Source organism: Carassius auratus, unplaced genomic scaffold (assembly GCF_003368295.1).
Source record: "Carassius auratus strain Wakin unplaced genomic scaffold, ASM336829v1 scaf_tig00216060, whole genome shotgun sequence".
Lineage (NCBI taxonomy): Eukaryota > Metazoa > Chordata > Actinopteri > Cypriniformes > Cyprinidae > Carassius > Carassius auratus.
The window spans coordinates 248,929-321,017 of record NW_020528388.1 but is presented as its reverse complement, the minus strand read 5'-3'; the positions used below and the strand labels follow the sequence as shown (position 1 = coordinate 321,017).

Sequence of the window (72,089 nt, the reverse complement as noted above, 5' to 3'; positions counted from 1 at the left end):
AGAGACACTGCTGTGATGCTGCGGTGTTGTTCGATAACATATGGCAGTATATTCCCTCGGCAAATAGAACGGCCGGCACTTAATAATCATAAACTCCAGCAGTGGTGAGCAGTGTTTGCAGATCACAACAGCAAAGATGTAAACACAAAGCCCACTGCCGCAGGCTTTTTCCCCCACAACGAGAGCTCTGTCCGCTCGATAGCACATCAACTGGTCGAGCTGAATAGTGCAGTCTGGAATACTGTTGCTGAGCCATGAACACAAAAACACAACAGTCTCTTACAGTCCTCTGAGTTGAACGTAGTAATCGGAGACAATTAACCTAAAATATCTGAAAAGGCTGCAGTTCACCCAAGGATGGGCTGGGACCAAAAATAGGCCTTGGCATTTTTGCCCAGACCGGCCCACCATAACAGTGTTAATTTTGACAGGTTTTTTATATTTTTTTATTTAGTCTTAGTTTTTATCTTGAGACGAAAATACTTAATTATTTTCTAGTTTTAGTCCACGAAAATTCATTGCATTTTTGCAAAGTTTTTGTCATTACTTTTAGTCAAACTGCAATTAGCAACATTTATTTTGGTAGCCATTTTATTGATAGTTTTCAAACAAAAATAGTACTTAATTATTCTCTATTTAGACCCAATCATTTAAGCTTATGAGACATTTTAATCAAGTATTGAATTTGGAAAACTGGAATAAATGTATGAAGGTAAAATGACATCATAAAGATTTGCATATGCAGGTTAGGAGTTGTGGAAGTGTATATAAAAGTGTAAACGTAAATTAAATTTGCACACGCAAGATAAGCTATAAGGTATAAATCGCGTTTCATGCATAAGAATTTTTTTTTTTTGCAGCATTTTGCTGTTACTCATAAGTGTAATTTAAGTATTGTGAAACTGCAGCTTCATGCTAAAGCAAAACAAATATGATCTGCATTCCTCTGATTTCCATTTTTCTGCACTTGCACTTTTGGCATGTTGTTTTCGCTAAAATATGGTCAAAAGTACTGCAAGCCCTTGAACAATGATTTGCAAGCATTAACAGTGATTTGCAAGCATGAACACTTTAACACTTTAAAGAACTGCAAAACAGATCAACTGCATAGAACCAATCTGTGTGTGCGAAAAAAACTTACTGTTGCAAATGTCCAAATGACGTGTTGTGCACATGGGACAAAAAGTTCCTGAAATAAACCGATATTTATCATTTTTTTCTCTACGCTTACAATTTTGGCACGATTCTCTCACTGACTGAGTTTTGCAAGCGTGATGGAGAGGGAAGGTCCACCACCTTCTTGTAGCCAATCAGATGAGACTCTCGCTGACTCTCCATTTACTCTTAAATGTGTTCTTCTGTTAGTAAATTTGGAGTCATCTAAATGAGCGCCTGTGTGCACGAGGTTAGTAATTAGCATAATACACGGCCAAACAAGCTTCATTTAAGGGCTTTCCACAAAGTAGCACTTGTACAGAGAAAGTCAATTATGGCACCGAAACAAAAGACAAAGAAAAATAACTTTATCTATAATGTACGTAAGGTTTTGCTGTCGGAGGTGCAAGCCAGGAAAAATGTGTTATTTAAAAGTGTATCCACTGGCATAAAATTCGGTCGGTTGCCGAAGTAAAAAAAAAAAAAAAAGTGGTTTGACATGAAGTTCAAGGCCAAAAGAAGAATTTAAGTTCAGAGGAAAAAAGACACTGGTGGAGGGCAGGGGCCACCTGATCTGTCTGCCTTCGATGAAAGAATGGCTGCAATTAGGTGGCAAGCTTGAGTGGCATTATAGAAAGGAGTGAGGGTGAGAGTGACCTAATACAGGAGAAATTACAACACGATCATTTGTTTAAATCAAAATCTTTATTTAAGGAATGTATTCAAGTAATCTACTCTAAACCTCCAGCTTTTATAGAACATCCACAGACAGCAGATGCAAGTGAAGCTCAAGTCCAGCCATCTACTTCCCAATCCACCAGTGTTCATTATACCCCTTCAAAGAGGCGCACCAGTGTATGAGACCTGACCGACGAGGCGCTCGCTAGTCAAGATGCCCTCCTCCTTGCCGTTAAGGAGGTGGCAGCTGGCCTGCGGGAAATAATAGAGTCACTGAATAAATTGTTAGCATTGCTTGGCTGTCACAGAAGTGCATAAAGTGAATAATTATTGTGGCAAATTTCAGTTTTCGGGTACATTTTAATATTCCCTAAAACTTTTTGGCAATTGTTAAAAGCACTTTTACATTATAGAATTCCACTGCAGCAAACTACAAAAGCTACTTAGAAAATAAAATGAGATTTTATACCATTATAAACGTTGTATCAACTGAAGGCGTGCTTGAAGCGCTGCTTGGGCTGGCGCGTGCATCTCGTCACCCACAGGTTCCCGCTGTGTGTGTGGTCCATAAGGAGCAGGTACACCCCGTGCCATTGCGATGTTTTGAGACCATAACCCATCACCTACAGCAAGCATCATATAATGAACCTTCATTTAAATGAACTAAAAATATTCGGAGCACACTTCTACTCACCAAGAAGCCATTCCTTTTCACCACCCCCAGCTTGCAAACGCTGTCCTAAATAACTGTTTTGTAAATTAAAGTAATCGTGAGTTCCTCTGGGCCAGCGTGCAACAACATTTAGTATGTTACAGCATCACAGACTACTTGAACGTTGATGGAGTGGTATTTTTTCTGTTCACATAGTTTACTGCATTTGCGGATGGTGCTTTGATACGTACATGGGTACAGTCTATTGCACCAATGGTATTATGTATAACACTTATCTTATAGAAGCCCCTCTTAACTACAGTCTGGTGTGCCACGTCATGAGGAAATTTTACATAAATTGGCATAAGACTTACAAAAGCTTTTACCAGCTTGTGAATTGCATGGCTTATAGAGGGTTGGGAAATTCCAGCTCCGTCCCCAATTTCTCTTTAAAATGTTCCCGTAGCAAGTAATCCGACAGTACACAGAACTTGGAGATAAGGTGGTATAGGGTGAGAGCGGTTGGTGATGTGGTTTAGGTTTGGTTCCAGTGAGTTGCATAAATCATTAAGGACTTCTCCGGGCATCCTAAAGCGACTGAACAGCCATTCGACACTCTCAGCAAACATATCTGTGCGCTCTCTAAAGACACGCTCTCTCCTTAGAGCACGCGACGTGATGTCTTCAAGCAGTACCAAGTGTGCTATGCCTCTAAACACAAGATGAGACACATTAATCACCGTTTATATAAGGATAGATCAGGTGATTGTTATTTGGGCCTCTAATTATATATATATATATATGTGAGTTGGTGTTAACATTATTGGATTGGCTTGGCATTACATTTACTTTTCATATAATCTGCATAGACCATTGGGCTGTTAAACATTAGTAAAAATTATGTTATGTGACAATGCTCAGCACTAAAGTATCAGAGTGCTATACTTTGTAAAACCTTTTTACTAAACCAATAAAGCTACATAAATCTGAATTTGTCAGTTTTTCAGACCATGTCTCTGTCAACAGTATTTAACACTCAACTGTATAATTTTGAAATTTTTAAAATTCTAAGTACTTTCATGTGAATGATGAAGCTGTTATAGGAAGCAAGTATGAGCAACAAAATGATTTCTTTGTCCAGATTTGACTAAGGCAAAAACTTACACTTCATATAACTTGGATAAAAATGCTAAACAGCCATCTAGTGGTTGCACAATAGTATTACAGATGATAAATGGTGAATAGGTTACCAATAAGTTAGAGACATGTTAAGCTATATATATATATTGGTTACATTTTTGGTTTTTGTTTTTAACAAAAATTGAACTGTCTCTGGTCAGTAGAAGGTGAAAATATACATATCTTAAACTAGTGCAGATACTAGGCCATCTTTAAGTATCTTCAAAATGACAATATTACAATAAACTAATACATAAATTATATATAATAATTCCCTGTTGAGGAAGAAAAGGATACTACACAACTCGACATTCATTCAGTATGAACACATAGCCTAATGGTACACTTAAAAAGTATCATGTTTTAATCAAGTTGTTATTTATTTATTTTGAATATATGTGTACATTAAAAGTACCATTCTGGCAGCGAGAATGATCTGGAACTAAATTAAGATTAAGATTAACCTCGCCATCACGCTTGCAGAACTCAGTCAGATTGAGAAAACTGTGCCAAAATTGTAAGCGCAGAGAAAAGAAAGATGGAGCTGTGCATATTGGTTTATTTCAGGAACTTTTCGCCCCCGTGCATAACACGTCATTTAGACATTTGCAACAGTAAGTCTTTTCACACACACAGACTTGTTCTATGCAGTTGATCTGTTTTGCAGTTCTTTAAAGTGTTGTGCTTGCAAATCACTGTTCATGCAGTACTTTTGACCATATTTTACTGAAAACAAAATAATTTAAAAAATTAAGCGCAGAAAAATGTAAGTCGGAAGAATGCAGATCATATGTATTTTGCTTTAGCACGAAGCTGCAGTCTCACAATAGGCCTACTTGAATTACAGTTTTATGAGTAACAATAAAATGATGCAAATCATTTTTTTTCTTACGCGTGAAATGCAATTTACACCTTCACAAAGCTAATCTTGCGCATGCAAAATTAATTTAAGCTTACACTTTTATGTACACTTCCACAACTTCTATTCTGTGTATGCAGATCTTTATGACGTCATTTTACCTTCATAATAATATATATAATTTATACATTTATCATCAGATAAATTTTTATCAGATTACTTTTAGCTCACATGAAAAATCTTAACAATATTAACAAATATTTTTGTCTTCGTTGATGAAATTGACACTGCACCACCACATACAATTAGATCACAAATACCACCTGTCCTTGTGCTCCCTGTGATATAAAACAGTTTAATGTTGTTATAGGTAATGTGTCTTTAATCCATTAGGTGGCGACCTAGTGTTTTCTAAGAGTGGATTTGCAGACACTAAGAAGAACTTGAGTCTACCAGTTCCTAAGACTAGTCACATTGTGCTTGCATGTACAGTCAAAAGTTTGATGTTAATAAAGCTCAGACTTTGAGGAAACTAAGTTGCTTTATTGAAACATCACACTCCCCTGCCCTGAATATTTTGACATATTTGCTATTTGCTATTTTGACAGCGTCCTCCTGAAGAGCCTTTTTCTTCATTCACGCAGCTTCTCTGCACCTCCTTTGTGTTTCTTCTCCATGATCACACTGAAACCCATAATAGTACAATCCCATAGATGGTGCTGTTCAAAGATATGATTGGGCCAGTCCAGTGTCAATCAAGAAAACAACCAATGGGCCTCTGAGCTACGTGTTTCATGGGCCGTGTCTGTCATAAGAAAAAAAAAAACCTAGCCTTTGTAATATTTTTTACTAAAGTGTTTTGGGCCAGTAGCCCAGTGTCAATTAAAAAAACATTGGACTGCCGATCTAGGCCTACCACTTTTATGGGCCTGGTCATGGGCTGAGATCTTTTTTTTTCTTTTTGGCCCTGTTAGGAGAAACGGGCTGGATTCAGTTGCGGGTTACACTGAGCTTTACTGAACGCAGATAAGACAAGGCAGATGAGTATCGTTCCACAGTTTAGCTCGTTCCACAGCCGAGACCCAGAGAAATGAGAGCTGGAATCTTCTAGGAGTACTGCATTCGTGAGAACAAGAGGCAGAGCAAAACAGCAAAAGACACTGGAGCCTGAAGACAAGATGAGACAAGACAAGACAAGACAAGAAAAGACAAGACAAGACAAGACGAGTACACAGACCAGCTCGAGCTATTGGTAAGAGTTACAACAGTATGGCAACAGACATAGAAACACAGGGAATTATAAAGGGAAAAAATTAGAAGAACATTGAGAACAGGTGGCGAACAATTAAGGTTAACAACGGAGAAACAAGGAGGGCGGGGAAAACTCAAATCAAACAGGTAGACTCAATGAGCTGTCAAACCATCCAAACATACATTCACAACCCCAAAAGGCAGGTGATTATCCCCGAACCCTGACAGAACCCCCTCTCCCAGGAGCGTCACCTGACACTCCAGGAAGGGGCCTACCTCTGTGAGTTTGACAAGACAAACAGAAACAATCTTTAAGGACAGGTCAAAACAGACAAGATAGCCCCTTCAGATGGCTGACAACTAGCAGGAGCTTCCTCCGAGGGACTCGTCAGAAGCAGCAGACAGCTAGTCTGGTATGATCTTGTGGTCGCAACCTCTAGCAGGAACAACCTCCACGTGCTTGACAAGGCAAAAAGGAACACATCTCCACGGCCATGACCCAACTGGCAAAGATGACCTCAGGACATATCCGAACCGACAGGAACATTTTATATGACCATAACTTGACAGGCAGATAAACTGTCTACGGTCTTGACCCAACTGGAAGGAATGACCTCTGTAGGTCTGACAGGACAGGCAGGAACACTTTACATGGCCCAAATGTGACCGGTAGGAACAACACTTGAGGACTTGACAAGACAGGAACAATCTCTATGGCCAAACAGACAAAGTAGGTAGGGGCAACCTCTGAAGTTGTGATCTCTGGACACTTGACAGCATCTGTGAACATGACAGGAGTGATCTCTGGGGGACTTGACAACGTCTATAAACTAAACAGAAATGACCACAGGGGACTTGACACACGATGGACAGGAACATTTTCTATGAGCTTGACGGGCATTAGGATCGCCATCGTAGACCGGCAGATTGTTTAGCATGGGGTTCGGAATAGTGGGACACCCGGCTTGTCGCCTCTCGCTGTAGGTTATCCACCCGTGTGAGGCGTTCAGAGATTCGGGCACTAAGAGCGTCCCCATCCTGCCTCATGGTGTTGAGCTGGATTGCAAGCTGACCCATCCAAACTCTCTGCTGTTCGCGAGCCGAGCGAAGTGGATCAGATCCCACTGAATCTATAATTGGCCAGACTGTTCTGTCAGGAGAAATGGGCTGGATTCAGTTGCGGGTTACACTGAGCTTTATTGAAAGCAGATAAGACAAGGCATATGAGTATCGTTCTACAGTTTAGCTCATTCGACAGCCGAATACCAGAGACATAAGCGCTGGAATCTTCTTGGAGTACTGCATTCGTGAGAACAAAAAGGCAGAGCAAAACAGCAAAATACACTGGAGCCTAAAGACAAGACAAGACAAGGTGAGTACAAAGACCAGTTTGAGCTATTGGTAAGAGTTACAACAGTCTGGCCACGAACAGAGAAACACAGGGAATTATAAAGGGAAAAAATTAGAAGAACATTGAGAACAGGTGGCGAACAATTAAGGTTAAGTCGGGGAAGTCGTGGCCTAATGGTTAGAGGGTTGGACTCCCAATCGAAAGGTTGTGAGTTCTTGTCTCGGGCCGGCAGGAATTTTGGGTGGCGGGAGTGCATGTACAGCGTTCTCTCCACCTTCAATACCACGACTTAGGTGCCCTTGAGCAAGGCATCGAACCCCCAACTGCTTCCCGGGCGCCGCAGCATAAATGGCTGCCCACTGCTCCGGGTGTGTGTTCACAGTGTGTGTGTGTTCACTGCTCTGTGTGTGTGCATTTCGGATGGGTTAAATGCAGAGCACAAATTCTGAGGTATGGGTCACCATACTTGGCTGAATGTCACTTCAATTAAATCAATTAGGTTAACAACGGAGAAACAAGGAGGGCGGGGAAAGCTCAAATCAAACAGGTGGACTCAATGAGCTGTCAAACCATCCAATCACACATTTACAACCCCAAAAGGCAGGTGATTAGCCCCGAACCCTGACAGGTCCAAAAAAGCATGTCGGCCCACCTGGAAAGTGCCCGGAATGCTAGATGGCCAGTCCGCCCGTGTGTTCACCTGAATTTGTGCAAAAGGCCCTGATGGAGCTTGATGGAAAAAAGATGACCCCAAAAGTCACTCCTTACCACCCAGCTGTACAACACAGAGTAGGCAGAGCTCAAGACTTGATGGATTTTATTTTCCATTTGTTGTTACATTTTATGGTGTTTTTACAGCAAATACTTTTTAATAAGAGGTTGCACTTACAAGGCCCAGATATCTGTCTCAGTAACTTGAAATTGAATTTGAGAATTGAATCTGAATTGTGAGAAGTGAATGTGAAGATATATAGAGAGTTAAATTTTCAGTGAGGATGAAAATTTTATTGGACTACAATTCAGATTCAGTTTTTGAATAAATACAATTTCAAATTATACAATTCAGATTCAGCTTTTCAATGCAGTGATTCAAATTAAACAATGCACTTTCAAATTATGTTATTCAAATTTAGTTATTCAATGCAATTATTCAAGTTTAGCAATTCAAATTCAGTTTCTGGTGGTACATATTTCAGCCCATAGCTCCTCACTAACTGCAGCTTTCATTTGTCCATTTGTGTCTGAATGGGCGGGACTTGGCCAGAATTAGATGAGCATCAGTCTTTACCTGTATAGTGTTAACTATAGTTTTATATTGCATTAACACTAATTTAACTTTAAGTTTTACATTTTAATTATTTTGGAACAATAATAATTCCAAACCCTTGTAACTCAGCTGTGAGAAAAGGTGAAGTGTGTGGAAGTCATTAGATTATAAAAATGGATTTCTGAATTAACCGAATAAATTTGTACATCTTTGTTGCTTTGCTTCAGTTTAACACTTCCTCACATTACCAGCTCACTAGAAGGGCAGGGAAATCACTAGATTTGTAAGAAATATTTTAGCAAAGACAAATGATATGCAATTGCAGAGGGTTTATTAATATAAATTTGTAGCAATCGTACAAAATATAAATTAATTCTAAAAAACATGAACAAACAGAGAACATAAAAGAAGCCAAAAGCAGCTCCATCATGCAGAACAGAGATTATTGTACAGTCAATGTGTACAGTACTGTATTTACTACTGTAATTAAAGCAGTTTATATGCCAAACACAAGAAAATTACTGTGAACACTGCATTTAAATATCCATAAGATGAGTATGGAAAAAAAAATTGCCTGGTAAAAAAAAAAAAAAAAAAAAAAAAAAACTGGTAAAAATGGATTTTATCAGTATTTCTTTGTGGTGGGGAGTTTTGCTTTGTTTTCTGAGAAGATGAAGAATAAAAATGAACAATCCTCTATACGTTTTGGGTATGTTTAATAATGTTGCAGATAGTGTGAAGCTGAAACTCACCAGCTCTTCTGTCACAGATGATCTGAAGAAGAATCACTGTAGGAGCAGCAAACACTGCAAATACTGCAAACTTAACAATAATCTCGATCACTGCAGGAAAGATGAGAAAAAACAGACTCAATCTGTGAAACTGGGAATTAGAGATCAATTAGAGATATTTGTTTGTAAAGTGTGACATCTATAATTCTGCACTTAACACTTAAACACATAAATGTTGAATATCTATGAATTGACCACATTTAAAACATACATCTAAAACAAACATTATTATAATAATTTTTTTTTTATTCAAGATGGCAGCGTCTACTTGTCTGTAAGTGCGCATATAGCCATATAAAAATATCATTTTTAGAGTTAAACTCTGTGCACACAGAAGAGCTGTGGGAACTCGGTCTGCCTCAGAGGCCTACACCATCACCAACCCCCACTACTGCATCTCGCCCACAGCGGAGGCGTCACATGCCATGTCAGAGGAAGCAGAAGAGGGAAGCACGGAGGTATCCAGGCTAACACAGCTTAAGCTAAACTCCCTCCCGAGTTTGCCCCCCCCTCCCCACCATAGAACACCCCCCCCCCCCCCCCCCAGATCCCACATCCCTGGTCCTTCCATTCACCCTCCCATCAACATACGATGACATGCACCTTGTGCAGCATTGGTCAGCTCACTACCTCATTCAGCATAGAACTGACATCATTCTACAACATCATCAGTTTAAATAAAATAAATGCTATTTGAGCCCTTTGTCACTTTATTCCAACTGAATAAGCCTTTTTTTATTTGCACTAAAATCTTTTCATCTGCACTGTTTGTTCACTTCACTGGTTTGCAGTCTATCTGCCATGTGGCTTGCTCTGCTTTATTTAACTTTATTTTTATTTTTATTATTTTATTTATTTATTATTTGTTACATGCCCTTAATGTATAGTTGTATTTTAAATTTTGTATTTTATATTTGATCTAGATTTTTAGGCTCTACTTTTAGTGTTATCTGTATGCACCATGGGTCTGAGAGTAATGCAATTTCAATTATCTGTATGTATGTACTGTACATGTGGAAGAATTGACAATAAAGCAGACTTGACTTGACTTGACTTGACTTGATTACGGACATGTATGAAAACATTTTAAATACATAAATGTTTATCAATCCTGAACTCATGAATTAGCAGGTTGATCATTTGTGACAAACAAGTGTAAAGCAGTGAAGTGAGAGACTGCTGATGTGTGAGAGAGATGATGAACCTTGTATATCAGCTGCTGTTGGAGTGTGTCTTGATGTCGTCTCGGAGTTTGAGCTGCTGACTGGAGTCAGTGTCGTTAAATCTGAAGCTCCAGAAGTTGAATGTTCAGGTTCATCATCTGCAGGACAGTAATACCACATTTTCATACTTGATAATTACACAACACACAGTTTGTGTCATCATCAGTGTTTACGCTGTCAGTTGTTGGGAAGAGAGTTTCTATATATTTTAAGCTTCCTTTATATGAGAGTGAAACCAAGTGGCAACCTCCAGCTCCCTCTCTTGAAACCAACAGGGAAGTGACTAAAACTGCAATTCATCGACTGGCCACTGGAGACTGGCTCCAAAAGGAAGTCAAAGAAATGTTTACAGCAGAAAAAAAAAAAACGTTTACAGCCTGGTACAAAAAATTATTTTGGTCTATATAGCTAATTAGGCCTTTCATGACAACTGTGAGGGGGGTGGATTGTTTTTTTTTTTTTTTACTCGTCCATATAAATTATATTAAGCCTTGAAGTTCTGCATAATTAAGGGCTTGGCTATTTGAGTGACAGGTGGATTGCAGCTGCTGTCCAGTTAGGGAGGCATGATTTCAGCAATGAGCTCCTGCCTTTTTGTCCATTTTCATTGTGGTGGTGTGCTGCCAAAATGGCAATGGCCGGCTCCGCCTACTTTTGGCTTCAAAACTCTCTTCAGAAACCAATTGGTGACAGCGCAGACACTAAGTCAGTGTTTTTTTACAGTCTATAAGTTAAACCATGAACCTTTAATTGGTCCAGTATGAATGATATTATTAATTCTAATGATTCCTGAAACTGACCTCCTACATGTGTCAGACCATCAGTCTATGTAAGAAACCACAAAAACACCTACAAAACAGAAACTTTCTGAAAGCCCCAAATAACCGAACGCTAAACACAAACAGGTCTTTCCCTTCGAAAATGCTAAACATAACACTTACTAACATAACATCTTACTTTTATTGAACACTTTATTTCATTAAAACTACTCTTCATTGCATAAAACACTTGAAATTTTGCTTCCAAGTTTAAATTCCTTCATTATTATATACAACTTCACTTTTTAGGTCTGCTAATCTTTACTACAGTTGATTTTCTTTTCTGTCAGACTGGAAGAAGCTTTTGTTCCTCAATGTTCTGCTTCAATGATATTAATAGTCATAGTGTTACTGACTTTATGACATTATGGTCTAAAACTGTCTTGTGGCATTGTTTTCTCACCTGAACTCTTGCCAGTATATGTGGTTGAGGTTCGGAGTTGATTTCTTTGAGTAACATTGCATCTCCACTCTCTGTTGTCAACTTCATTCAGGATTGTTGTCTTCAGAGAGATGATACACTGACCTGGAGCCGATATCCGATATCTAGAGTCTGATTTTGTCAGTTTAAGACCACCCTGATTCACCCAGAACAACTCAATTCGCTCAGAATGTATCCAATCGTCACAACTGACCCCAGCATATGAATAAAACTGACAGGAAAAAGTCACAGTCCGGCCTGCACTGACCTCAGTCTGTGAGGATGAAGAAGAGACTGAAACACAAAATAACACACACATCACAGACTCTTCAATCATCATGAGAAGTTAAATGTAGGATTTGCTCTCTTTAAACTGACTACATAATCATTAAATTACCATGAAGAACATGCAGAAAAACACGAGCATCAGTTCCCTGTTGTTCATTATTCACATATTGTCTGCAGAAGTAAAGTCCACCATCTCGTTTTGTGACATTGTTGATGTTCAGAGAGCAGTCAGACTCCAGACTCAGTCTCTCATGTCTCTCTGTGTCTGTCTTCTTTCTCCCTCCAGCAAACAGTTCAACTGCTGCTGAATCTCTGAATCTTTCATAGTTCCATGTAGTTGATTTACAGTCAGAAAGAGCATTATTACAGGGCAGACGGACATCTTCACCAGAACTGATGAACACAGAAGTCTCATTCACTCCACTGGAACCTGAAACACAATAGCATTGGAGTGATCATTGTTATATATTAATAAATGAAAAAAATTAAGCATACCAGCGTAAAAAACAACATCATTTTCAGATCATAGAAAATAGATGTCTTTACCTGTGAGAAGTGAAGAGAGAAAGATCAGTCCCAGTAGACACAAGTGACACTTATCAGCCATCTTCTCTTTATGTCAGTCGTCTTCATCATATTCTCTCAACTCTTTCTTTAAATACTCGGTGGTTTTTAACTTCCGCTGATCTGATCTGTTTATACTTGATCTGAATCATGCATTGACACAAAAAACTATACAGCAACTATCGATATGAAAATCATTTATTTGTTGTATTCCTGCTAATGATTAAAAAGATTGTGATTATGGAATCAAACTCTGTCTTTATAAAGTTTTACAGTGGTGTTTTGAATCTATTTCGGAGTCAAGACTTTCTTACAATGCTAAGATGGTTGATAGCCATAGTACACTTTCGTTACCAAAATAGTGTATTAATTATAGCAGCTCTTGTGTTTTGAGAGATGTGATCTCACTGTTGAGGTTTGGAAATGTGACTTTGACCGCAGTAGAGCAGTGATCACCTCTGAACCCAAATTAGGCTGATGATGTGAAGTGACATTTCCTGGGTTGCTGCCTCATATTTATGATCTCAACCCTATTCTCAAAACGATCATTTTCAATGACTTGATAGTGAATATTTATATCACATTATTTAAAAAAAAAAAACTAAATAAAAAAGTGCAAGAATTGAATCACTATTATTAATGTATGTTTTATAGTTATATTTAATGGATCACACAACGTGTAAGGACCAAACCAAATCTCCAGCTTCTCTTATTAGAACCAGGTTGAAAAAACAGTATGTGCACCCCTGTTTATAGGTGATTCAAAATGAGTGTGGGTGGATTTTTATCATTGAAGGGTGGTTGTGTTCACACACAGTAAACACACATTTATTAAAGTGACATGACATACAGCCAAGTATGGTGACCCTTAGTGAGAATTTGTGCTCTACATTTAACCCATCACAGCAGTGAACACACACCTGGAGCAGTGGGCATCATTTATGCTGAGGTGCCTGGTGAGCAGTTGGGGTTTCAGTGCAATTCCCAGTGCTCCCCCTTATCGTGCTGGAGGGGTTTGAGTACCCAAATGATCCTAGGAGCTATTTTGTCTGGGGCTATATGCCCCCGGTAGGGTCTCCCAAGTCAAACAGGTCTTAGGTGAAGGGTCAGACTAATAGTGGTTCAATAGCCCTTTTATGAAAATTTAAAAAACAAGGACATTAACGCTGCCTGGCATGGCACAGCCGGGAGGCCAGGCCTCGTCTCATGGGGCTCGGCCGGGTTTAGACCAAAATAACAACGTGGGGCCAACCTCCCCAGGACACACTATTTGTGGGAGGAATCATAAGGGGCTGGTGCAATGTGGATCAGGCAGAGTTTGAAGGCAGGGGCCCCGGCGACCTGATCCCTGGACAAGGAAACTGGCCTTAGGGACTTGGAATGTCACCTCACTGGCGGGGAAGGAGCCTGAGCTTGTGTGGGAGGTTGAGAGGTACAGACTGGAGATAGTCGGGCTCACCTCCATGCACAGCTTGGGTCCTGGAACCACCCCCCTTGAGACAGGCTGGACTCTCTACTACTCTGGAGTTGCCTGCGGCGAGAGGCAGCGGGCTGGTGTGTGGTTGCTCATAGCTCCCCAGCTCAGTCGCCATGTGTTGGAGTTTACCCTGGTGTATGAAAAGGTTGCTTCCCTGCCCCTTTGGGGAGGGGATAGGTCTCTAACTGTCATTTGTGCTATCAGGCCAAATGGCAGTATAGAGTACCCAGCCTTCTTGGGGTCTCTGGGAGGGGTGATGGAAAGTGCACCGACCGGGAACTCCGTTGTTCTGCTGGGGAACTTCAATGCTCACGTAGGCAGTGACAGTGACACCTGGAGGGGTATGATTGGGAGGAATGGCCCCACTGATCTGAACCTGAGTGGTGTTCTGTTATTGGACTTCTGTGCAAGTCACAGTTTGTCCATAACAAACACCATGTTCAAATATAAGGGCGTCCATCAGTGCATGTGGCACCAGGACACCCTAGGCAGGAGGTCAGTGATTGACTTTGTGGTCGTTTCCTCTGACCACCGGCAGTATGTCTTGGACACTCTGGTAAAGAGAGGGGCAGAGCTGTCAACTGATCACCACCTGGTGGTGAGTTGAATCCAATGGTGGGGGAGGAAGCTGAACAGACTCGGTGGACCCAAATGTATTGTGAGGGTCTGTTGGGAACGTGTGGCTGAGCCCCCTGACAGAGAGATTTTCAATTCCCTGCTCCAGCACCAGATTCTGACGGAGGCCTAAATGTTCTCCGCCTCATCAAACAGACTTTATGAGCATTGGACTTCCTTTTCACACACTGCAGAGTATTGTCCTTAGCGATAGCTGCGATACCAAGCCATTCCATGTTTGTTTTCATAGTCTTGTTTCAGTTTATAGGTTTCACAGTTTAGTCTTTTTCTTGCTTTGCACTGTTATTTGTGTTTTGAACCTTTGCTCTGGATTATGGATTACCCCTCTTGCGTAGCCCTCTGGATATTGTTCGTTCATCGTAGTCTAGGAACATTCTTTGTCTTGCCCTCTATATACCTGTTTGCCAGTGTTTCACCCAGGCTTGATAAGACCACGTCTCTGTAATAAAAGCTTGCCCATTGATCTGCATGTCTCATTACTCATCAGCCCCGTTACAGAATACTCGGCCACACGAGGATCCAGCAGCTTTTCTGAGGAACACTGGCCAGGTATGGACACTGCAAGAATTTTGTTAGCCCTTAGGCAAGGCCCACGATCACTGGAGAATTATGTGCATGAATTTTTAGTAAAACAAAATTGAAAATTAAGAAACCAGTCTATATTAAACAGTACCCTTCATCTAAAAAGCATGAGGTCATTGATCGAGAATTTTGTTCAGTCCTCGTACCAGTACATTCACCTTATAACACACCAATTGAACCTTTGGCTAAGGCAGACAACAAAACATGGCACTTAACCCAAGACTTAGGGGCTATAAATCAATTGATAACACCATTGGCTCCAATTGTGCCTGATGTGCCAACTGTCGTTCATTTTATTCCATGTACACACAAATACTTCAGAGTCATTGTGGACTCCCTCACTGTCTTTTTGGCAGCTTTCCAGAGGACATTATGACTGATTTGCCCTCTACAGTCTGCATTCTCCAATACGCAGATGATATTTTGATAATGGGTGAAACAAAAGCTGACAGTGAAATTTGCCTCTGTCGTCATCTGTTAGCCCAGGCAGGATTCAAGGCCTCAAGAGACAAGCTCCAATGGTTTAAGTCCAAAGTTACTTATTTGGGACACATCATAATGCCAGGTCTGAGAACAACATCTACAGATAGGGTCCAGCTGATCAGGAAGATGAAGTCCCCTTGAACTGTACAACAGCTGCAAAGTTTACTGGGATTAGTCAACTACTGTAGTTCCTAGATACCTGACTGTGCATTGTATGACAGGCACATGAGAAGCCTGATAAATCATAAAGCTCCACCTACTACACTCCTATACTGGACTGAAAAGGCAGACCTACACTTCACTGCATTGAAGCAGGTGATCACCAAGGCCCCAGCTCTGGGCCTACCCGACTATCACAAAGACTTTGACTTGCATGCCCGTGAAACGGAGGGGGTAGCCATAGGCATCCTGTTGCAACAGCATGGTTACAAGTATAGACCTTTAGCATGCCTACCTAAGAAATTAGATAAGATATATACAAGTATGTCAGCATGTCTTATTTCCGTGGCCAAAGCTGCTCTGATTGTACAGATGGCTGAGAGAATGGTTCTGTCACATCCACTGATGTTGTATACTTTATATCAGGTAGGCGCAATTTTACAGAATATGCAGACACAACACATGACAGTGCAACGACGCTCAGGTTAAGAGGCAAATCTGCTGGCCACCAAAATCTAACTATCCAAACCGACAGTGTCTATTAACCTGGCACTGTTGGGAGTTTTAGGAATGACTGACATGGTAGATAATGTTACAGAACATGATTGCATAATTTAATTGACTTCCTCATGTTCTTCCAGGACCGATCTTTTGGACTCGCCCCTGGATGCACATATATGTTGATGGGTCATGTTCCAAACCTTCTGATGGCGTCTACCTTTGTGACTATGCTGTGGTGTCGGAGACAACAATAGAACAATAGATGCTTTTTCTTTAGATTATAACTCCACTCAAGCTGCTGAATTAGTAGCTTTAATAAGTGCACGCGAGCTGATGGCAGAGAAAAGAGTAACAATTTACACTGATTTAAAGTATGCATGTGGGGTGGTACATCACTTGGCCAAAACATGGGAAGCTAGAGATTTCAAAACTGCAGATGGTAAACCCATATCGAATTCAAACCTGATAGGACAGTTGATCAAAGCAGCACAGCTACCATCTGAAGTGGCCAAAGTAAAGGAAAAGGGTCAGGCAATAGGAGATGAAGAAGAGGCTGTAGGGAATAGAAAAGCTGATGAAGCTGCAAAAGGAGCAGCCAAAGATCAGATCAAATTGCCATTTGATATGGGTAACAAAAATCAGGTAACTATGGCTATGCATACAGGTGCTGGTCATATGATTAGAATATCATCAAAAAGTTTATTTATTTCACTAATTCCATTCAAAAGTGAAACTTGTATATTATATTCATTCATTACACACAGCCTGATATATTTCAATGTTTTATTTATTTTAATTTTGATGATTATAACTAATAACTAAGGAAAATCCCAAATTCAGTATCTCAGAAAATTAGAATATTACTTTAAGACCAATTCAAAGAAAGCATTTTTAGAAATCTTGGCCAACTGAAAAGTATGAACATGAAAAGTATGAGCACGTACAGCACTCAATACTCAATAAGTTGGGGTTCCTTTTGCCTGAAGTACTGCAGCAATGCAGCGCGGCCTGGAGTCGATCAGTCTGTGGCACTGCTCAGGTGTTATGAGAGCCCAGGTTGCTCTGATAGTGGCCTTCAGCTCTTCTGCATTCTTGGGTCTGGCATAACACATCTTATTCTTCACAATACACCACAGATTTTCTATGGGGTTAAGGTCAGGCGAGTTTGCCGGCCAATTAAGAACAAGGATACCATTTTCCTTAAACCAGGTACTGGTTGCTTTGGCACTATATGCAGGTGCCAAGTCCTGTTGGAAAATGAAATCTGCATCTCCATAAAGTTGGTTAGCAGCAGGAAGCATGAAGTGCTCTAAAATATCCTGGTATACGACTGCATTGAACTTCCCAGACAGCAGTATGGTGTTGGCCCATATCCGGCCCATATCTGGCCCGCATCGATTTCACGCAGGCCGGATCTGGGCCAAAACTGCTTGCTGTCTGGGTTGGACCTCAGAAAACACAGTGGACTAACACCAGCAGATGACATGGCACCCCAAACCATCACTGACTGTGGAAACTTCACACTGGACCTCAAGCAACGTGGATTGTGTGTCTCTCCTCTCTTCCTCCAGACTCTGGGACCCTGATTTCCAAGGGAAATGCAAAATTTACTTTCATCAGAGAACATAACATAACAGCAGTCCAGTCCTTTTTGTCTTTAGATGCTTCTGACGCTGTCTATTGTTCAAGAGTGGCTTGACACAAGGAATGGGATATAGCTGAAACCTATTATCTGATTTGTCTCCAAACCTGATTGACCTACTACAGGATGCATACACGAAAGATATAGAATTTATTATGAGTTCAGATCTAAGTGATAATTTTAAGGAAGTTAGGACAGCTAAGGCCAAGTGTGAAGGAAATTATGCATGTGCATTAGCATTATTACCAAGAGGAGTTCTGAAGGAAGAAATAGATGGAGAATGTTGGATCTGTATGCAGCTCCATTCAGCGTGGGAAACACACCCAATAACTAAAGAAACAGTATGTCTTGAAAGAAACAGATGAGATGTACCAAAGCAGATGTCTAAAATTTTACAGATGACAAATAATCTAAGATAATTTTTGTTTTCTGTACAGAATTAAAATTGTTTGTAAAATGGACTACCCTTCAAAGGACCAGCTTTTAATGTACAGTCACATCGAGCAGATTTGTGCATCTGTTCCAACCAAGGAAAGCATTATGTAGGAGTGTCAGATTGTAAGAATACCATAACTAGATTTCCATATCATTTCATATCATTCTTTAATAATTGCATGCCAAAATCAGGAAAAATAGTACCTTTGTTTGGCTCCAAACTCCACCCGATTCTTGTTGTACATGTCCCAAAGTAGGACTGTGGTGATTGTCATATAATTTTAATGTATCATTCTTTAATAATTACATGCCAAATTCATGAAAAATAGTAACGTTTTCACTCTATAGTTATATTGGAAGATTCATAAAATATTACAGTAAAATTGTTTTCTGCAATCTCCAACAGACTCTTGTTGTACATGTCACAAAGTACCACTGTGTTAATTCTCATATCATTTTACTGTATCATTCTTTAATAATCACTAGCTGTCCTTGCTGTAGTGGGATTTATGGCAAGCCATTTTGACCTTTATTCCTTCACAGGATATGAGTTATTGATATAAAAAAATTCTGTCTTCACTAGTAAAAATGTTAATTCTTGATTCAGGAATCAAATTTCAACTAGTTATATAAAATATAATTCTTTATATTTGTAATTGTATTTTCAGTAGTTAAACATCACCATAGGTTGCCATTCAAATTCAGTTGTTTTTATCAATAATTAATTTCTTGCTAGTTAAAATTCCAATTGCACATATTAGAAATACAATGCATACTAGTAAAAGCCTTATCATTTTGATATCAGTAATCACATGGTTACTAGTGCAAATGTTAATTCTTTTTCTACTATTAAATTGCTACTAGTATAAATGTTCATTTTTGAGATCAATAATTTGATTGTCACTAGTAACAATGTTAATTTCTGATATTATGAATGTTATTGTTAGAAGTAAAAGAAGTCGTTTTCTAATATTTGATATCAGAAATACATTTTTAGATATAAGAAATGACAAATGCAACATGTTGAAATAAATTTACAGATATCAGGAATTAACATTTCAACTAGTGAAAAATTAATCTCAAGAATTCACTTTTTACTAGTTAAAAGCTCTAAGCTTCTTCTAGTAAGAATTGCATTACTGATATGTACAATTGGAATTTAAACTAGCTAAAACTCAATTATTGATATTATCAATTTAGTTTTAGTCTTCAGGTTTCTCTGTTTCCAGCTATGTATGTTATGTTTCCACAATGTATATTATGGATCAGTGTTTGCCAGTGTGTTGATTATGTGTCATTATCGGTGTATCTGTACCTGTTTCTCACACACAAAATTATACATTTTGTTGTTTATTTTTATTAATATCAGATTTTATATGTTTACCTTGTTTTGGGGTAACTAACAAGTTTAGATCTTTACTGTCTTTATGTTTTATGTTTGACTCAACACTTTGGTATTTATCTGTTTCCCTTATGTGTATTTTAACGTCTTTAGTCTTGATTTTTGTACTTGTGACTTTGCTGCACAAAAAAAAAAAAAAAAAAAAAAAAAAGATAGATAGATAACAGTGCATATTTATGCAAAATAGGATTTCAGTTACATTAAAAACCACCAGAAAGTGATCAGGCTAAGAAATCTTACTTGCTATCCCTATCAAGGAGGCAGCAGGTCATTCTTAGTTTGAGTTGGAATAAGGAGGTGAAGCTGAGGAGCTTCAGGACCATGGACAGCAGCTGATCCAGAGCACAGAGTAACAATGGATCTGACACCAAAGCAAGAACAGGAATCCATACATCCTTGTCATGAATTAATTGTTGGTTCACTGCTGCATTTTATCAAATCTTTTTATGGGAAAGTAAACAATCATCAAACTTCGAGAAAAAAAAAAAAAAAAAAAAAAAAATGACTTCAATGTTTTCTATGACATGCCTGAACCAATAAAAACATTCATAAAAAAAAATATATATATATATATATATATATATATATATATATATATATATATATATATATATATATATTCAGCTGTCAGGCGTTAAAAACGTTGTTATATCGAGTATTATGTCTCCATTTTTGGAGTGGAGTTATGTGTGTGTCTCGTCAGCACTGATTGTTTCATGTGGGTGTCTCTGTTAATTGTTCATCAGCTAAAGCTGCCACTCATTACCTGCTCCCTATTTATTGCCCTGTCTTTCATCTTGTGTTTGTCAGATTGTTGTTTGAAGCTTCCTGTGTGCATGCCTGGTTTCTTGTCCCGGTTTCTGCCTTTCTTCACTACGTTGGATCATAGCTCTTCTGGTACCCCATCCACTCACCTCTCCACCGAATCGCTCATCTCAGTACTTTCGTCATGCTCTCCTGCGGTCTCATTTCACTGCAACTTCCTGGCCACCTGTGACTTCATCTCTCTTTATCCTGTTGCTCCTGCTAGTTTTCTTCTGTTCATTTATTTATCTACTCATTAAAATTAATTTGCATTTGCTTCACATTACAACTATCTACACAGTCCACTTTCTTTTTCAAGTATTGACTGTTTCAATATGTATGACACAAAAATACTGAATATATATATTAATCAATATGTAGCCTAACCTTAAAGCCTTCGTTATAATTTTGCTATTTAATCTTAAATGTGAAATAAAATTAGGCAATCTTAATCATACAGCTATTAATATTCAGTAGCATGTGCAAAACATTCACTTTTACAAACACACTGTGATCATTCATTTCATTATGTGCGATACATGACTTAATCACATTGCTTTGCGCTAGCACAGATCAATTATGCAGCTTTGTTCAATAGAGAAATAGTGTAAGTTATTTAAATGTCTCATTTTTCACTTTGTCTTTTGAGATACAAATCCCATTCATTTTTTATTTTTTCTTCTCACATTTAAATTTTATAAAAAATATAAGTGTTAAAACATAAGGCCAGTTTGGCCTAGTTGCTATTGAGCAAAACTGACTTGATCATAAACTGAAAATGTCAAAAGGATGAAAAAATGGGTGAGTTCGTTTTTATTTTTCTTCAAATATATGTGACTGTGTTGTGCTTGCTTTTGATTAATGTTCAGTGCTTCATTATTAATGAATATGATTATTTAAATTAGCTTCATGAGAATATGACTACAGATTACATTGAATTAAATTCAGGTGTGTTCAGGTCCATATGCAAAGTAGTTTACATGTCATTTGCAGTGTACAGCAACATGTGTACAGTTGGTAATGTATGCAGTTTGTTATAAGAACAGAGCAATATTAAACAGGTGATCAGTATTTAAGTGAACAAAAACATTGATTGCATGTTTTATTTCCAATTAATCAAATTGTCTTCAAACCATTTTGAAAAGTAAGGACTGTAGTATAACGGTTTTATTTGTAGTATTTAAGCATTTTCTTTTTACATTACATTCAATGGTAAGCCTGAAGTTTAATAACTCCTGTATAATAGAAGGTATGTATGTTCACTTCTCAGACAAAAATAAACCAAACTACAAATATTTTGGTTTTACAGTGCAGAAAAAATATTTATCATTTGAGGACATTTTGAAACACATCCAAGAGCTTCAGAAGTCATCATCTTAGCAGAAATCAGGGGAATGCCTTCTGCAAGACCACAAGTTCTGGGCAGAACACAGTTTACCATATACATCCCCAAATAGAGGAGTTAAAAAGGGCATACAAAGAAGGTGGAAAGGAAGATGCACCAGAGAGTGAAGGTGCACAAGTGAAAAAAGTTATGCAAGACATGAACGAATTTAAAAGCAGAAGAGAGAAAGAAAGAATCTGAAAAAACGAAGAGTTTGGGCAGATGGATGTTAAGAAAGAGGACTCAAAGGAGTCAAAGGAGTTGAAGAAAGCGCTACAAGAGGAAGATGGAAAGGAAGATGCACCAGAGATTGAAGCTGTAAAGAGGAAGAAGTTACACAAGACATGACAACATTTCACTAGGAAAAGAAAGAATTCATTCATCTGTACAATCCATCCACATTGCAGTTTTGCTTTTACAGGCCACAGGGTTAAAAAACAAGGATAAACCAGGAACTCGCCTGTTTTTAAATGCTCTGGCTACTGCTTGTTCACTGACTGCCCAGTAGAAGTTGATGTTGTTGTTCACAGCGAGAACTCGCTTAAAGCACAGGTGTCCTTCAAAGGTGACATGTTAGTGCACGGTAAAACAGAGCCGCAAAGATGACCTGTAAGAGCTGATGAAGTCAGGAATTGCAAACAACACTACCAAGGGGACTTTGTTTTAAGAAAATGGAAAACCTGAAGCAATCAGTATTTGAGTCTGGCTGTCAAGATGAGGCACCATCACCAGGTATTCTCAAATCCATTTCATGGAGACAAAGAATGAGGGACAGGAAACATAAGAATGAAACTCTCAACCTCCAGATGATGGTAGAAGAAGAAAAAAGGATGAACAAATGAGGTTATCCAGAAGGTGATCCTCCATCCTAAGGGTGTGATGCTTTGGTCAAAGGAAAGCACTGACATATTCCACCAAAGATGTAAACCTTTTTCATAGGGTCCTATACTTACGTGGCTGATATTCACTCCATGAAAACCCATCTGATGCTTCAGCCAGATCCCACCCGTCATTACAGACTGAACCCCACTCTCCATCATCAATTATATTTTATTTATTATAAATCTTTAACAAAACAGGTTTTACTATAAAATTGGTATAAAATTAAAGCCTTATGTCTAAATAAGATATGTTCCAAATTTGAAGTTGGTGTGAAAAAAACAAAGAGATTCCTGTGAGATTTTATTTAGGGTGCCATACCACAAACAGCCACCGGGTGCTATCCCCCCCAAAAAAAAAGAATGCCGTTTTCTGTCACAAATGTCTAAATTTCTCTGTCAATCCTGCTTCTCTCTCTCTCTCTCTCTCTCTCTCTCTCAAATAATTAAATAAATAAAACACCAAACATGGAATCCAGAGACTCAGACCTTTCCAATTATAATTGCCAAGATTATAAACATTTTAATTTTAAAAGAACAAAATGCTTTTTGTAATATGTAAAATGGTTCACAGGATGAATCTTGGGCTTCTTAGCTTTTAAATGATATATCATTTATGATAATTACTAAAAGATTTGATATTTAAAAATGTAATATTTAAGAAATATGTTTACAAATCTATTTATTGTGACTTAGTATTATTTTATTGTTTCACCGTTTCAAGGTTTTCTAACCAAACATGCTCCTCTTTTCAAGGGAAAATGTCTCAACTGTTAGATGAAAAGCATAAGGAAGGATGAACACAGTTTACTTTGTGCAATTGTGCACATAAAGAGGAAACATGTAACTTTATATTAGAACATTAATTTATAACAAGACCAGCATTACACTAAGTGCCTGATGGGAGAGGTATTTAAAGAAGCTATCAAGTTTATCTAAATCTGAAAGTGACATGTAGACAACATAGATATTAAAGTCAAACGGAACAAACACATAAATAGGGGATGTTGTTTTCCTCATAGACTGTTTTTTATATTATCTTTATAATTATTATTATTAAGTATAACAAAAAATGACAAGTTTACAGAACAAATTGGCATTCAGAAACATCAATTTTAACAGGGACAAAGGTTTATATATATATATATATATATATAAGAAAAACATTATTTTTATCTGTATTAACAAAAACATCTTTTAAAAATAATAGACTGTATTTTTGTTGATGTCGCCGCGCTGCGATGACGTCATCACTGTCGCGCGTTTACTCATTGTCGAGTCTTCTGAGGAGAGAGGTGAGCTGGTGGTGTTTTGATATTCTAAACTACTATCTACAAAGTTTGTTAACGAATCGATATACGAGGTCGTTTCTGTCTTGTTTTCATCGAGTACAGCACGGTTTGTCTGTTTAATGACTTAAACACTTAACAGCTGGCAACACGCAGGTGAGGGAAACATGCTAAATTGTTTAAGAGTGATGCAGTGTTTATGTTCGTGTGAATTATTGTTTCGATGTTTGGAGAGATAATGTTGGTATAAAAGGATGTGTCGTTATCTGTGAGAGGAATGTATGTGAGTTGTTGCTGCAATATTTATCTTAGACGTTATTTTGGGATATAACGTAGCGTCACGTTTTGAGGTTTAGCTGGGCACATCAATTTGAGAAAATTAAGAACAGATACCTCTAAGTACTTAATATTAAGTTATTAAAATATGACCAGATTTCGCATGGAAATGAACAGATGTATCATATTTCTGTTTAAATGAGATTTTATGATCACTGTCAGTTTCTGCTAAATGCATACATTTAATTTTAAATTTAGACTTATGTGCTTTTTTTCAACTCTGTTACTTTTAATACAGTAATATAATTAGGGCTGCACAATTAATTCAATTTCTAATTGCCACTACAATTATGTGTGCCAGGGGTGCTCCGACCACGATCGGCCGATCGTTAAGGCGGGCATACACTGTGCGATTTCTTTGTGATTTCGGCAAGGTACCAACTCACACTGTACCGGTAGATCGCATGCGATGTAAAGCCAAAGCTCACGATTTTTGTGCGCTCACTATACGGTCCGATTGCCAAGTTGCGATTTGACTGCTCACACTATACGTGGGGAATCAACCGAATCAACACGTAGGATCCCTCAAACCCGGATGTTTGTGGCGGTTTCAGAATAAACATGCTTTCCCAGAATAAAAATGCTTTCCTGGGATAAACGCACTGCGTTGGTGATATGCGCAATTCTGTGTGCTGAAACGTCCAAAAAAAAAAAAAGGTGGCGTCGGCGTATCTAGACGAGCAGGTGGCTGGGAAGACGTGGCCAATATGGTCAATCCATTTTGCAATGCGAACTGGAGGGAAGCAGGCGTTTTTTCCCCTTCTTTTCTTTTTTCTTTTTCTTTAACATAACTCCACAAGTTATCCATACATCACTTCAGTCCACAATACACGCCGTGTCAGCCAGATGTCACCATGGTTTCACGCATGCGCAGTGAGGGAAACGCGGAAAATCGGTTCGTAGCCCTGCTTCAATAGTGCGATACCTCACGAGAGGCGACCAAAATTTCTGACATGCCAGAAATCCATAGAAGATGCACAAATCCACATTTATTTTCAGCGTTAATTTGGGCATTTTCTCTATCAACAATGGCTCTGTGTAGTAACAGCTGCTCTAAGTGAAATCACGCACCTGATGGAATTTACCGCTGATTAGAAAACCGGCTTTACTGACGAGATGCGCATTAACATCGGCCGATCGTGATCGGAGCACCCCTAGCCACAATTATGTAATCCTCAAGTGTTCATTGTAAATTGTGATAATCTTAATTAATATTCGCAATTACAATTTCTGGAATAATCTTGCAGCCCTAAATATAATGATTTACAAAGAGACAACACAACAGTATTTGTTAGGCTTTGGTCACTTAAAAAAAAATTGAGTAGTCTATATATTTACTTTTTTTTTTTTTTTTTTTTTTACAAAAACTTTTATAAAAAAAAAAAAAAAAAAAACACCTCCATAACTAATTTATAGCTATTTTGGACAAATTTCCTTCTTCCAGTCAGAAGTTTGATGAAGTTCCTCCCACAACAGTCACTCATTCAGTCAAGCTCCTCAACCCTGCAGAATGAACTTCACTGAAGAACAAAAAGGTTGGTGTTTACTCTTAATGCTTCTTTAATAATGCTGAAGGTTATAAAGCTATATATTAACAAGAAATATATGTAATGAAAATCTTCAAAGCATTTTTGCTATTCACAATCCAGAAAAGAGATCTCTCTTGCACTTTAGGGCTGGGTGATTAATCTAACATTATTTTCGATTTTGGTTTTGGCTTCTAAGGATTTTGAAAACAAGATGTTTTGGGTAAGATGATTATTGTGCCACATTCTGTCTAGCAAATATTCCTTTCCTTCACAGCACTTTCATTCCTTCCTAAAAGTCAAAATTTCCTCAGTGATTGTTGTAAAAACAGTCTACTGTTATTAAATTGCTGGACATGTTTGATAATGAGAAAGATATTAAAACTGCATTCATTAATTTATTAATTCATTCGTAAGTGGAAGAGATAACCATACCCCAGGCAGATTTCTGTGCACATGCTCCGAGACAGAACAGTAATTTATGTTAAGCGGATGTAAACAGTTTGAGAAAATCTGATGAGTCAGTATCAGAGTATGTGAGCGGAGCAGTGTGATTTTTGACTTGGATCTTTTAAAAGTTGACGTGTTGTGGTTTTCACTCGCTTCAAGAGCACTCTACCACTACTCCATCAGGGGTAAAATTCAGGCCAACAGCCTGTAAAATATAACCGCATAATTAGCAAGAATTTACATGTTAAACATATTTAGTTAGCTTGGTGGAGAAGGATCCCTCAAATCAGAAAAAGGACGGCAAAGGACATGAGTGGGAAGTTATAATTCTCAAGGAATTTGTTTGTTCCTTCTAGATATATATTTGTATCTGAAAGCATGATTTAATCAAGTACTGCAACACTTATTCACACAATTGCCTGGCATCAAAGTCTTCCAGTTCTGGGCCTTCTATACTTATTCTGATAACAGATTGGGCAGCCCGGAGTACTGGCATGCTGAACCTCAATGTGCCTGATCAGGATGTTAACTGGTTTGCCCATTCTGAATAGCCGTGCATAAACAGTCTGGCAGTCCTTCACAGACACATCTGTGTCTCCGTCAATCATGAATGATATAAATGGGTAATGGGCAAATTCATGTCTTGCTATTCATTGTGTCTGCAATGACACCGATGAATTGATCGCAGAATCATTTGCATTGGATTGCATTGGATTGATGGAAAGTCAGGTTATTTTTTTTATTTTTTTTTAAAGAATTAGCTCGGAATTACATTTTTTGAAGGGAACGTCGCTTTTTATAATATGATAAGATGTGTTGAATTTTGGCAAAAGTTTGGTCATCTCGGAGGGTCGACTTGCAGCCTCTTGTCACTTAAAGCCAGTGACGAGGGGCTTTACTTTGTGCCATACAGTTCTGCAAAGTCTATGTTGTATGCTTTCATTGTGGAGCTTTATAGTTTTGTGTTTAAAGTTTGAACACCCCTTTGCAAATTTTGTGTTTCCTGCACTAGCTACACACGGTGTACAATATTCACAATACATTTCGTTACTCTCTATTTTGTACCTTACCCATGGAAATTCTCGGAGCCATTCAGTACGGAATTATACAGATTTCTTTTTAGCTGCAGGAGTTGGCCCTTCACTCACCTACTCTTTTTCGTGCTCTTTATCTGGATCTGCTATTGCTCCTTCGGCTGAGATACTGTCTTTAGACATGGAGGTGTTTTTGCTGAAATATGAGGTATAGACCGTTTCATTATGAGCTCTAAATTACAGTCAGTGAGACAAGTGTTTTACCACTTTTTCCAATAACATTGAGTGAGCGGCGGGTGTAACTGAGAGGATGATAGAACGAAGGGGGAGGGGCTTTAATGTAATCGACTGCATTAATTGTAAATATGTTTAAATTTTGCAGTCGCAACTGTGGGACCTCTAAATAAAAAAATTGTCGGACCAGCAGAAAAAATGGTCTAAAAAATGCGACTATTTGCAGTCTGGAGTACTGGTTCAGCTACAATGTTGGTGGCTTTGCAGATGCAGCTTGTTGCATAAATGTCCATGAAATACCTGATTATCTTTTCAGCTGTCCCCACTTTTCACTAAGGGTTTTGCATTCCAAGCATGTGCAATTCATAAACCAGGCAGTGAGGCAGCTACTTAGGATGCACTTGTACACCCCTCATGAGGATGGGTGCTGGGCCTTTCTCAGTAAGTAGAGACTGGGCTTTCTTGGTAATGGTGCTGGTGTTGAGGGACCAGGTAATGTTCTCTGCCATGTGAACACCAAGAAATGTGACTGCGCCATGCCTCATGCCTTCCTGAATTCCACAACCATATCTTTTGTTTTGTTCACATTCAGAGACAGGTTGTTAGTTTTGCACTAGTCTTTTAACCCTTATATTTACTTTCTGTGAGCTAACTTTTAATTCATTTTTACTGCAGTCGTGAGTTAGCAGTGTGAACAGCAGGTGGCTGAACACACAGCCCTGTGGGGCTCCAGTACTGGAGGCGTTGTTCCCAATCCAGACTGAGGTCAGGTCTCTCTGTTAAAAAGACCAGCTGCAGATGGAGTTGTTCAGACTTAGCAGGCTCAGCTTTCAGATCATTTGCTGAGTAATGATGGTGCTGAATGCTATTCTAAGGCCTACAAGCATCATTTAAACAAACATATCTGTCCTTACTGTCCAGATGAGTGAGGTGGAAATAGTGACTTTTGTGGAGTGGTTAGGATGTTACGCAAACTGCAGTGGGTCCAGTGAGAGTGGCAGCAGGGTCTTGATGTGCCTCATGATGAGCACTTCTTGATGATAATTGTGAGTTTGATGGGATGGTGATCATTGAAACTGGATATGGAAGACATCTTTGGCAGCTGTGTATTCACAGGGCGTTCTCACTATAGAAACATTGGACTTGTGCCTCTAATGTTTTGAAAGTAATAATCTGAAGAACAATTTATCCCATTCATGGAAGGTTTCTGGGGTGTGTCATTCATAAATTTGCATCGGAATGTTTGACTGCTTTCAGCTGTTTTATTGGGGTTTATCTCCTTTCACATATTTGTTTTATTTACATTTTTTTCACAAGTTACTGAAAATTATTTTTGTTAATTTTTTTCAGAGTCGCTTGAAGAAAATAAGGAGAATAAACAATTGAGCGAAAATGAGGAGAAAAATAATTCCACAACTAGACAAAAACCTTTAAGTTGCTCTCAAACCAAAAAGAAAGATTTAAAGAAAGGAAGAGCCAAGAAATCTTTTGCCTGCACTCAGTGTAGAAAGTGTTTCTCAAGCAAATCTAGTCTTGATATTCACATGAGAGTTCACACTGGAGAGAAACCATTCAGTTGTGATCAGTGCGGAAAGTGTTTCACACAATCACCAAGCCTTAAGAGACACATGAAGATCCACACTGGAGAGAAACCTTACAAGTGTTTACACTGTGACAAGAGATTCAGTCGGTCAGAAAACCTGAAAACGCACAAGAGGATCCACACTGGAGAGAAACCGTACACATGCGATCAGTGTGGGAGGAATTTTGCACAAAGTGGACACCTTACAGAGCATATGAACATCCACCCTGTAGAAAAACGTTACAAGTGTTCGTACTGTGACAAGAGATTTAATCGGTCAGGATTCCTGAAAAAACATAAGATGATTCACACTGGAGAGAAACCGTACAAGTGTTCACACTGCAACAAGAGATTTAATCGGTCAGCAAATCTGAAAGCACATAAGACTATCCACACTGATGAGAAACCATACACTTGTGATCAGTGTGGGAAAAGATTTGCACAAAAAGGACACCTCAAGGTACATATGAGAGTTCATTTTGGAGAGAAGCTGTTCACTTGTGATCAATGTGGCAAGAGTTTCAAACAGTCATCATATCTTAAAGGACACATGAACATCCACACTGGAGAGAAATTGTATGCGTGTGATCAGTGTGGAAAAACATTTCTGTGGGCTTCATACCTGAAGAAACACCTGAGTGTTCATAGAAAGGAGAAGCCATATTCATGTTCTTTATGCGAGAGGAGATTTTCACGTCTAGCAAATTTAAAAGAACATCAGAAAACACATACTGGTGTGAGAGAGTACATGTGCTTTGAGTGTGTAAAGACTTTTACTTCAGCAAAGTGTTTAAAACAGCATGAGAGGATTCATACTGGAGAAAAACCTTATGAGTGTTCACACTGTGACAAAAGATTCAGTTATCGAGAAAATCTTAAAACACACGAAAGGATCCACACTGGAGAGAAACCTTATAAGTGTTCACACTGTGACAAGAGATTCATTCAGTCAATACATTTGAAAAGGCACGAGAGGATTCACACTGGAGAGAAACCGTATCACTGCACTGCATGTGGGAAGTGTTTCAGTCGTTTATCTTCTCTAAACAGTCACACTAAAAACGTTCACAGTAACTAGATCATCTTCAGATCTGATGCTGTGTCCCCACCAAGTCTGCCATAATAATGTGTCAAGCAATAAAATATAATTTAAAACAAAATCTGTTCTAACCAGTCATTACAAGTGATATGACAAAGAAACACTATTAAAAGTTTTCACAGTAAAAAAAAAAGTTTATTTTCAAAACTAACAGATTCTGTGAGATTCAGATGAAATTAAAGAAGGAGTTCCTCCCCAAAGAACATTCTTTTTTATTGTGTATATAATTTATATTTCATTTAAATTACCCTATTGTATAGGTTCATATTGTTTAGTTTTTTTTTTTTTTTATGCATATATATCACTTTTAGTTTGCTTACTCTTCTTTCATGAAGGAAGCTTTTTACAAAACCTGTTCTTGTTCAGGAAGCGGAAGAAGCTGCTACACTTTTAAGAGAGACTGAGATTTAATTTTAATTTGTTCTTCTCTTTTGTTTTTAAAATAGTTAAGTTATTATTCCACTTATGATGTATCAACAATCCTCTTTTGCATTTCCATTATTCACAGACCAGAAGCAAGATCTCTGTTGTACTTACCAACATTCAAGTGTTGATAAAAAAAAAAAAATGTAAATGAAGCTAGAATTTTCTTTTGCAAAGTAGAAGCTCTGTTCTGTTTGATATTGCATGTACAGATATTTATTTTACAAAATATTCTGGATGCCATTAAACTTTTGTGAAGATTATCAAAAATGCTGGTGCAGACTGGCAACTTTAAAAAAGCTGGAAGGAAAGGAGTTAATGATAAACAAATGACAAAAGAAGTTAGAAACTACTCTCTGCTCCTGCCTAAATGACTAAAGTAGCTTTAATAATCATTAATCCATCAGTTTATACAGTGAAGACTTAAGCAGCATTTTGGTGCATTTGGAACAGCACTGATATAGTGTTTCCTTGTTTATCGCTGTAGACAAAACAACACTGTGATTACTTTAAACAGAGTAAGAGAAAGACAAAAGGCTACCAAAACTTTTAAAAGGCATTCTGTTCCCTTCAGAGATACATTCATATAAACCACCAATTCAATGTTTATATTTAATTGGGCTATTAAAGAGCCCAATATACTGAGCGAACATAGGCAATGTTTTTCATAATTCTTATAATAATAATAATGCTTAGACAAATATACACACACATATATACACATAAATACAAACAAATACATTATAGAAATATACACAGAAACACACACACATATACACACATCCCAGTATATACATTAATACATACATAATATATACATTATAGACAATACACACATAAACTACATATTTACAGACTGTGAACGGCATCATACAGGCTGCTGTCACTGGCCTTTGACATCCAAGATTAGGGAATAAAGGGTTAAAATTGAAAAAGTGGATATTTTGGTGTTCAGTGAACTGGTAGCAGTAATTTAATGCATAGTTCATAATTTTCCAATGAAGAAAAAGGTTCTTGGGTTCTCCAGGGTTAAATTAGTTATTTACATCTTGTGTGTGTCAGAAGGAAATATCAGTTTACATTTCCAATAATTTATTTAGCCATTAATTGTATTAATCCAGTGAGATTTTTGTCTGACAACAGCCAAGATCTGATCATCCAGTCTGTCTGGAAAAAAATGAAGAAACAATAAACTGAGACAGACTCAATCCAGAAGAACTGTGACAACGTCTCCAAGATGCTCCAAGAATCCTACCTGTGAAGCTACAGTGCTGTTAAAAGTTTTAGGCACTTGTGATAAAATCTGTAAAATAAGGAGGCTGTCAAAAATAATGTCATAAATAGATTTTCTTTATCAATTAACTTCTGTTAACTAAATTAAATCAATATTTGCAACGAGCATATTTTGTGTTTAAAGCAGCTTTTGCCCTCGCTGCACTCAGTAGCTTTGCAGGTAGGTTTCTTGAAGCATTTTGGAAACAAACATAAAGAGGACAACAGAGCGTCATGTTTGGATGACCGATAAGACATGTACTGCAGCCTGCAGATGACGAATCAAGTTAGTATATCTTCATATACGTTTTCTTTACATCTTCACGATACATTTTTTAAAAATAAAAACAGAGCACAAAAAACCCCCCAGATGAGCTGAACACTGATTTACTGGGAAATGGGGCCCTGTCTTTATACTCCCATTCCTCTTAAAGATTTGCACCTACTAACTCTTGTAGTTTAATGTGCTGGTGTACCTAAACAACAAAACAGAATGTACAAGTTTCTTATTGTTTTTAGCCACTAATGGGGTGGTATTGGACACTGTTTTTAGGATAGAAAACAAATTCCAAATATAACAAAGTAAATAAAGAATCAGTAAATTTGCTCAACTTTGAGAACTACAACTTCTGAATTTTCCCTCAAGTTAGAATGGTGTAGCTTTAGCTATGGCGATGTTTCATAACGGGAAAGCAGTGTTTTGAGAACTTGTCCTTTGTTTCCATCCAATTCCATAATGATCTTCTGCAAAACCTCGAAAGTGTACTTGAGTTCCTGGGGGTAGCTCAGGTTTAGTGCATAGACAAGACCCAGCAACATCACCACAGCAAAAGCTACATTGCCCAACTCACTCATCACTTCCACCCCCTCCAGGACAATCCCAACATCTGCGGGGTCATCACCAGACTCTGCACCTTCTTGTCGAATGACAAAGATTCCAAATACTGTCTCTGCAATGGCCATTTGACTGCTTTCATCGACATCCTGAGACAAAAAAAAAACAGATTTTTTTACTGATGTGCATTACATGCATTTTTATAGCACACAATCTTTACAGTATTATTGTAAAACAGCTATCTCTTAATCCAACCCTTAATAACTTAATCCATATTCATAATAAATGCAAATGTAATCAAATAACCAATTGACATTAATATTGTTGGCTGAGTCTGTGAAATACTTCAACAACTAAGCCATACCAAGGGCCTGTCTGTTGTAATCATGAGTTCAGTGTTTGTTATTCCATTAGAATAAGGTATATTGTCTTATTAAAGGAAAAATAAGGAGTTAAAGTATAGCGAGTTTGTGTGTGTATGTATTATTGTCTGAGAGAAAGAAAAGGAGAGAGGCTCCCAAACCACCCTGTTTATTTCCAAAAAGAATCAGTGATAAGTTACTTTACCTCAAACAGACATTTGATATGCTGTTTTTGTTCATGTATAGAATAATTATATGATGGAAGAAAAAAAAAAGAAACAGGCCAAATAATTTTTATGTGAATGTGAGTTTTTCAGTCACCTAATCATTCTCATTTCACAAACTCACTTAACCATAAATGTAATTGCGACATCTGTCATTATCCAACTATTTCCTTTCTCCGTCTGAGAAAGGTGAGGACTTCCCAAAAGTCTTTAAGTGACCCTCCACAACAGCAAGTGACTTAACTTAACACATAACTTACCAGGTAATGCTTCAGCAGCTTCTCTAGATCTTCATTAAGGTACACACAGAGACCTTTGTGGATGCATTCTCTTCTGACTTCAATAGTGTCAGTCTTAAACGTACAATATGGAATTTTTGGCCACCAGGGGTTACTCAATCAAAATAATAACATAAGACGTACTTTGATGACGTTGAGAAAGAGCTTAAGGCTCATGGGAGTTGTTGTTCATTGGAACACGCGCTCTGTCGCGCACTCATTCTAACTTATTATTTTGACAATCACGTCTTTTCGAACGGAGAAACGGTTTCAACGGCAACAACATAAACAAACGTTACTGCGCATGAGCGCTTTTGTGGACCTAACTTAACTTCCGGTAGACATCCAAATAGAATCAATAACAACAGCCAAGTCCCTCTAGAGTAGATATTTTTTGATAACAAACAAAATGTTTGCTGCGTGGATCAGGTGGACTTAATGAAAATGCAAATTCATCCTTTGCCAGCAGGAGATGTTTTAAAGCATAGACATAAAGTGCGAGAAATAGAGGTTTCCCCAGTAACAGCTGTAAACGAAGCAGAGCTGGTACGCTCACACGCTGCTATCAGGCATATAACATGCAAGTCTTCCTTCAGAAATACAGTGATATAAAAACACCTGTGCCTCGTTTTGATATTTAAACATATAAATGTAAGGAATTATTATTATTAAACGTGCAGTAAGTAACGTTACTAATGTTTATTCAATGAAGCCTTTTTGAAAAAAGATCAGTTTTAAAATTGTGGTGAGTCTCCAAAAATAAATAAATGTATGGGAAACACATCTCACCACACAACCACCTGAGCCCAACTTCAGTCTACTCATAACCTTGACTTTAACTGCGTTTGTAGAAGGCACCGCAGCCAGACCGATATACACAACACAGACCGGAAGTTAACTTAGGTCCAGGCGCGTGTGCCCGATGTAACCGTCTATATGAATTATGAGACCCCTATGAAATCAATATTCCATCTAGCTATGTAGTAGTAATATATGTTAAAAAAACACGGTCGCCTTTCGTTAATAATTATAATTACGTTATACTATGATATCGAACAAGTTAGAGAACTGCATTTGAAGCTACTTTATTCAGCCAGATATAGAACAAATGTAGATTTACATGAAAGCTAGCCCGTCTGCGTTTTACACAAGACATCATCATTTCACAAAATATACTGAAGTCCTGTGTAAACAATCTGCCCCGTGGTATAACGATGATCTTCACGCAATGAAAACTCAGTGTGGCGCTCTACTGGTTTAACTGTGTATCATCAGGCCTGGAAAGAAATCTTGGGCAAATATAGGACTGAAATTCTATCGGCAAGGTCTACTCACTTTTCCCAGATTATTTCACGTAATCAAGATAACCCTAAAAAATTGTTTAATTCATTCAACAATCTTTTAAACAGAAATAATATTTCCAATGTTTCTGCTTCTGATCAATTATGTAACAGGGTTCTTGTGTTTTTTGGTAATAAGATTGAGGGGATAACAGATCAGATTACTACTACAAATACATGTGTTACTCCAAAATTAAATATAGAATTTTCAGAATTCTCCACATTAGATGCTCAATCCCTGTGTAGTGTGGTTTTAAAAATGAAAGCTACCACCTCAAATGTTGATCCCATACCATCTAGGTTGTTTCAGTCATGCTTTTCTTCATTGTGTGCGACTGTTTTGAGTATTATAAATGACTCTCTGTCTTCTGGTGTTGTGCCATATCAGCACTTAAAATTGCCGCTGTAACCCCTGTTCCAAAAACAAATAGCCATGACTTTGAGAATCTAACAAATTTTCTTCCCATCTAATCTCCCTTTTATGGCTAAAATTTTAGAACGTATTGTTACATCACAATTGCTTTCTCATTTTTCTGTAAATAACCTCTATGAACCTCTACAATCTGGGTTCCGTAAAATGCATAGCACCGAGACAGCATTAGTTAAAGTCACAAATGACTTATTGATGGCTTCCAATTCAGGATGCCTATCAATACTGATTTTGCTTGATCTCAGTCCTGCTTTTGACACTATTGATCATTGTACCTTACTTTCTCGCCTAAAGTCTGTCTTTGGTGTATCGGACTCTGCTCTGAGTTGGTTTAAGTATTATCTCCCAGATCGAAAACCATTCGTTGTGCAGGTTGGCGTGATAAAATATGGTGTACCTCAGGGTTCAATTTTAGGTCCTTTATTTTTTAGTCTTTATACTTTTCCTCTTGGCCAACTTTTGAGGTCTCTTAGTCTTGATTTTCATTTTTATGCTGATGACACCCAGATATATACTCACTCAAAATCGGATGTAAATGTGGCTGCTACACATCTTTCTAACTGTATTACAGTTATCAAAAATTGGATGTCTGTTAATTTTCTATGTCTAAATAGTGATAAGACAGAAGTGTTGCTTTTCGGGTTCGCCTCACCAGTTACGCAGAGTGAAACCTGTAGCCTTGCATGTGGATGGCTCTGTTATACAGTTCCAATCTAAATTAAAAAACCTGGGAGTAATTTTCGATTCTAATTTAACATTTGATCTTCATGTACGTAATACTGTTAAAGTTTCCTTTTTTCATCTCAGAAATATATCCAGATTACGGTCCATGCTGCCTTTAAAGGCATTAAATGGAGTTGCTCCTCATTATCTTTCTGAGCTTTTAATACCCTACATTCCGACACGTAATCTTCGCTCGGCCGACGCTGGTCTATTAGTTGTTCCAGTAACGCACCTAAAAACAATGATTGATAGGCCGTTCTCTTCAGTTGCCCCAGAGTTATAGAATTCTCTGCCTTTCGAATTAGAAATGCACCATCCTTGAAAATTTTCAAATATTTACATAAAACTTATTATTGAGGAAGCATTAAGGAAGCATTTGGGTGAAAGATGATTTTTAAGATTGCTTACGTGATGCATTGTATGGGTTTAATATATGTCTTGGATACTTTTTAAATTGTTTTTATGTTTGTAAAATTTTTCTAATACTTTCTGTATTGTGTTTATCATGTCAATTTTATTTATCTTAATTTTGCTTATGTGAGTGCTCTGAGAATTGACTTTTAAAAGCGCTATACAAAAAATTAAATAAAATAATAATAATAAAGACTTTATACACATCGTTCTGTTTGCATTTAAATGTATGAAAACAGATTTTATCTTACCTTTTCCAAATGAACTCCAGGCCCGACAGCCAAGTTCTTCACGTGCAATCTCGTTATTTTCCCGGGTTTGTCATCTCATGTGATCTCCTGTGATCTCGCTAGTCCATTTTCGGTGCAAGATCAGTCTGACTATATTGAATCACGTTATCTCAACATGACTGAATTTAACAAATTTTAATTTGATAAATTTCATGCTTATACTACATGATTTTATTTTTTATAATTTATGAAATTATTTTGTTAAAATTACACGTTACCCTTTTTTATGTAACAACCAGCTAAGTTCCTTTTTTTTGAGTGTATATGAATGTATATATGTATATTTTTAAATTTTCCATCTCTTCAAGCTCTGACACTTTATTGAGTGTTTTAGATCGTAATGATTTGTAAATTAACAGTTTTCTCTGCAAAACATTTACTGCTTTCATTGTAATAATCTATGAAAAATCTGTAAACCTGTAAAAACAAATAAAAAAAAAAGAAAACAAACTAAAAAAAACAGTGTCTGTATATATATATATATATATATATATATATATATATATATATATATATATATATACTGCTATAGTAAAATTAATTACAGTAAATTAAAATTACAGTAAAATTAAAGTAAATTATCTTAAACCTGTAAAAAAAAAAAGGATTTAAAAAAAAAAAAAAACACTCAAGTATACAATTCAAGTATATTATCTTATTTTTATAAACAAGAAGAAATCCGTAAAATAGCATTGTTTAACTTTTAATGAAAATTTCTGTAAAATTATTGTTTTTTGCACTTTATTTGAATGAATTTTAAGGTTTTTGTTTTGGTTCTGTTGTTTGTGGAGAGTATTTTATTGTAATACTGTATTCATCACTATTTCCTCTCGGTGCTGTGAGTTCTTCCTCCCTGCAAAATAATTGAATACAAAAGCATTTTCTGAGCTCTCATGATTGCAGATTGTTAAAGCTCAAAGTGAATCACTTCAAAAACTCACCAGCTCGTCCTGCACAGATGATCTGAAGAAGAATCACAGTAGGAGCAGCAAACACTGCAAACTCAACGATAATCACAATCACTGCAGGAAAGATGAGAGACACAGTCAAGATTAAACACAGACTCAATCTGTGGAACGTGGAATCAAATCAAAGGTATAAAAACGAACAATGAACAATGTAAAGATGTATGGTACCTCTGAATATTGAACCAGCAGTCAAACTGACTTCAGTTTCTGTTGGATATATGATCATGTCTGTTAGTTAAGGACAAACATAATGAACATAGAAACCAAACGTCAATATCATGAAATACTTGAGCTTCATATCACAGAAATGATGAATGAACCTCCACTGCTTAGTGAGTTTATCATCTAGTAATTAGGACCCTTTTATGCTCAAAAATGCACTGGTTACCATATGACTACATGAAACAATTTATTCCTCATTTATCTGCAACCCTTCAGTTTGTCTTGAACGAATGACATTATTAATCCTCAAGTCATGTTTCTGTATCAGATAGTCTTCTGAAAGTAAGTTATGAAAGTTTGTTTCTCACCTGAGATCTTGACAGTGTATGAGACTGAGGTCTTGAGTTGATCTCTCTGAGTAACTACACATCTCCACTCTCTGTTTTCATTTTCATTCAGGATTGTTGTATTCAGAGAGGTGATACAGTGACCTGGAGCTGATATCTGATTTCTGGAGTCTAATCTCATCTGTTTAACACCAGCCTGATTCATCCAGAACAGATCAATTCCCTCAGAACGGATCAAATCATCACAAGAGACTCGAGGATATGAATACAACTGACAATAGAGAGTCACAGAGCGGCCTGCACTGATCTCAGATGAAGAGACTGAAACACAGAATAACACACACATCACACACTTTACAAACATCCTGATAGATTAAATGAAGAGTTTTCCCTTTTTAAAATGACCACATAATCATAAAATTACCATGGAGAACATGCACAAAAACACTAGCATCAGTTACTTGTTGTTGATTATTCACATATTGTCTGCAGGTGTAAAGTCCATAATCTTCTTTTGTGACGCTCTTGATGTTCAGAGAGCAGTCAGACCCCAGACTCAGTCTCTCATGTCTCTCTCTGTCTGTCTTCTTTCTCCCTCCAGCAACCAGTTCAACTGCTGATGAATAACTGTTATAGTTCCATGTAGTTGATTTACAGTCAGGAAGAGCATTATTACAGGGCAGACGGACATCTTCACCAGAACTGATGAACACATGATCATCATCCACTTCACTGAGACCTGAAACACAAGAACATCTGAGTGATTATTGCACTATTATATTAATAAATGATGATATAAAACATAGAATGAAAAGCAGAAGATTCAAATCTTTTTCCTCACTTGATGCAAACAACACACTCTCCAGAATCAACAGTTTGTCTTCATCAGAGAGCTGTTCGATTCACAAACACACTCTTAACATGAAGATAATTCAGCATCAGATGTTTGAGTGTGAAAGCGTCTAGTTTCAGTGCGTTCAGGAATAATCCAGTATGTTCTGTTTGTAACACAATAATAAACTGATCATGTTCAGATGAACTCTTTCTCAGATTAATTGACTAACTGTCTTGAAGAGAAAACACAGATGTCTTTACCTGTGAGAAGTGAAGAGAGAAAGATCAGTCCCAGCAGACACAAGTGACACTTATCAGCCATCTTCTCTTTCTGTCAGTCTTCCTCTTCATTATATGATCTCAACTCTTTCTCTAAATACTCTCAGCTCCTCCTGTGGTTTTTAACTTCCTCTGATCTACAGACTGAGTGTTGAAATGTACAAGAGTTGTTATATAGTGACACAATCCCAGTCATGATGGAGAAGTGTTGCTTCACATTTCTCTTGAAAAAAATCCATTCACATTCATACTTTCCTACTCCACAGCACTAATTCTTCTAGACTCTTTTAGAAACTGATTTGTCATCTGCATTAGAGACAGTTTGATCATAACTGTTCTCATGTCATTATTTTTCAGATGTCAGAAGAGAGACTGATGACTCTGTGATGAGTTTTGTTGATCTATGAGTTATTAATAACCATAAGCTCCACAGAAGACTGACTCTGAAATATCACACTCTTATTACTCACATTAGATCAGCACAAGTTAGTGTATTTCTACTGTTTCTGCTCTAAAGCTCACAGTCAACTTTCTGCCTCTGTGAACAAGAACCATCACAAATCAGACAAATAATTATACAGAAACCACATGAGCAGAGGAATATGAACCATGACTCCTGATGATTTCATTCAGTGCCATTATAATAATAGCAGTGTCTTTCACACGTTAAGAAACAATCTCTGATTTATTAGTAGTTAATGCTGATTCTGGTCAGTTTGGTGTGTTTTGTACAGTAGCAGTCTATGTGTGCTTATTATAAACTCAGGATCTGCTGGCTTGCACAAAGTAAAAAAAAATAAAAAATAAATAGATTTTTACTCGCTTAGATAATTCTCATTAATTCATCTAGGGTCGGTTGTTCAAAAGTGATCTGGTCAGATTTCAGGGTAAAGCTTTAGATAACAACCAGCCCCGCACTGCGTAAGTAAACAGAAATTACAACATGAAGTTTTTGTAATTATAGTGTAGCTACCTATTCAGTACTGTCTTGTAGGTAAAGGAGAATAATATGATAAGTTTGGGGAATAAAAGCGTAACAATATGTAAATTTACAAATTATTTCTACTGAATTATTTCTAAGACATCAATACCTCATGCTCACATGCCAGTGTAGCCTTTTATATTATTGCCCCACGACTTTTATTAAATACAGTTTGAATACTCAATTGCTACATTATATTTTCCAGCGACGAGAGGATACAATCACTGTTTTTAAGTAAACTCACTTCTAAAAAGCACAGACGCGAATACACACAACTTCCATTTCTCTCTCTCTCTCTCTCTCTCTCTCTCTCTCTCTCGAATAGGCAATATTTGAGAAAATAATTTAGTAAACTAGTGGGAAAAACTACCTGTCCAGTCTGGGCAGTATGGGGAAAGTCACATCTTTGAGTTTTACACTCGGCAAGAGGTCAAACCAGATGGCTTCTCTTCTGAAAAGGTGTCAGAGGCAGCTGTACTTGAGAAACTTAAAATCCTGTATAGCTCAAAAGCCACTGGCTTTGACAATATTCCATCTAAATTTTTAAGAGATACTGCTGAGGTTATAACCCCATGTATCACCCATAGTATAAACATGTATATTGGGCAAGGATATTTCCCTAATGATTTCAAGCTTGCCAGAGTAATTCCACTTCACAAGAAAGGGGGTAAATTAGACCATGGGAACTCTAGACCGGTTTCTATTCTTTGTAATCTGTCACATATAATTGAAAAGATTATTTTTGAACAGACTGACAAATATTTAGCATGACACAACCTACTCTATGAGTTTCAGTCTGGCTTTCATAAATCACATTCACCACTGACACCTGTTTATTGTATCTAACTGACCACATTAGGAAGGAGGTACATAAAGGTAATTTTTGTTGTATGGTCATTTTAGACCTACAGAGGGCCTTTGATACCATTGACTATGGTATTTTGGTTTGTAAATTACAAGCCATTGGTTTTAGTGACTTGTAAAATGAGTGAGATATTATCTGTAGGATAGGAAACAGGTGGTGGATATTGGAGGAACAATGTCTCAACCACAGTGTATAGAATGTGGGGTTCCTCAAGGGAGTGTTTTGGGCCCGCTTTTTTTCCTTATATATAATAATGACCTTAAGTCTGCATGTTCATGTGAACTTTTTATATGCAGATGACTCTGCGTTATTGTTTTCACATGAAGATACAAACATATTTGAAAGAACTCTAATTGTAGAACTATCTCATGTCAGTAGGTGGATGTCAGATAATAAGCTATCACTTCGCTTAGGGAAAACAGAAGCCATACTGTTTGGGTCAAAAATAAAATGGAAAAGATCCCCTGGTTTTAAGGTTTTAGTTGGTGATAAGGAGAATAATGTAAAGGACTCGGTTAGTTACCTTGGCTGTGTGCTGGACTGCCACTTGTCTGGAGTGGGCCAAGCGCAAAAGGTACTTACGAAGGTAAATCAAAGAGTCCTGAATCTCAATGTTTTTGGGCAAAAAAAGCTATGCTCATTCTGGCAAATGCTGTAATTCAGACATATTTTGATTATGCATTATGCATGCTCTTGGTATAATGGTGACTTAAAGCACCTGAAACCTAGGCTTCAGATGGCTCAAAATAGGGCTATTGATTTATTGCCACTTGCTTTGTCTACCTTTACTCAGGACCCCAATGGAAATGTATGATGCAAAGATGCATCGTATTTTAAACAAAATGGTCAAATAAATCAAATCAAATCAAAATCACACACACACACACACACAATAACCCTAACTGCCATGATTTTGCCAAATAAGACCTTTTCTTGAATCAGCATATTTTATTGATTCTGTCTCAAAAGATAGTCCTTAACCATTTTCTATGTCGTTTACACTTTGATTTGAATGAAAACAACATGGATCAGTGGATAGTCTACAAAATGGCACCATACCAGGGTGATGTGGAGGAGACAAATTGTTGAATAAAGTATTTATTTTATTTTTCTTTGCTTACAAAAAGTATTCTTGTAGCTTTACAAAATTACAGTTGAACCCCCAATTTCACATGTATATTTTACTGTTTTACTATTATTTATGTTTTTAGACCTTGATTGTGGTACTATAATTACATAGCTATCTATGGAGGGTCATACAACTCCCAGATTTCATCAAAAATATGTTAATTAATCTTATAGATATATATTGTTTTTGTTTTTCTTCAGTTTTAAAGGAAAAGTTAAATTCCAGAATGAATATTTCCTGATAATTTAAACCAACAGGTTGGAGTTCCAAATTTCAGTTTCAATGCTGCTTTCAAAGGGCTTAACAAATTCCTTGTGACCCTTATTGGGATTGTGCAAAGCCCTTTGAAGCTGCATTGAATCTAAAATGTGGACTTTTATTTAAGACCACTATATGTAGAAAAATCCTTAAAATTTTCCTCAAATCTGTAATTTCTTTTTCACTGCGTAAAGAAAGACATGAGCATCTTGGAATACATGTGGTGAGTATACTATCTGGAAATATTAATTCTGGAAGTGAACTTGTCCTTTAAGTTGAATATATTTAATTCAATATTTTGATTAAACTGTTCCATGTTCTTCATCAGAACAGTATTTTACAAACCCGATTTCAGAAACGTTGGGAAATTGTACAAATTGTAAATAAAAACAGAATGCAATGATGTGAAAGTTTGTGGATGTGGAAGCAGAATACAACATAGATGAAGTATCAAATGTTTAAAATAAATTGATTTAAAATTTCATGGCATCAACACATCTAAAAAAAAAGTTGGTACAAGGCAATGTTTACCATTGTGTGGCATGCCCTCTTCTTTTTATAACAGTCTGCAAACGTCTGGGGACTGAGGAGACAAGTTGCTCAAATTTAGAAATATGAACGTTGTCCCATTCTTGCCTAATACAGGCTTCAAGTTGCTCAACTGTCTTAGGTCTTCTTTGTTGCACCTTCCTCACACGGGGCAGCGTGATGCTTTCTTTTGGGGGATGTCGTGGCCTAGTGGTTAGTGAGTTTCAGTTTTCTCAGTTTTCCAAAAAGAACTTCAAGTTTTCCACTTTGCCACAGTCCATTTTAAATGAGCCTTGGCCCAGAGATAACATCTGCGCTTCAGAATAATGTTTATATAGGGCTTCTTTTTTGACCTATAGAGTTTTAGCCGACAACAGCGAATGGAACGGTGGATTGTGTTCACAGACAATGTTTTCTGGAAGTATTCCTGAGTCCATGTTGTGATTTCCATTACAGTATCATTCCTGTATGTGATGCAGTGGCGTCTAAGGGCCCGAAGATCACGGGCATCCAGTATGGTTTTCCGACCTTGACCCTTACGCACAGAGATTGTTCCAGATTCTCTGAATCTTTGGATGATATTATGCACTGTAGATGATGATAACTTCAAACTCTTTGCAATTTTTTCAGAGAAAATCCTTTCTGATATTTCTCCACTATAATCATGTTGCCACCAAGGAGGAGATCACCCAGCTGGTGGAGGGCCGAGCAGCAGTATGTCTGGGAACCGGAATTTGTTTTTTTTTCTCTCCTCTCTCCCCTCTCTCGTCTGTCGCTCCTCTTTCCATCTCCTTTTCCCTCGCCTCATCTGTCCTACCCCCAGGTTCCAGCAGGTCCCCGTGAGTGGTCCCCGCCGGAGGGAGGGGGTAGTAGTAGAGCACAGTCTCGTGGGTACCCCCAGCCTGCGAGGGGCGATGGGGGTATGTGACGAGTGGGGCAAGGCCGAGAGACGTGTGAACGGGCGAGGCCGGTGGAGTGATTGGAAATGAGCGACACCTGCTCGACCCACCGGTCTCGAGCCCCACGGAGGAGATGGAAGGATATAAAACTGGAGCAACGACAGTGAAGGACGAGAGAGGACCAGGCCTGGGCTTTTAGTTTATGTTTTACTTTTTATTTGAAAGTGAAAGTGAAAGTGAAGTGACATTCAGCCAAGTATGGTGACCCATACTCAGAATTTGTGCTCTGCATTTAATCCATCCGAAATGCACACACACAGAGCAGTGAACACACACACACACACACACCCGGAGCAGTGGGCAGCCATTTATGCTGCGGTGCCCCGGGAGCAGTTGGGGGTTCAATGCCTTGCTCAAGGGCACCTAATTAAAGGTGGAGAGAGAACTGATTGTCCACCGGTTCCCGCCTCCTTCTTCCAGATGAATATGAAGGTTTTAATTATTAGAGTTATCTATATTCTATTGTGAAAAAAATATAAGTTTATGAGATTTGTAAATTATTCCATTCCTTTTTTACTCACAATTTGTACAGTGTCCCAATTTTTTGGAATTGGGTTTGTAAATGTAATTGTTCTGTATTTCTTAAAAAACATTAAATAAAATTTTTATATTTCAGTGGCATTTGTACAGACTTTGTATTTTGTCTCCCAAATAAAACTGACAAAGTTTAATTAACACTTCAATCAAAATTAACACTTTGTTGAAGGTTTTAGATTGTAATGATTTGTGTTTCTCTGTAGAACACTTTATTCTTTCATTGTCATAATCTAGGAAAATTTAGTAAAATAAGGGGTTTTACAAAAGTGTAAAATTAAACTATCTATACCTATTTAAAAAAAAAGATAAATCCGCAAAATAAAATACCTGTAAAATAATTGTTTTTCACTATACTTGAATTAAGATATTTTCCTTTATTTTTATTTATTTATTTATTTTACAGTGTACTCTGGCCTGTTGTTTGTTGAGAGTATTTTATTGTAATACTGTATTCATCACTATTTCCTCTCGATGCTGTGAGTTCTTGCTCCCTGCAAAATAATTCAACAAAACATTTTTTTTTTTGAGCTCTCATGATTGCACATTTTTCCAAATCATTTAAAAAACTCACCAGCTCTTCTTGCACAGATGATCTGAAGAAGAATCACAGTAGGAGCAGCAAACACTGCAAACTCAACGATAATCACAATCACTGCAGGAAAGATGAGAGACACAGTCAAGATAATAAAACAGACTCAATCTGTGAAACAGGGAATCAAACCAAAGGTATAAAACAATGCAAAAATGTAAAGACGTGTGGTACCTCTGAATATTGAACCAGCAGAACTGACTTCAGTTTCTGTTGGATATATGATCATGTTTGTTAGTTCAGCTCAAACATAATGAACATAGAAACCAAACGTCAACATCACAACATACTTGAGCTTCACATCACAGAAATGAATGAACTTTCACTGCTTCATGAGTTTATCATCTATTATTATTTAGGATTACGCTTGGGACACTTTTATGCTCAGAAAGGCCAGTGGTGTAATAAAATGAAGTAAAAATACTTTATTACAGTAATTAAATATTTTTTGGGAGTATCTGTACTTTACTTGAGTTTATATTTCAGTCAACTTTTACTCCGATACATTTCCCATAACTATATTCATTACTTACTACCAAACAGTCAGAAGCACACAGAGTGTAGTTTTTCTTTTCTGTAGATGCATAATCACATTTAATAATTTTGCGTCTCTAAGTAATGGACAATGTTTACTTTTTTAATGAATCAGCTTTTTGAATGAATCGGTTGAATAAATTATTCAGTGATTCACTCATTAATACGGTCAAATGCTTTGTTTCTGAATGAATCAGCCGTTTGAATGATCTCAATCTCAATGACTAATTAACATTCACTTATTAGCGCTTATTATCACTTATTAATTTCACAATTCGACAATTTTTTTTTCATGTTTTAAATTATTTCTAATATATTCAACGTTTTATGTAAAAAAATCCAATTTTAATTAATCCTATTTATGCATCTGTATCTGCAGTTTAATTGAATCCATGTCCCCTATGAGACAAATAAACTGTGTAAATACATACTATTTCAGATGCAGATTTCAGACATGTTTTCTTATGAAGGAATGAAAGACATGACATGTGCATGCACAACAATGGAGGATTCTTAATCTTACCCAAAAACACTAAATGGAAGAAATGGCTACAACTGAACACAATCTTGCTTCTGAAGCTGTGTATGAACATTTATATATATATATATATATATATGCTTCATTTCCTTTTCGCATTTACTTGTACTTTTACTGTCAATACTTAAGTACGTTTAAGATTTAAAAAAAAAGTACAATACATATCACATACTTTAAGACTTTTATTCAAGTAATATTCAAAACGGTGACTTCAACTTCTACCAAAGTCATTTACTTTCAGTGATGGGAATAACGGCGTTATAAATAACGGCGTTACTAACGGCATTACTTTTTCCAGTAACGAGTAATCTAATTGATTACTCTTCTCATCTTAATAACGCCGTTACCGTTACTGCCAAAAAATGCGGCGCGTTACTATAACTGATGATGAAGCTGTTTTTTTTTTTTCATCAGACCAACTAGATCTCTGAGCGAGAGGCAAATACTTTTTTTTACTGTTCTTCCTTGGTTAGTGGGCAGAGCACGAGACAAGCGCATAAATGCTGACGATTGGCTGACGTAGAGTAAAATTTCATTGTAAGCCAATCAGAGGTAGAGTTGGGCGGGTTTTCGAAAGCACGCATAGTAGTGATGGGAATTCGGCTCTTTTGACTCAGCTCACTGGAAAGAGCCGGCTCTTTGGCTCACAAACGGCTCTTTAAATGACTTTGACTATAATATTTCAATTTTTATTACATAATTATTTAATTTCTATAGGCTAAATTTGAAAAAATAGAGTTGGCTCTTCAGATATGCGAGCCAGCTCCCGAAGTTCAACTAAAAAAGCGAGTAACCCCAGAGTGCAGTCTGGACGATGGGGCGGGGCGACACTTCGAGGCGGAGCGACACGTGTCGCCCCGCCCATATTTGTTTTCCCCGCCTTTGACATTTTCCTCCGAGCCAGCAGGGGGCAGTTTGCGTTGAAACAAACAGAACGGTGGCAACTACAGCAGCAGAGTAATAACGCTATTCCGTTGATTGCTTGAGGTGAGTAAAAGTGGTTGTGTAAATATCTTATAATATGAAATGCGATGTTCGATCATTTATTTATCCATGGTACGTTCAATTTGAATAATTATTGTTAATAATTGTTATAAATTGCTCATTTTATTGTTCTTTGTGGATTGTAACAGTACACTGTACATGGCTTTAGTTCATAGGTTCGATTTTACAGAGGTATGGCATCACATTTGTCAAGTTATTTGAACAGACATGCATGATTTTTGTGTGTATATTATTATTATTATTATTTTTCAGGATGACATGATCAGGAGGTGGTGGTGTTCTGTTCTCCTGGACAGCTTTACTCCGCAAATGTATGTAGCTGTTTGAATGTTGCTACATGAAACATTACTCTGTACTATACCTAGCAATATACCTACCTCTTGACATTTGTTCTTTTAGAGCTCAACCACTGAGGAGAACTTCACCATTCACCATGTCTTCAGGCAGAGTCCAGCAAAGCAGGTTATTACATTCATTAAGAACTAATAATTACATATGTGTGTACATGCAGAGGTATTTTAGTTATTACAGCTACATAGTTGTTCAGATGTGAAATTGGTATTATGTACAAGTACTATATTGGTCAATACTGTGGATTATTTAATATGTAACTATCAGTTAACATCAGCATCAAAGACATTTAAAAACATTTCAGCTTAATGCATTTTCAGACAGCAGCAAGTTTTTTAAATAACTTCTGTTTGCGATCTAATGTGGATTTTGTTCACCATATAAGATAGAAATATTTATATTCAATGTAAAAGATCTTCATGTGGATCATGCATACAAATATATACAAATATCTCACTGGATTATTACAATTAATGGCAAAATGAATGTGTGGAAATGTAAACTAATATATCCTACTGACACACAACAGCAAAAGATATAAATAATTGGCTTAAAACAGTTTTTTTTTTTTCAATGTGAAAATACTAACACTAATACTTCTGCACAGTACTGTATATATTAACATTTTATTAGTGTTATTATAAAAGAATGAGTATGCAGTTGTGACAACAATCTATAGAGTTTTTAATGAGAGTTTTAAAGCAAGGTTGTCTGTATTCAGTGTTTATATAATGTTTAATAACTTTTATATACATATATAAATAAACCTATGTATGTTTTTGATTCAACAGCTTCCACTGGAAATCCTCAGGGAAGTTATTTTGTCGGCGGGTGACTCTGCATATTTGACACTTTCTCTGGTTTGCAGATGGTTTAGGGTTGTGCTCCGAAGTTTTTCGGAAAGCGGCACAGTTTGCCTGGCTAGAGAGTAAGATTTCCCCGTTTAATGCTCATTCTCCAATTGAATTTTGTAGTAGAAGGCTGTTAAACTTTTTTTGTATTATTATTATTATCTTTCATGTATTTTGCCTTTACACTATAAGTTGTGGCCAACTGGAAGAATTGTCCTCCTGTCTCCTGACCGGAACGAGTTCAGACGGATGTACAGCATCAGCTAACGCTTGCAGTGCACAGCCCTTTTCAAGTTTAACACCCCAGGGGAACAGGGAAGAGTCACCGGCGTGGTGATTTTCTGGGCTTTTGTTTACACAGGATTTTGTTCCAAGGACTGTTTTTTTTTTTTTTTTTTGCGGCATGAAACACATTTGTGTGTTAAGTTCATTGAAGGGAAATAGAGAATGGGCTGAGATCAACTGGTTTTGATTATTAATTGATGTCATTTAAAGTTAAACTTTGCACTGTATAATGTTTTAATAAAAAAGCTATGGAAAACACGTGCATGACAACAGGTTTCAGTCATTTACATCAGTCTATCATTCTTTAAGGTTTCTCATATTTGATGATAACATGATTTGCTATGCATTGCTCATAATGGATTCTTAGTTTAGTTGTGACAGGATTGTGAGGATTAATGAGGTTTTCAGTAGTGCAGTTCAGAAAACAAATAACAGAAAGTAACAAGTGTTTTGGGGCAAGTTCTTTAGAACCTGTATAGTTCCTTCCTTGCAAAAAGTAACCATGGATTTATTGTAGTAAAAATATTTGTTGGCACATTAATTACTGTGAGCTGTAATTATAAAAACACCATAGTTTTACTATAGTTACTGTAGCAGAACCATAGTAAATTTTCGTAGGGGCCAAGGGAATGTTCAGAATATTATTGGTGACGTTCAGAGACTGGTGACAATTTGTTACACACAAGACACACACACACATACACACACACACACACATTTGTATTTATACGGGATGTTGTGGAAATGCAACAATAAATGCAAAAACACAACATGTATATTCACTTTTTAATTTATATTAAAAGTTTATTCATCTTAGTGTCTACTTCCGCATTCCAATCCTGCTAATAGCGTCATAATTCTCTATACCAATAAGCTGTAAAATCGTCACTCATCTGTACACCAATAAGCTCATCTTAATCATAAACCAATAACCGCTGAGGTGGGCGGGGCGACACGTGTCGCTCCGCCCCAACGTGTTGCCCCGCCCCATCGTCCAGACTGCACTCTGGGATACTTGAAAAAAGCCGGCTCTTAGAGTCGGCTCATTCGCGAATCGCGAACGACTCATCAAAAGCTCATTCGCGAACGAGTCGATCCATCATCACTAACGCTCATTCGCGAACGACCCATCATCGGACAGGACAGGACACACAACGAACAACACAAGCCAGTCAGTCAACGAGAGACAGGTATGGCGACGAGCCCAAATAATCCAAAAGTAGCCTTCTCTAAATAGAAGTATATACATTACTTTTTCCTTCAAGAAATTAAAGAAACAATAAAAGGAAATATCAAAAGTTCCCAAAAATCTATCGTGTTATTTGCATTGATCCACTATATAAACATAATATCTACATACATGCCATTTGATTGGAGGCTAGTCTCACTTTGTCCCACAGCAACTTTTTTTTTTAGATGTGTGTACAATGTTTCATGTTTCTGTTAATAATGTATTGTATTAAGTGTCCATTTCATTATAATATTCAGATTTATCATAAATAATTGAACATGCACATGTATTTTAAGTTCCTTTAAAGAGGGGTAGAGGTGGGGTCACGTTTGAGCATTTAAAATTTAATTTTACTTGAAAGTAACGCAATAGTTACTTTCTTAAGTAACTAGTTACTTTAAAAATTTGTAACTGAGTTACTAATTTAGTTACTTTTTGGAAGAAGTAACTAGTAACTGTAACTAATTACTTTTTAAAAGTAACTTGCCCAACACTGTTTACTTTAACTTGAATATGTAATGCCTCACTTATATGCAACCCTTCAGTTATTCCTGAATGAATGACATTATTAATCCTCAGTCATGTCTCTGTATCAGATAGTCTTCTGAAAGTAAGTTAAGAAAGTTTGTTTCTCACCTGAGATCTTGACAGTGTATGAGACTGAAGTCTTGACTTGAGTAACTTCACATCTCCACTCTCCGTTGTGATCTTCATTCAGGATTGTTGTATTCAGAGAGATGATACAGTGATCTGGAGCTGATATCTGATATCTGGAGTCTGATCTCTTCAGTTTATGACCAGCCTGATTCATCCAGAACAACTCAATTCGCTCAGAACGGATCCAATCATCACAAGAGACTTGAGGATATGAATACAACTGACAGAAGAGAGTCACAGAGCGACCTGCACTGATCTCAGATGAAGAGACTTAACACAAAATAACACACAAATCACAGACATTACAATCATGGGAGTTTAAATGTAGAAGTTACCCTTTTTAAACTGACCACATAATCATTAAATTACCATGAAGAACATGCAGATAAACACGAGCATCCGTTCCTTGTCGTTGTCCATTCACATATTGTTGGCAGGTGTAAGATCCATAATCTTCTTCTGTGACGCTCTTGATGTTCAGAGAGCAGTCAGACTCCAGACTCAGTCTCTCATGTTTCTCTGTGTCTGTCTTCTTTCTCCCTCCAGAAAACAGTTCAACTGCTGCTGAATGACTGAATCTGTTATTATAGAGCCATGTAGTTGATTTACAGTCATGAAGAGCATTATTACAGGGCAGACGGACATCTTCACCAGAACTGATGAACATATGAACCTCATCCACTCCACTGAGACCTGAAACACAAGAACACATGAGTGATTATTATACGATATATTAATAAATGATGATATAAAACATAGAATGAAAAGCAGAAGATTCAAATCTTTTTCTTCACTTAATGCAGACAACACACTCTCCAGAATCAACAGTTTGTCTTGATCAGAGAGCTGTTTGAATCACAAACACACTCTTAACATGAAGATAATTCAGCATCAGATGTTTGAGTGTGAAAGCGTCTAGTTTCAGTGCGTTCAGGAATAATCCAGTATGTTCTGTTTGTAACACAATAATAAACTGATCATGTTCAGATGAACTCTTTCTCAGATTAATTCACTAACTGTCTTGAAGAGAAAACACAGATGTCTTTACCTGTGAGAAGTGAAGAGAGAAAGATCAGTCCCAGCAGACACAAGTGACACTTATCAGCCATCTTCTCTTTCTGTCAGTCTTCCTCTTCATTATATTCTCTCAACTCTTTCTCTAAATACTCTCAGCTCTTCCTGTGGTTTTTAACTTCCTCTGATCTACAGACTGAGTGTTGAAATGTACAAGAGTTGTTATATAGTGACACAATCCCAGTCATGATGGAGAAGTGTTGCTTCACATTTCTATATTCATACTTTCCTACTCCACAGCACTAGAAACTGATTGTCATCTGCATTAGAGACAGTTTGATCATAACTGTTCTCATGTCATTATTTTTCAGATGTCAGAAGAGTGACTGATGACTCTGTGCTGAGTTTTGTTGATCTATGAGTTATTAATAACCATAAGCTCCGCAGAGGACTGACTGACTGACTGAAATTTCAGTTATTATTCACATTAGATGAGGACAAGTTAGTGTATTTGTGCTATATCTCCTCTAAAGGAACCAATGACACAATCAACATTTCCATTCGTCCTGCTTACAGTGAACAATCTTTAGTAATTAATGTATATTTTCATATCTGTGTATATTTGACAGTTACTGTGCTAATTTTCCATAACTTCATGTTTGTGTGATAGATTTTCACTAAACCTGTAATTTGTACAGATATTTGAGCTAAACATTTGCAGTCCAATAATGAGTCTTCTTCACACAGTAGTGATGGATGTGTCTTTAACAGCTTGATCTGATGTATATATAAACAGAGGTACTCAAGTAGAGCAAGCAGAACCTGATTTTACCAAGTGAGACATGTTCCTGGGACAACATCTTTGTTGTCCCTGGAACAACATTGTGATTAACCAATCAGATTTGAAGAACCAGTTTATAGATTTTGTGAAGTTTATGCTTAAAATCACTGTTTGGTCATTCATCTATCATTTCCTCTGATTTTAGGGATTACTCATGGTTAAGGTTAGGTTTAGGTGTAGGGATATGGTCAAGAATACATTTTTGGAGTAAAATGTTGTTCCAGGGTCAACAAAATATGTTGACCTAGGAACACATCTAACTCAGCAAAATCAGGACTTGCGTAGTGCAAAATATGGGTAATTTCCCAGAGTCTTTACAGTTTGCACAGTTACTTTCTCAGTTGTCTTTTGGGTTGTTATTCTTATTCTCATTACAGACCATGCATTTGAACACTGTCTCTTCAATTTGTTTCGACATATTTGGCCATAATGTCATAATTGTGCTTATTGGCCTTGCAAAACAAACTGCCAGCAAAGCTGATTTCCTTTCTGAATGTCCAGTAGGGTTGAATTGATCTTGGTAGTACAGATCTCTCTTTAGACCAGCCACTTCTGACAGCATTTCTTAATGCTTGCATCTCATCATGCTCTGCTGTGGCTTTGTTGAAAAAAAATGGGAAGTTGTGATGTCACCCAATTAACCTCCAATTCTTCTGCCAACAGATCCTCTTTCTCATCTGTAATTCTTTGCCAGGTTTGTCCATCACAGGCTAACATTTTTTAGCTAACATGTTCCCTGTCAGTAAAACCCAAAAACTTTTTTTCTGTGTGTATGTGTGTGTGTAGAAATGTTTCTGTCAATCTGATCAAATAACCTAGTCTTTTAATCTGTGTCTTTCGTTAGATTGAAAATGGAAAGTCAAGCATATTGAATTCTGGGATAAATTATTAAAATAAGATGTTGATTCTTCATTCTGTGAAACTGATGAAGCTTCTCAAACTGCTGTTTAATGATGCTCTGTGTGCTCAGCTTGAGACTGAAATCAAACCACATTCATTTCACTCCTCTCAATTAACACAATCACATCATTCATATCTGAGATAAACTCAGAGACTGAAATATAATAGATCCAGAATCACATTACTGATTGGATTTACAGAAATAATCATGTGTAATCCATTATACTAAATATATGAGATTATAACTGTATACTGATCTGCAGCTGTAATGGAAATGACTCTGGATTCGGGTTCCTCACCTTGATGTGCTGAACTGTTTTCTAAAACCCTCTTTTCATTTTTTTCATTGTATTGATGTTTCTCTTGTGAGAACTTCAGTGCTGTATTGAGCTCCTCTTTGAAATTAACAAAGTAAAAATACATTAATAAAACAACACCAGATTGCAGTGAGAAGAAAATAAGAAAATACACTGACATTTTCAGACATATTAGTTCTTGACGGGGATAAAACCTGTATTCTATGTTGACTTGGGTTTGCTTTGTTTTATATTTTGTTGGAAGAGTAAAAATATTTGGTATGAGAGACAAAAAACGGTTTCACTCGCTTCACTCTCCAGTCCAGCGGGTGGCGCTAATATCACACACGTCTTTTTGCCAAACAACATTAAATCTCAGAAGAAGAAGATTCGTTTCACCGCGCTCTCTGTTGTTTTGTCGTGATGCTGGTTTAATACAAACGGTTAGAAATATTGTTTCTGTAAATAGAAAAGTACAGTTTTAGAAATCAACAAATACCTGTGATATTTTCATCCTCACAGTCTTTAAGATTTGAAGCTGGCAGGAATATTTTGAGGAGTATCATCTGAACTGAGATCTGCTGCTGTGAAGATGGAGTTTAAAGAGGAGAGTGAAGAGAACACGAATGAACCAGAAACCTGGAGAATAAAACACGAGGAACCAGAAACCTTGAGAATAAAACACGAGGAACCAGAAACCTGGAGAATAAAACACGAGGAACCAGAAACCTGGAAAATAAAACACGAGGAACCAGAAACCTGGAGAATAAAACACGAGGAACCAGAAACCTGGAGAATAAAACACGAGGAACCAGAAACCTGGAGAATAAAACACGAGGAACAAGGAGGTTGGTCTATAAGCTCATTGTGCTCTCTTTAAGCTCTTCCACACTGAATGTCTATGTAAATACTTCATAAACAGACTTTAAATATTAACTGATGGTTGTCATTTTAAGTTAAGTCAACTGATTTTCTATAGATTTTGTCAACTCAAATCTGCAGACTGGCCCTGACCTTTGGCAATAGTGTGAACTTCTTCAGCTTGTAAATCATTGGGAAATCAAGGGAAACATTCTTGTTGTTTATTCAGCATTAAGAGACCATAGACAAGCTGACATGAGTCTTATTTTGGCCGCAACTTTCTCTCTGTGTTTCAGCAAATGGAATGATTTTTGGTTACAAATCTTATTTTGACACATATTTTGGGAAAATGCTTTAAAAATTTTCTGAAACTTAACAATACACTATGGGCAAATTCACTACCCTTTCGTTGTGTTCGTGGAATGAAAACATCCACTAAATTAAACTGCTTTAAAAATGTATCAGATAAATATTTTTTTCTATTTTTTTTTGTGCATAAATCTATTAATCAACCTCAGTCCCGATCAAAACTACCAAATGTTTTTTTTTTAAATCCAAGATTTTAACTCTTTAATTACCAAGTTCATAAATTGTCACTGATTTGGGGGGAAAAAAACACAAAATGATTTTCAATATAAAAAGTGATTGTGGCCTGGATATTTTTTTTTACCTTTTATCTTGTCTTGGGCATGTCAAAGATTAGTGACAACATTGGCTTTGATGCATTGTTAGATTTTGTGCAGCATTAGATTTAATTTTTTTCTCCCTCATTTATTGTTTGTGGCTGTTTTTGCCCCATTGACTTACATTATAACAACATTTTTATTATTGCAAAGCCATGACACACTAAAATCATGCATTCTTTATTGTTTGTGGTTTTCCCTTTTGGCAAGTAGTATTTTTACAGTTGATCACTAGGTGGGACCATTAACCCTTTAGATAGGCCTGTGCAAAAAAAAAAAGCTTAGTTTCTGGCTTGTATATGGAGTTATATGGAGTATAACAGCAAATTATAGTGTGTGTGAGAGAGAAAAAGAGAGTGTGAGAGAGACCTTTGTGCACTTACCTTAATGTATCTGAAAAAATCCAAATATGCTCCTCATATCTCAGAACTACATACGATAAACAATAAAAAAATTGTTTATGCACCTGCTGTCTTTTGATGGTGAAAAGTATGGATGGCCTATATGTGAAATGCTTGTCTTTTCTTGATGGTAGAGCCAGTTTAAAACCTTAAAATCCTTCAATGATACACTTTTTACTTTGATCACTTATAATGCACACTATGTGGTGATGATGTAGGTAGAGATGTTCCGATACCCTTTTTCTCTTCCCGATACCGATTCCGATACCTGGGCTCAGGGTATCGGCCGATACCGAGTACTGATCCGATACCTGGGTGTATATCTGTATATACAGCTGTATATACTACTAGCCCTGTGTAAATTGCTAGAATTTTTTTATGGTGTGCTTCAGACAGATCCCTCAATAAAACATGAACAAATACATGGTGAACTACTGTATTTATTACAGTATTTTTATTATCTAACATGAATTTGACAGTATTATTTATTTTCTTATGCAAAAAAGAACTTCAAATGCAGCCAAAAATCTAACACCGCAAACTAAAAAAGGTATTTAAGTTTTACAATATAACTGTATAAAAAAACTGCAACAAATAAGTCTAGGAATATAAAAAAAAGATCTATTAATCAGATAATCTCTAACAAGTAAAAAACAAGTAAAAAACAAGCAACCATCTAGGCATAATTATTATTATTATAGAGATGTATTATTATTACTGTAGGCTACAACAGTAGCTTTATATATTGTCAATTTACTCATGTAAACCAAACATGTATTTTAATGGGCTGCCATGAAGATCTTTGAGTGTCTGTGTTTATGATATGACAGTATTCTCAAATGAAACGGTAAATTCTCATGAAGTGACGGTTTATGCGTTCGTGTCCTCATGACACACAGCAGAGACTACAAAACAGCGAGCTCTCGCGCATCTGTGCCAGTCACCCACAGAGATGTAGATTTTGCGGGAGTAATATTTAAATAGTATTTTGCAGTTTAATATTCACAGACACTAGTATATATTCGGCTACTGTCTGGAGCCCTGCGTTTTGACTTACACGGAAGCGACTGAACGCAGTTGCCGGTACTGAATATACTCGAGAGTCTGTAACTACCGGTACTACAGAGACATACTGCTAACCACTGATCTATAATATAGTAGCGGCTTCACTGTCTTTTGGCAGTTTAGAATGTGATGAGTGATCCAGTCATATATAGATAAGGGCTGCTAACGCGTTTTCATTTCTTCTTCGCTGCTCTAAACAGGGGTTGCTTGTGGCAACACAGCACAACTTCCTGTGTTTTCAATGCATTTTGAGCAGCGAAGAAGAACCGTGCAGCGGTTAGGCAAAGCTTGCGGTCATAACTAGCTCTTTTTTAAGAAAATGGTATCGGATCGGTATATGGGTTCATGTACTCGCCGATGCCGATGCCAGAATTTGTTGTGGTATCGGAGATATTTCCGATACTAGTATCGGAATCGGAACAACTCTAGATGTAGGACTACGTGAGAACAACTATGGATGATAAGTTCACTCCCGGTCCACAGCGATGTATGACTGATACAGCAGTTCAATTCAATGTTACTCCAAATATATCAACTTACCTGTTTTGAATACTTTCTATTTAACATGTTTTTTTGCCCAATATTAGTGTTAAACTGTAAGTGAAATCTACTATTGATTTTCACTGTTGACATTTAGACTGATGACTTGTGTGTGCAGATGCGGCAAATTTTTCAAAGGGTGCGTGATATGAGAGTTGCGTCCATCTTTACTAGCCATTTTAAATACAGTATTTTTATATTTAAGGTTAGTTAGTCAGTATGTTTGAAAGTACATCTTTTTTCTCACAGGCTGACAATATGATGATCTGAAAAATGACCATATCGCCCAACACTAACACAATTGTCTACTTTTTACTGCAGGGCTCCAGACTGTAACTAAATCCTGCAGCCATTTTTTTTTTTTTTATGCCGGTGTAACCACCCCATTACCCAACTAATAAGAGCTGATGTTTCTATTGCATATGAGAAACATCAAATGAAACAAAAGCATAAAAATGTGCTAATCGTTTTAGTTGCACCATTTAGCAACTTGGACAAAAAAATTGTGAATTGTATAGAAAAAATTTAGATATGTCGCATTTTAATATAACCCATGATGAGACTGATTTTCCTTTGCTAAAGTAAGGAAACTTTGTTTCCGTTGCTCCTATATACAAACTCACAAAACTAGCATATCTCAGAGGTGTGCTCGCTGCATCATCTGCCGGTTAAATCAGTGGTTCCCAGTTCCATTCCATGTTCTGATGTGAAGTAAACCCCTGCGAACAGGGTGCACAGAGGTATGCAAATACATACGTTGACAGGCAGGTAGGAAAGCTATTTAAAACGCTCGGACGTTTTGATTGGACTTAGATTTCTTGGTCCTACGCCTTCCACATAATATATAAATACATTTAAACCACTTAACTTAATGATTGGCATCGGCATGTGAAGAGAATTTCAACAAGTATTAAAAAACCTTTAATTAGAAACTTATTGGGCTAATACGGTCAAAAACACAAGCTATTTACATAGAAACACAGTTAATATCTAAAGCGAAAGTAAACAGTTGAAAGAAAAACAGATGCGTCCAGTTCTTGAAGGGACCGTACTAAACATTCTGCCGCTTGTCATTAAAGGGGCAGACCGTTCACCCAACAATTTTAATAAATTATAGTCATTTAGGTTCTATAAAGTCATTATTTACCCTTGCGTTGGACAAAAGAATATATTTTGTAGAATGTGGGTAACCAAAAAGTTGCAGGAGCCCATTGACTTTTGATAGTAGAAAAAAAAAAGAATATGAAAATCACTGGGGACCAGTGTTGGGGTAGTTACTCAAAAAATTTAATTAGTTACTAGTTATGTAAATTGTAATGAGATTACTTTACTAGTTACTGCATTTGAAAAGTAACTTCACTACTTATTACTTTACATTTTAAATTTTTTAGATAATATTTTTTTTCCAAATTCCGTTTTCCATTTTAATTTTTCTGGATTCCATTTTTTTCTGTTTAATTTTTTTCTCAGCTCCATTCTTATGGTTAAATGTAACTGTATTAATCAAAAAGCATGTCTAATTAATTTAAATCATAACCACTTATACATTTTCACAGCAATTTATTAAAAGTTTAAAATAAATTACGTTTAGGGCGCTATGGATTTTCTTTTCTTTTTTTACCATATTTTTGATTTTTTTTTTTTTGCATGTGTAATTATTTAAATGCATAAAAACAACATTTATAATTTTTCTTAAAATAACCTTATTAAATGTTTTTTCCCCTCAGAATCCTGCTGTGTATTTACATTTTTCTGGTTATCAAATGAAGGCATAAAACATTCATTTATATTTTCTTTTAAATATTGAAAATTAAGCAAACTTTATTTTTTGGTAAACAAAGGGGATTTACTATTAAAAATAAAACATGGAAGAAATGTTAAGCAGGAGATGCTTTAAAGTGCGAGAAATAGAGGTTTCCCCAATAACAGCTGGAAACAAAGCAGCGCTGAGCTCACACACGCTGCTTTATCAGTCTTCCTTCAGTCATCCTTCAGAAATACAGCAATATAAAAACACCTGTCTCGTTTTGATATTTAAACATATAAATGTTAGGAATTAATATTATTATTAAATGTGCAGTACGTGTTCATGTTTATTCAACAAAGCCTTTTGCAAAATCATTCATTTATTTTTAAAATAGTGTAGATCTCCAAAAATAAGTATATGTATGGGAAACACATCCCACATCACAACCACCTGAGGCCAACTTCAGTCTACTCAGCACCTTAACTTTAAAACAATTTTGGAGTTCCTGCCTAAAGAACAATATCAAAAAGTTTTATTCTTGTATGCCATTTTGCTTATATCATTGTGTTTTCTTATGAGTTTCAAAATATAATTTCAATTGTCTTATAATGCATATTAGATTAGATTCAACTTTATTGTCACTGCACATGTAAGGTACAAGGCAAATAAATATAGTTAGCATCTAACCAGAAGTGCAATAAGCAGTAAGTACAGAATATACAAGGTCTACAATGTTACAAATGTACAATGACTACAGATAAGTATTATGGACATAGTTTACAGATTTTAAATACTATCAGCATGATATACAGTGATCTATGAACATACTATAAAGATGGATTATATAAAAGTGTATGTACACTATAGGCAGAACTATGAACATATGAACATAATTTACACTATTGCAATGGACAGTAAAGTGCAAAGAAAATAATACGGTGTGCAAATGGATTACTCAGTGTTTCTGGATGAACAAACAGTAGTGCAAGTGATAAGTTTTTGTAAATAAATCCATCAGATGTAGTGATGAGGAGGGGTGAGGAGGCGTTTCTCAATGACAAGGAAGGATCCTTGGAAGCCAGTATTTCACATCCATCGGAGGAGTCCTTCGTTCGAAAAATATCCCATACACAGGAAAGGATGCATACGTGTAGCCATCGCGCTCTTCGCAATCTCAAATAACCCACAATCCTCTATGCGCACAGCTTTGCTATCTTGTTCAAAAATTTCAAACGTTAGCGGAGTCTGACCGTTAACGGTTTTTATTTACGTTACCAAACATTTGTTATAACTGTAGGAAATATAAGTAAAGTTTAATGTTAAAATGCCAGTACAAATTACTACCATATTGATATTGTAAATTATACAAATACAAATTACGTTATTGATGGCTAATTTAACCAGACCTGTCATTTAACAATTGTTAGCTTGGATGCGTCACCGGCATTTCTTTTATAAATAACTAGTTAAGTTGTCCAAAGTAATTTAACGTTAATATTATACCATTCACAGCGTTATTCAAAAGGACCTTTTCACTGACGTAATGACGCAATTACGTGCACTTGATAGCCTGTTCCATTAACATGTAGATTTATTTCACTAATTTCATTCAAAAAGTGAAACTATATTATATGCATTCAGTGCACACAGACTGATACATTTCGAATTTATTTTAATTTGGTTGATTATAACTGACAATTAAGGAAAATCAGAATATTACTTAAGACCAATTAAAAGAAAGGATTTTTAGAAATCTTGGCCAACTGAAAGTATTTAACTTGAAAAGTATGAGCATGTACAGCACTCAATACTTAGTTGGGGTTCCTTTTGCCTGAATTACTACAGCAATGCGGTGTGGCATGGAGTGGATCAGTCTGTGGCACTGCTCAGGTGTTATGAGAGCCCAGGTGTCTCTGATAGTGGCCTTCAGCTCTTCTGCATTCTTGGGTCTGGCATAATTTCATTTTCCTCTTCCCAATACCCCATAGATTTTCTATGGGGTTAAGGTCAGGCGAGTTTGCTGGCCAATTATGAACAGGGATAAAATTTACTTTCATCAGGGAACGTAACTTTGGGCCACTCAGTAGCAGTCCAGTCCTGTTTGAGGCGAGACGCTTCTGACACTGTCTGTTGTTCAAAAGTGGCTTGACACAAAGGAATGCGAAGCTGAAACCCATGTCTTGCATGCGTCTGTGCCTAGTGGTTCTTGAAGCACTGACTCCAGCTGCAGTCCACTCTTTGTGAATCTCCCCCACATTTTTTAATGTGTTTTGTTTCACAATCTTCTCCAGGGTGTGGTTATCCCTATTGCTTGTACACTTTTTTTCTACCACATCTTTTCCTTTCCTTTGCTTCTCTATTAATGAGCTCTGTGAACAGCCAGCCTCTTTTGGAATGACCTTTTGTGTCTTGCCCTCCTTCTGCAATGTGTCAGTGGTCGTCTTTTGGACAACTGTCAAGTCAGCAGTCTTCCCCATGACTGTGTAGCCTACAGAACTAGACTGAGAGACCATTTAAAGTCATTTGCAGGTGTTTTGAGTTAATTAGCTGATTAGAGTGTGGCACCAGGTGTCTGAAAATATTGAACCTTTTCACAATATTCAAATTTTCTGAGATACAGAATTTGGGATTTTCCTTAGTTGTCAGTTATAATCATCAAAATTAAAAGAAATAAACATTAAAAAATATATACGGAAGCGTATTGCATTCACTTGAGAAAAAAAAATCTACTCTGTTTTAATGAATTAACGAGTTAATTATCTCAGAATTACGAGATAATTTTTCATGAAAATAAAGTTTTTGCTCTGTTTTTCTGAATTAATGAGTTAATTATCTCAGAATTATGAGAATAATCTTCATGAATTTTTTTTTCTGAATTAACGAGATCCCCCAAAATCCTACCAGAAGCTTTCACCTGCACGGAGTAACGTCAGGCCAAAGTTGCTGTTGCAAATCAGCCTGACCCTCCGATAACAACAACAGTGCCAGGCCTACATGTACATGGGTTCAGTGCAGGTAAGATAGCTAAGTTATTATAGTTACATGTTAATGTCAAATTATGTCTGCTAACTGTTCGCTTGACGACATGTACAACGAGGTTAGAATAGCTGTTTATAAACATGTAACGTTAAAGTTACGGGCATATTTTTTTGCTAACTACGTTAACTTAAGTTCCACCATCAACTGCAGCTGGTAGGCTAAATTATGTAATGATAAGCTAATATTTGTACCGTTAGTAAGCAAAAGGAACCTTAACTTTTAAGGTCGAGGGGATAATTACGTGTGATTTCTTTTTATTTTTTTAGAGATATTACGTTAACCACCTTCCTTTCAGGATAAGTAAACCACGCTATTTGCTGTAACTTTAGTGCTTAAGTTGTAAATCGAGAGGTCCTCGAACACAGAGAGGCTGCTGTCAGGGGGAGGGAAAAAGTCACATCAGAAATCCCCAGTACATGCAGCACGTTGAACATCGCGACATTACATAACAGTAAACACATTCAGAACTTTGCCAGTTTCAGAGCCAGCAGGGATACTATTTCGATTAAGTTTTGCATGGACGTTTAGTATAGTGTTCAGTGTGCTACACCAATAATAATGTTGAATATATTCTGACATTGCTTCGGTTTCTTTAGTTGTGCCTTCTCTTTTGGTTTGGTTTTTGTGTGTCCTGTTATTGTTTTATTTGTTGATATTTTGCAAAACTGTTTACTTGATGCATTTAATAATTTGGAAACAAAGCCAGCTTTTTGAAGCTTTCCAAAGCAAGTTATATATTTTTCAGGAACTAGATTCCGGTTGTGCAGTGAATCACATATAAATGAGTACATATAGCCTTTGTCTTAACACTATTGACCTTGAGTTCTTGAGTCTAGCCTTCTCTATGATTTGAGTAATGTTACTGTTAAAGGTGAGCACATTCAAATGCTAAAGACAGTTTGACTTCCAAGTGATAAGAAAGGCCTATAGTTGCCTATCTATACAGTTGATACATGAAACATACATTTTTAGCAACGTTTTCACACTCTTGGCCTTTATTAATGTTCTCGTAAAAAATGCAGAAATACATTTTTGAGATATTTAAAGATATTACAATTTTGAGGGTACAGTCCTATATCTGTTTATATTTGTGGTGCAACACATATTTACATAAATGCTGACTTTTTCCGACATTTGTTCAGGGCCAGCTATGGCTACATCTTCAAATACCCCCCTCCCACAAGATGATGGTCTGTGGATGTTTCTTCAGAGCCGAGGGATTCCTGAGGAAAATATACAGAAAATGCAGCAAGATCATGTAGGTGACAGCACATTCATTCCTGCAAAAAAATTATTTTAATTGTTTTACATTTTACTGAATCTCAGCAGATTATACAAGTAATCATCATAAATTGTAACCCTATCACATTTAGTGCCAGTGCTTTCGATTTTTTTTTTATGACAAGCACACCTGCCTCTCCCAACAATGCATTCATGTCTTCCCTATTCTAGCCTTGTAAAATAAGGTTTATAGGTATCTTTAGGAGTCAATTCACTCTATATTTTTGTCTCTACCCTACATAAACAAGTAACAGTAGTTAGACTGTAACGTGCAGTAGCATCACCATTATATATTCGGGCAAAGTTCTGATTTGAAATAATAAATGACAAACAAATTGCTGTTTGAAATAAATAAATACACAATATAAAAAATTGTGCCGTAACAATTACTGCTTTCCATTTTGTTTTGATTTGATATCGTTTTAAAAGGATGGAGTAATGTTTAGATGCCAGCACAGGCCTTCGTTGGGAGCTGAAGTATGGAATCAATATGGAATAGCAATATTATGGAGTAAATAATAGCAGTAATATATGAGAGAAGTGCTCTTCTTGTAATTGAGGTAAATGGTTAAATAATTAAAGAGGAATACATAAAAGTAATCAGTCCCCTGCCTAACTTTGATGTCAAGGGTTTTCACTGTTAATACACTGTATTTTCAGCATCATTATGTCACTCAAACTTCATTGTTATGGTTACAAAAATTTTTTAGACAGCAGTTTTTGTTTTAAATTACTTAATATTTTAGCTCCTTTTTATTCCCATGTGAAAAAAGAAACAAGCAAGTGAAGAAAAATATAAATAAATTGCTGATTTGCAGCTACCGCTAAGAAATTAATTTTCACTCATATGGAAATATAGCCATCTCTTAGATTTAAGATAACCAATATGTCTTACTGTATTGTTTTGTTTTCATTACAGATTGACCGCTCGGTAGTTGGAGAAATAGATGATGCCACTATGACTGCTTACATTCCAGCATATGGTGATAGGATTGCTACAAGGCGTTTCTGTATGGAAAAACAGAGAAAAGGTGGAGATGATCTAAAAAGACTGTCCTTATTTGAAAAACTTAGAAGAAAGTTGGGCACATTGACAAGCAATAAAGACGCAGATCAAGATTTTGAGGAGGAGCATTCTATGCAGCCAACAAAGATGCATCTGAGAAATAACAAAAGGGCCATGAAGATGACAAGGAAAATAGAACTAGGATGGATACACAACAAGAAACAAGTGAGAAAACGCAATGGTGGAGGAACCAGAGTTCTTGATATTTCCAAGAAAGCCACAAAAACAGAGATTCTATCACAAGCTAAAAAGCTATTTTTCCCCAATGAGAAATCGAGAAAGGGAAAGTGGGAAGAGTTCAGTCACAGCATTGTTGACTTTCAGGAAGCATACCTTGATGAGGGTGTTAGTGTGGGAGAGCTCTATGAAACACAAAAATTGGGGATTTTAAGATTTTACTTGTTCACAGAGCACCTGACAAATGGAGATGAAGTATTCACAGAGACGACAGAAGGAACTGATGAACAGACAGATGCAGCGAGTGTAAATGAGCGACAGAAAAACACAACAGAAGATAATAAGCAGATGACACAAAAACCACATGACAGTGAACAGCAGACACACACTGTGGAAGCTTTTGTCTCTACTGCTGTAGAGATTGTTGATCTTACATCTTTGTGTGATACATCGGAGGTCATTTTTGGCCCTTTGCAAGGTGGACCATTTTTAGAAGATCTTGATGACACAATCTTACATGAGCCTATAGAAGAGGCCCAGATAAACATCGACGCCAATAGCTCAACTACTGTCCATTCTGACACCGTGTCTGCTGGCCCATTAAGTCCTCCTTATGAACTGTTGCATGTGACAGTGAAACTCCACAGAGTCAATCTCTTGGAGGAACTGATTATCCAATTCAAGGATGAAGCGATGATGTCCTACACTGTGAAATACAGCTTCATTCATGAAATGGGGGCAGATGCTGATGGCGTGTCCAGGGATGTATATGCTGCCTTCTGGACAGAGTTTTTAGACTGTGCAGCAGAGGGTGCAGATGTGAGGGTGCCATCACTATCCCCAAAATGGCAAGAGGAAGAATGGAAATCTGTTGGTAGGATAATGGTCAAGGGATTAAAGGACCATGGATATTTTCCTTCTCGGCTGGCTCAAGCTTTTACAGCAGCAATCACATTTGGTGAACACACTGTCTCACCTGATTTATTGTTTGACTCACTAATGTTGTATCTTAGTCAGTCTGAGCGCGATCTCTTGTCCACTGCTTTGCAAGACGCCCTTGATGGTGATGATAAAGATGAACTTCTTGATCTTATGGATCGCATGGGAGTAAGAACAGTACCAACACAAGAGAACTTGAAAGCTGTACTTCTCCAAGTTGCCCACAAGCAAATAATCCAGCAACCAAAATATGCACTGGATAACATTGCAGCAGTCGCAGGACCAACTCTCAGGGAATTCTTCCCCAGTGTGCTGGATATGCAGAAGATGTATGAGGATCTTAAACCATCAACCCGAAAGGTATTAAGGTTGATCACGGCCTCTCCAGCTACTCCAGCTGAGAACCAAAGTTTGCGATTTTTACATCAATACATCAGGGGACTGGATGAGATAGGCCTCCGGAAGATGTTGAGATTCGTGACAGGGTCTGATGTCATCTGCATTAAAGACATTCAAGTCATATTCACCCCTTTGGAAGGGTTATCAAGGCGGCCTATTGCACATACTTGTGGCCCAACTTTAGAGCTGCCATCAACTTACAACAGCTATCCTGACCTCCGAGCTGAAATGGGGGCTATACTGTCCAGCAACTTCTATGCAATGGACATTGCATAGTGTCTCACTCACTCACATGTACAGTACACACTCTTCCCTCTTGCCCAGTTATAGCCTTATCAGTGCCATCTGTTAACCTTTAAATAGTGTGTAAATGTGAGACAGAGCACATAGGGGAAGTATTTAACTTAGGTGGTGCATTATGAGCGCAGGGTGATTTATTTTTTATTTTATGTTTTTCTTCAGTTTTATCCAGAATGTCATTACCAAACTTACTGTGGAAACATGTTTACTGGCTGAAGAACATTTTGTTGATGGACTCCGAATATATCCAGCCCATAGAAACATTTACACATGGTAACAAGAAACAATAATCAGTTTGATTTAATGATAATGATACAGGACCATTTAGGTTGCCCTGTTTGCAGTGGGCCCAAAGTGTGTCAAATCACATTTGGTCATGCTGAATAGTTCCACCATAAGAAGAAAATTGCCATTTTGACAATGGCAACATGTTTTGCAACGTTTCATATGCAGTTGCTGTTATTACCAGACTTAAACTGTCTGTAGAAACATCGACTGGCTGAACATTTTGTTAATATACTTTTAAGGTCCACTTAACCAAAAAACAATTATAAGCATTTTACACAATGTATGTTATAAATGCATGTGGATACATTTTCATTTTTAAGTGATTTAGATACATGTTCCAATATTTTAAATGTACTTTTATGCAAGCCATCATTTCTGTTAGCAGTTTAGGAGCATACTTTTTGGGACAATTTAAAAGAAATTGTCTTGTAAAGTTGCATTTTCATTGAGAAATTATAATTAACTTGGACCCTGAGGTAATGTCAGCTTATGTTAAATCTTATTATTGGCAGTGTTTGGCAATCTGTTCTAACATACAGCACTGTACATTAGAAGGTGTTCTGCTTTTTACAAATAAAAAGCACAGGTTTCTCTCTTGTTTTGTACGGATGTTTTCAAACAAATCAAGTCTTTACTGCAGATAACACACATGGATCTTGTCACACACAGTAGAATTACTGAGTTTTGACAACTGCACTGCAGTTCCTGCATTCACCAGCACTCTTTAGACAACATATTTAAACAGTCATCTCTACATTACCAAATTTACCAAATAGGCCTATTTCCTACATGCACAGTAAATCACACAGGGGGGAAAATGTTGCACTGCACTGGTTTATTTATATGATGCCAAATAATTGTGTAAAAAAAAAAAAGTGCTTTATGTGCAGCCCAGAGACACATGATTACAAGATACAATCATATGTTTGATTTAAAGGCGATCCAAACATCATGTAGGTTGCCCTGTTTACTATGAGCCCAAAGTGTGTCAGACCACATCTGGTGATACGAAATAGTTCCACCATAAGGACAAATGTGCCATTTTTGACAATGGCAACATGTGATACTTTTCATTTGCAGGTACAGGATTGTTCCCAGTTCTGTGGTTGAGATGTACTTTTTACATAATGATGAATAAAAAAAGAGATGGTATGGAGCTCAGTTGGGAGATGTCAATTATAAAAGAGTTTATTATTGATTGCTTAAACATAGTACTTCTGTCAAACATTTACAGTGAATGTCATGGTATATAACCTTTTCCGTCCAAACTGCAAATCTGTTTTTTTTCTTTTGGCTATGAGAAGGTGCTCACATTCAATCATTTGATCCAGTAGAACAACTTTTTAAATTTGGGTACGTATGTAAGCACGTAAGAACATGTAAAGATCAATGGCTTCCTCTGGAGAGGTTGGTGGATGAAGACTGTTTTCTGCCATGGCAAGGCAACAAATGTCAAACACTATATTATCACAAGGATATGGTCCTCTCTCCCGACATTCCTCCCTACAAGCCTGTATCTTCTGTTGGGAAGCCTCTTTAAGGTACTCCCTACCACCAAAAAGTTGGGGTAGGGTGTACATCATCGCTGGACGTCCACCTGGAGACACAGCATTTCTGGATGGGTGAATTCTGTGAGTGTTCCAGAGGTGAACAACATCCTGCAGTTCTCTCTAAATATAAAGGAAAAGAGTGGGAAAGTAAGAAAATTAGTCCACAATACCACCTGCAGGCAAAATAAATGCATATGGTCCAGTATGATACAGTAGAGCCATTTCTCAGTTTCATGCATATTAAATTCTATATTTGAAAACAATAAATCTCTGTATGTTAAGATCTGTGTTATATGATCAGGGTTATATGTGTCCCATTAATGCAGAGAAACAATTTTCTTTCACCAAAATGAACATACAAGTACCAGAATGATATAAACAAAAATGGGCTACTCGTATAACGGTAAATATTCCTTGTCAGTGTTTTACTATTATGATGTTTTTAAGTTGATATTAGATAGCAGTTTGTGCAACATCCATATAACAGGATTAATATTATAGCTGAATTAATGTTTGTGTTGCACTTTATTGTTGTAGATGTAGGCTGCTGCTAATTCTAACTACTTACACTGAGATCCACTTATCTCTGTAAAATTCAACTATATGTAGGAAAAATCTACATATAATTTGTAATCTACAAATTAATTTAATAATATAATTAAATAACTAATGGTTATCGCCCATTTGCTTCTGTTATGAAACAGTTGTTAGACCTATGAAATTAGATAATTATGCTCCAAAACATTTTGGTGTATTGACAAAATCTATAGCTGACTAGCATATCACAATTTACATGTCTAAAGCACATTTCTTACCTCTATTATTTCAAGACATGTGAACTGTATTAGACTTTTGTCTAGGAAGTCACCAGAGAAGTCGTCTGAATCTTTTAGATCTTGAAATAGGCTGATCCAGAACTGTGCATGCTGCTTCCTCAAAAATCCCCACCAATGCTCTATCCGTTGGTTATGATTGCTTGAGCCATACAAATAGCAATTTCTTGAATAGTCCGTATGATCATGTCTCAAGAACATCTGCATCTGTTCCATGTAACAATTCTCTGTCCCTAAGTCTGAGCGAATTCGAGTGGCTGTCCCATTCCTTGATGACACCGCATCAATAAAGTATCCAGCGATGACCTTGGGATCACTACTTGTAGAGTATGCATGTAGCCATATCGTCATTCTTGAAAACCCGTCGATTGCACCATTGATGCAGATCCCATATGGTTTGAGTTTATCATATGAATCAACATGCCATAAAAAGTTCGGGCCTGGATTATGATATAAACGTCGCCGAAGACGTTTCCGGCGCCTCAGTTGCACTCCATGGGGATCCAGTATTTTCAACAATTGCCTGATTGTCTCTTGTGTCACCACGTAGCCAGCCTGAATGCATTTCAGATGCATCATCTTATATCCGTGAAGCATACCATATCGGTTCAACTGGTCCTGGAGAAACACAGCAATGTCAAGCAGATCAGAATGTTCTTTTCGTCTGAACAGGCGCAAAGTCTTGAGGTGCCTGCGCAAAGTTGATGCACTAATAACAATACCATTTATATTGCTTAAAGACAGCAGTATCTCCCAATGTCTCAAACCCAAAGTAAAATAAAACCGTATTAAACTTGAAAGGCGGGACATGTTTACTTCCATGCAATCCAGCTAAAATAGAGCCCCTGGCAGGTTTTTAAGGGATCTCATTAATTCAGAAAAACAGATCAAAATATATATTTTTAATGAAAAATGTATCTCATAATTCTGAGATAATTAACTCTTTATTCAGAAAAACAGAGCAAAAACTTTTTTTTCCATGAAAAATTATCTTGTAATTCTGAGATAATTAACTCGTTAATTCAGAAAAACAGAGCAAAACCTTTTTTTTTCATGAAAAATTATCTCGTAATTCTGAGATAATTAACTCGTTAATTCAGAAAAACAGAGCAAAACCTTTTTTTTCCATGAAAAATTATCTCGTAATTCTGAGATAATTAACTCGTTAATTCAGAAAACAGAGCAAAAGCTTTTTTTTCATGAAAAATTATCTCGTAATTCTGAGATATTTAACTCGTTAATTCAGAAAAACAGAGTAGATTTTTTTTTCTCAAGTGAATACAATACGCTTCCGTAAATATATGAGTCTGTGTCTAATGAATGAATATGATATACAAGTTTCACTTTTTGAATGGAATTATTGAAATCAACGTTTTGATGATATTCTAATTATATGACCAGCACCTGTATATAAAGATGAATTGTAATTGTAAATGTGCAAGATTAACAATAAAGAATTAAAGAATATTGTTTGTTCTGGGTCGTTATTATGAACTGAATGCGAATGACAAACAGGGACATTTAAATGAAGATTAACCTTAAAGAAATGTTCTTGGTTTAGATGTATGCGTGTGCAAGAGCATGTGGCTACATATAGATGTGTGTGGCAAGCGAATGATGCATTCAGATTACCACTCTTGTGTGTCAAAACCACTTGGGCCGTCACAGTCATAAATAGAATGCAACAGCAGTTTACTGTCGGGAATTTGTTGTGGTGCGGTTCACTTTTTTCACATTTCTCCTTTTTTTTTTTTTTACTTACAAATAAACTGTTGTTGCTTTTATTTCAGATTTTATTGAAGAAATTGAAGCGAACAAAGAATTGAGTGAAGTTGAAAAGAAAAATCATGTCAAAACTGGAGGAGAATCTTTCAGTTGTTCTAAATCCAAACAGAATGCTTTAAAGTCAAGAGGAGCCAAGAAATCTTTCACCTGCCATCAGTGTGGAAAAAGTTTCACAAGCAAATATAATCTTGATGTTCATATGAGAATTCACACGGGAGAGAAACCATTCGCTTGTGATAAATGTGGGAAGAGCTTCACACAATTGCTAAGCCTTAAGGTACACATAAACATCCACACTGGAGAGAAACCACACACATGTGGTCAGTGCGGGAGGAGTTTCACACGAAAAGAAAGCCTTATAACCCATATGAGAATTCATACAGGAGAGAAACTGTTCTCATGTAATCAGTGTGGAAAGAGGTTTTCATATTTTCCCATTTTAAAAGAACATCAGAAAACACATACTGGTGTGAGAGAGCACATGTGCTTTGAGTGTGAAAAGACTTTTACTACAGCAAAGTGTTTAAAACTGCACCAGAGGATCCACACTGGAGAGAATCTGTATGACTGCACTGCATGTGGGAAATGTTTCAATCGTTCATCTTCTCTACACAGACATACAAAAAACAATCACAGTAAGTATTCAAGATTCTGCTGAAATTATAATTAAATCAAAGATGGAGTTCCTCCCCCAATTACTGTCAAAACATTTTATTATTGTGCTTTCTTTTTTTTTTTTTTTCAATGTTGTTTTCAAAATCACTAATTATTGTTCCACTTAAGATGTATTTAGAAAATGCTGATTCAAGATATACTGTCATGTAGCTTTGCAACTGATCCTTATTTGTTTCTCTTGTAAGACAAGTTGGGTACCAGAACACAGTATTTAATGGGCTATTTTGTTCATGAAAAAAAAAAAAACAGTACCTTTAAAGAACTGAACTTATCATAAAAATAGTAATACTGAGATACCTTAACGAGAGATCTATCATAAGTTTTGACTTTTAATTTAAGTAATGATCACTTTTGCTTTGAGTACTTGAATGTTCGCAAAGACCCACCTTCCATAGTTACTGTTGCTAACTCTGACAAATAATTCTGCTCTCACACTACACACCATGTTCTCACGCAGTGAAAAATTCATCGCAGACCAAAGAGGAAACTGACAGCGTGCCAA

The 72,089-nt window shown here is 36.8% G+C and overlaps 5 protein-coding genes across 7 annotated transcripts; 2 read left to right on the top strand and 3 right to left on the bottom strand.

Moving 5' to 3' along the window:
- Positions 1 to 9,017: 9,017 nt before the first annotated feature.
- On the bottom strand, positions 9,018 to 12,540 carry LOC113097009 (uncharacterized). Its single transcript, XM_026262239.1, has 6 exons — positions 12,480 to 12,540; positions 12,043 to 12,363; positions 11,628 to 11,939; positions 10,388 to 10,447; positions 9,145 to 9,234; positions 9,018 to 9,055 (listed from the first exon to the last, which is right to left on the bottom strand). Exons 1-6 carry the CDS (start codon positions 12,538 to 12,540, stop codon positions 9,018 to 9,020), a joined length of 882 nt encoding a protein of 293 aa, XP_026118024.1.
- Positions 12,541 to 24,118: 11,578 nt separating this feature from the next.
- On the top strand, positions 24,119 to 30,918 carry LOC113096990 (zinc finger protein 271-like). Of its 3 annotated transcripts, none has more exons than XM_026262216.1 (3): positions 24,119 to 24,175; positions 25,950 to 26,040; positions 29,100 to 30,918. In XM_026262216.1, exons 2-3 carry the CDS (start codon positions 26,016 to 26,018, stop codon positions 30,407 to 30,409), a joined length of 1,335 nt encoding a protein of 444 aa, XP_026118001.1. In that variant the 5' UTR covers positions 24,119 to 24,175; positions 25,950 to 26,015; the 3' UTR covers positions 30,410 to 30,918. The 3 variants fall into 3 exon arrangements, with proteins under 3 accessions (XP_026118001.1, XP_026118002.1, XP_026118000.1); XM_026262217.1 differs by having other exon boundaries at positions 24,154 to 24,325; positions 25,954 to 26,040; XM_026262215.1 differs by having other exon boundaries at positions 24,154 to 24,325.
- Positions 30,919 to 32,791: 1,873 nt separating this feature from the next.
- Positions 32,792 to 39,677, bottom strand: LOC113097008 (uncharacterized). The gene is made up of 6 exons (XM_026262238.1): positions 39,591 to 39,677; positions 38,920 to 39,234; positions 38,517 to 38,816; positions 37,960 to 38,040; positions 33,807 to 33,835; positions 32,792 to 33,109 (listed from the first exon to the last, which is right to left on the bottom strand). The coding sequence occupies exons 1-6, from the start codon at positions 39,649 to 39,651 to the stop codon at positions 32,792 to 32,794; spliced, it is 1,104 nt and encodes a 367-aa protein (XP_026118023.1). The 5' UTR covers positions 39,652 to 39,677.
- Positions 39,678 to 45,268: 5,591 nt separating this feature from the next.
- On the bottom strand, positions 45,269 to 52,063 carry LOC113097001 (uncharacterized). The gene is made up of 6 exons (XM_026262232.1): positions 51,956 to 52,063; positions 51,277 to 51,600; positions 50,887 to 51,177; positions 45,630 to 45,665; positions 45,438 to 45,518; positions 45,269 to 45,357 (listed from the first exon to the last, which is right to left on the bottom strand). Exons 1-6 carry the CDS (start codon positions 52,014 to 52,016, stop codon positions 45,302 to 45,304), a joined length of 849 nt encoding a protein of 282 aa, XP_026118017.1. The 5' UTR covers positions 52,017 to 52,063; the 3' UTR covers positions 45,269 to 45,301.
- A 2,690-nt stretch (positions 52,064 to 54,753) lies between these two features.
- On the top strand, positions 54,754 to 67,349 carry LOC113096983 (uncharacterized). The gene is made up of 3 exons (XM_026262209.1): positions 54,754 to 54,806; positions 63,437 to 63,552; positions 64,495 to 67,349. Exons 2-3 carry the CDS (start codon positions 63,445 to 63,447, stop codon positions 66,430 to 66,432), a joined length of 2,046 nt encoding a protein of 681 aa, XP_026117994.1. The 5' UTR covers positions 54,754 to 54,806; positions 63,437 to 63,444; the 3' UTR covers positions 66,433 to 67,349.
- Positions 67,350 to 72,089: the final 4,740 nt, after the last annotated feature.

Excerpts from the sequence above, each read along its gene's own strand:
- LOC113097001 (XM_026262232.1), bottom strand. The coding sequence starts at position 52,016 with ATGGCTGATAAGTGTCACTTGTGTCTGCTGGGACTGATCTTTCTCTCT. Across the intron at positions 51,601-51,955 it reads TCTCTCTTCACTTCTCACAG|GTCTCAGTGGAGTGGATGAG; the intron begins GTAAAGACATCT and ends CTTGTGTTTCAG. Across the intron at positions 45,519-45,629 it reads TGCTGGTTCAATATTCAGAG|TGATTGTGATTATCGTTGAG; the intron begins GTACCACACGTC and ends TCTTTCCTGCAG.
- LOC113096990 (XM_026262216.1), top strand. The coding sequence starts at position 26,016 with ATGAACTTCACTGAAGAACAAAAAG. Across the intron at positions 26,041-29,099 it reads CTTCACTGAAGAACAAAAAG|AGTCGCTTGAAGAAAATAAG; the intron begins GTTGGTGTTTAC and ends AATTTTTTTCAG.
- LOC113097008 (XM_026262238.1), bottom strand. The coding sequence starts at position 39,651 with ATGGCTGATAAGTGTCACTTGTGTCTGCTGGGACTGATCTTTCTCTCT. Across the intron at positions 39,235-39,590 it reads TCTCTCTTCACTTCTCACAG|GTCTCAGTGAAGTGGATGAT; the intron begins GTAAAGACATCT and ends CTTGTGTTTCAG. Across the intron at positions 38,817-38,919 it reads TTTTGTGCATGTTCTCCATG|TCTCTTCATCTGAGATCAGT; the intron begins GTAATTTTATGA and ends TCTGTGTTTCAG.
- LOC113097009 (XM_026262239.1), bottom strand. The coding sequence starts at position 12,540 with ATGGCTGATAAGTGTCACTTGTGTCTACTGGGACTGATCTTTCTCTCT. Across the intron at positions 9,235-10,387 it reads AACAGCAGCTGATATACAAG|TGATCGAGATTATTGTTAAG; the intron begins GTTCATCATCTC and ends TCTTTCCTGCAG. Across the intron at positions 9,056-9,144 it reads CATCTGTGACAGAAGAGCTG|AAAACAAAGCAAAACTCCCC; the intron begins GTGAGTTTCAGC and ends TCATCTTCTCAG.
- LOC113096983 (XM_026262209.1), top strand. The coding sequence starts at position 63,445 with ATGGCTACATCTTCAAATACCCCCCTCCCACAAGATGATGGTCTGTGG. Across the intron at positions 63,553-64,494 it reads AGAAAATGCAGCAAGATCAT|ATTGACCGCTCGGTAGTTGG; the intron begins GTAGGTGACAGC and ends TTTTCATTACAG.